Source organism: Cyprinus carpio, chromosome A8 (genome assembly GCF_018340385.1).
Source record: "Cyprinus carpio isolate SPL01 chromosome A8, ASM1834038v1, whole genome shotgun sequence".
NCBI lineage: Eukaryota > Metazoa > Chordata > Actinopteri > Cypriniformes > Cyprinidae > Cyprinus > Cyprinus carpio.
In genome coordinates this window covers 20,172,043-20,243,200 of record NC_056579.1, presented here as the reverse complement: position 1 = coordinate 20,243,200, position 71,158 = coordinate 20,172,043, and the positions used below count along the sequence as shown (strand labels likewise).

Here is a 71,158-nt window from a genome sequence, read left to right as displayed (position 1 = left end):
CTCTATTGATAATCAGTTCTCCACAGTAAGCGCACAAAGATGGAAAACAAAAGGGCAGAGAGAGGACCAAAAACTAAAAGAGAGACTTAAAATATTGTCTTAAATGTATTCCATGTAACAGTTATTGTTTAATTTGAAAAAAAACAAAAAAAAAAAAACACGTTCCAACGTAGTAAAGAAAGCAGCCTGTTTTTTTATAAAAGACTAATATAAGAAGAACTGATTTTTTAAAGTTGACTTTTATGTGATGAAAGTCAAGTCGAAGTCGACTAATCACTGATGGCGTCATTAATGAACAAATAAGTCTGGAGCTGTGACAAAATCCCTTGTGCACAGGTATGGCATATGACACAGTGCTGCCCACATGGCTACTGCTACTAACAGCTCATTTTTATCAGTTCTTTTGCCTTTGAGCAGAAACCTGTGAGAAATAAAATGACCCATTCTAAATCAGATATAAAGTAGCACAGTAAAGATTACATTTATATGAATGCATTAGTGAGAGCGATTGCGTGTGTGAATTAATTCTACATGGCAGCGTCTCTCTAGTAGTAGTGATGCTGTGGGATGTAGGTATTAAGAAATATATGTTTGAACTTTTCAGTTTCTAAGTTATTTTATTGAGAAATCACAGAACAGTGTTGACAGTACATTTCCGCGCTGAATGATTGTGCGCGCGCAATGTGTGTGACATACGAGCTACTGTCTGTAGCCTGTGTGTGCGCGTCACAGCAGCACATTAGATTAGAACAGCGATTAACTTACCTGTACAATAAGCTGTTTAGAATGTGCATTTCTCCCGTTCAATTTCGAGCATCCAGTAATATAATCACACGTCTTGTGGAGCATACATTTATTTGTCATTTTAACTGTTTGGAAACAGAGTGTAAATGTGGAAGTCCTTCAAAGATTTATTATCCTGGTACGCCCTCTATAGGACCAGCGACTAGTCGACATCAAGCTTAAAGTGTCATGGCAGAGCACTGAAGTCGACTAGTCTGTGCAACCCCTAATCTATACATCAGAAAGCTTTGGAGAATCTCATTTTAAGACTATAAAAATGATCTTTAGGTTCATTAGGTTTAAGATAAAAAAAAAAAAAAAGATTTGTATAAAAGATGTGAAAAACTAGCTGTGTGTACTGCATTGTATATGCAAGAAGAAATATTTAGGCAAAGAAAGTATTTTGTATATTAGAAAATATAAAGTTTGGGGTTGGTAAGATTTTTTAATGTTTTATTTAAATAAAACCTTATGCTCACCAAGTCTGCATTTATTTAAGATTTTTTTTTTTTTTTTTAAACAGAAAAACAGTAAAATTGTGAAATACTATTCAATTAAAACAAATTTAATTGAGGAAATGTTTTCAATTTAAATACATTAAAATTTATTCCTGTGATGCAAAGCTGAATTTTCAGCATCATTACTCTAGTCTTTAGTGTTACATGTTAAAAAATGATTAAAAAAATAAGCTTGTGTGTCATATCTATATGAAAATGTCTTTCATGTTACTAATGATCAATTTAATGCATAAATCCTTCATACCCCAAACTTTTGAACAACAGTGTATTGTTGAATAAAGTCATTATTTTTGTTTTCTTCGTGTACAAAAAGTATTCTCGTCGCTTCATAACGGCTGAACGGTTGAATCACTGATGGCAGATGGACTATTCTGACAATGCTTTTCATAATTTTCCTGGACCTTGACAGTGTATTTTACTTGGTAGTCTATGGGACAGTCACAAGCCTCCCGGTTTTCATCCAAAGTATCTTAAATTGTGTTCCGAAGATGAATGAAAATTTATGGGTTTGGAATGACATGGGGGTAAGTGATTAATGACAATTTTAATTTTGGGGTGAAGTCTCCCTTTAACTTTTAAAGCATTAAATCATGTGAATAATCAGAGCATGACTTTTTTCTTTTTACTTTCCACAGAGCCCAACAAGAACTGTTGCTAAATTGCTACGTGAATAGATCTTTACCTTGAGTCCTCGGTGCTTGAGCTGTCCAGCGCGGCACAGGCCGCAGGTTTGGTACGGTGTTGTAAAAAGAGCGAACCTGATGCTAGAAATGCAGATATGCATGTAAGTTCACACAGCAGAAGTAATGCAGATAATGCAATCATCATTCAAAACCACACATGCATATAAACCCTTCAACCCACTTGCGGCACAGAGGTCATGTAGTAGCCGGAGCTCTGCTGGTAGGTGGTGGGTATGGCGGGGCTGGGAATGGCTCGAATGCTGGCTAGTCTCTGCATGTACTGATTGGTGAGGATTGCCTTTCGCTCCTCTTTTCTCTGGGCAAGAGCCACGTATAGTGGTTTAGTGCTAACGATACGGCCATTCATCTCAGTCACTGCCTTCGTGGCCTCTTCAGGAGAGGAAAAACACACAAAGCCAAAGCCTCTACTGTGGCCTCCATCTGTCATCACCTATCCAAAATATAAGAAAATCAATAGCAAGACTTAGTTCAGTTTCTCAGTGTAAAAATGCACAAATACGAGAATTTCCCTTTTTGTCAACAAGAACCACCATTTTAATGCAATAGAGTTTTAGGCAAAACTAGCATTATTTTAGCATCATTAATCAATAGTTTTAATTTGTTTTAATTTTTCATATTTTCAATTTAGCTAAAATTTGTTTTTACTTAAAGTATATATAGTTTCATTCGCCTTAAATTTCAGTTTGATTTATTTTAGTACATAGTTAAATGAAAATAAATATTGCCTTGACAAGTGGCTGTATATAAGTTTAATTTTATTTCAAGTAACAAAAGCATATGTTTTAGTTTAAGGTAATGATAAACACGGGTGAAGCAGGTTCTCCAATGAGATGGAAAAAAGGTGGGTAGGAACTTATTAATTAAGAATTGGTTGGATGGTGAAAACTGTGTCACCATGGAGCTAAAACAAATGTGCGTTTTCTAAAATAATGGGTAAATAGCTTTTTGAAAAGATGTATTTTTTTGTGTTTAAAAAAAGATTTCATGATTAACTTAAAGCAGAAAAGAGCATTGTGACTATACAACTGACATCACACACTCATTACTAATAAACTTCAAGTGTGATTAAAACAAACAAACAAAAAAAAAAAAGGATATTAGAGTCCTATCAAACTTTTTACTGTATTTTGTTGTTTGTTGTCCTGGCAACCTTGCTACTGTTTAGTAAGATGTGTATTCTTGTGTGCTTTACATTACCTTTGCACTGGTGATGGTTCCATAAGGTGCAAACTCTTTCCTTAATTTCTCATCATCAATGATGTCATCGAGATTTTTTACATAGAGATTAACCCCCTAAAATCAAACAAACAATGCATGCATCAAAACATATTCCTGAAAAATCAACACACAGTTGAGCATATGCAAATCCTTCTAATAAGATTAGGACGATATTGAATTTTGGCTGTGTTTTCAGATTTATACAAGTTACCATGCAGGTAAGCATGTGTGTACCTGGTAGCGTTGTATGCGTTCCTGCTTTATTTGCTCAAACTTGCGTTTGAGTTCTCCTTGCCTCTCCACTCTTTTCTGAGCTCTGCCCACATACAGGACTTTGCCATTCAGCTCTTTGCCATTCATTTCAGTTACTGCCTACCACAGAGAAAAGGAATGACTTCAATCTCCATACCTACCGACATGTAAAGTACAATGTTTTCTTACCCTCCTGGCGTCTCCGTGGTTTTCAAAGTTGACAAATCCAAAGCCACGAGAGCATCCCCTTTCATCTGTCATTACACAGACGCTAAGGGTCTTACCTGTGAACCAGAGCCAGCTTTAAAAGCAGCAGAATCAATATTTGTATGTTGACAAATTGTACCCTAGATCTGAAGTCAAAGATTAAATACCCCTGCTGATACTTTAAGTGCATTTGCATATTTCACTTGTATATTCCCAAAAGATATCTTTACAAGAAAATCCCCATATGAAACTGCTTACCAAATTCAGAGAAGATGCTCTTCAGTTTCTCACGGTCAATATCTTCACCGAAGTTCTTAATGTACACATTGGTAAACTCCATGGCTTTAGCTCCCAACTCTGCCTCACGTTCCTTACGAGACTTGAAATGCCCTACAAAACTGCAAAGGCCCATTGAAATAAATGGTTAAAAAGAAAGCCAAACTGGAAAAAATAAATTAAGAATGTCAGTTCTGCAGTTGAATTTAAGGCGTAAAGTTTTGGATATGTTTAATTTAGAAAACATATCACTTACAAGGACAAACCCCAAAGCACAAATTAACAAAATATTATCAGAAAAAAAATTGCATAAAATCAGTTTTCAGCTTTTTTCACTTGAAGGCCGACCGTTATCCAACTAAATGTTTGATATATATCCCACATACACGAATATATATTTGTGATATTCCTGTTACAATTATGACAAAGCTGCTTGTTTTCAAACTTTTTATTGACAGGCCTATATTTAATTAACATGGTTAAGTAATTTTATATAATTAACTATGATTTACGTCATAATTTCAGAAGTTGTGCTATTTTAAAGAACTGCATGTTCTTCAATAAAAACAAAAGTTAGCTTGTTTACACCTTGATTTTGTATGCCTGTGTTTTTTCTAGCATTTTGAATTAGATTTGAATTAGATTATATATCCAACTATTTTATTTATTTAAATCTTTTTTAAATCATACTGCAGCCCCGTGGGAAGTCTGCTCAGATCCTATAGTGTTCCTCAGCCCCCTGGTTGAGAACCACTGGAGTCAATACTTACACTTTGCGGTCGTTCAGAAGCATGCCGTTCATGGTCTCAATGGCTCTGTTGGCTGCTTCTTGGGTCTCAAAGTGCACAAAACCATAACCCTTTGAGCCATTCTCATCACAAACCACCTAGAACGAAAAATGCATTAGTTACTTTCTTTGTAAATTATTTAAATGAACTTGGATAAAGCTGCCTTGAAGATATTTCAATAATCATTAAAAGTCACAGTACTGAAAAAGGATGTACCTTACATGACAAGATGTTACCAAAGGCAGAAAAGGTGTCATAGAGAGCCTTGTTGTCAATCGACTCATCCATGTTCTTGATGAAGATGTTTCCCACACCAGACTTTCTCAGACCTGGATCTCGCTGAGACCACATGATCCTGATCGGACGACCCTTGATGACTTCATAGTTCATTGTGTCAAGGGCACATTCCGCTCGACGTAGAAAAAAAGTCAGATTCACTATTTTGAAAAGTGCTATAATCACAGTTCTTTCTTCCCAAACCAAACTTCAATTAAAAAGCATTCACAGTTCAATTTTCAACACCCCAGTAAGAGTGTGCTCACCATCAGCAGGCTGCTGGAAGTTGATGTAAGCATAACCGAGGGATCTCCGTGTAATGACATCACGGCACACACGGATGGACATGATCTGACCAGCAGGAGAAAACTTCTGGTACAGCATGGCCTCAGTGACATCAGGATGAAGGTCACCGACATAGAGAGAGGCTAATGGGTATGCTGGTCCACTGCTATTCATCCTTCAGAAGCACTCTGCAATAGAGAAACTCGGGTAAGAAAAAAAATAAAAAATAAAAAATTTCCCCACTTTCAAGGACATCTTACACTTTAATTGACAATTAGCAATACATTCAAGGCCCCTCTAACAATTAGCAATACACTTGACTTTTTTACATTAATAAAAATACAACTGTTAGGCTAATTGTTAGTTCATGTCCATTAAATAATATGAACAGATACAATTGTTGATTTTAATAATGTATTTAGCATTAGTAACGTTGAAACTAATATTTTCCATAGTTCGCTCATGTTAACAAATGCAATCTTACTTTGAAGCGTTACCCAAAATTGTAATATTGGTAGGTGCACGAATACACAGAATCCTGTTGCCGATAAAACACTGCAGGAATCCCCTCGAGCTCACTTGGACTACTTTTCAGTTCCATTTACGTTACTTTAAAATTCACTCAAACGCGAAAAAGAACATTTTATGATTTGATGCTCCGTGTTTAATTTCATGTGCATATGCGTTATTTATATATTTGAACAGCCATATATGTGAATCATTAATAGGCACACACGCCAGCAACTGCGGCTGATGGGCAAAAACTAAAAATAGCTAAAAGTTTATTATTAAAACATGAACCCCTATGAGGAAACAACGTTAGTTACAGTTACCTGGTTTAATGTGGAGCACATAAGCATTTCCTTCAGTGTAGCTGCAAGCGGGCTCCACCCCGTTGGGACTGATTTTGTGTCAGTTTAATTATTACCGAGGAACACCTAACAAAAAATCATCACCTATAACCGCTTCTCATCAATTTTTCGCGTAAGAAAATAGTTCTTGTGAGCGCCCACTGTCCAGTGATTATTTGATCACTATAAAACATATATTTAAAAAAAAAAGTGGTTACTGAGCTGTAAAACACTCAATATCGAAAAAAAAAAAGGTCAACTACGGGGAACAGGGATGTGGTTACTGAGCTGTAGTACATTCAATATCGATGTGTATTAAGCGCTGTCTTGCGTTTGTTTTTGTTTTTTTGCAGTAATCTCCGATCCACATCTAGTGGGTGGAGATTGGTAGGTTTAGGGGTGGAGATGGGTGGGTTTAGGAATCAGGGGGTGAAGAGTTTAGGTATATTATGGATTCAACCATGCCCCCTGGAGCTTGTGTTCTGCAGTGAGGACCATCTCGTTTTTAGGCTTTCTGATCATCTCTCAATGCTATGGGTCATATGCAAACTGCTAATCCCGGGTGAAGGTGCATGCATCATTTTATATTGATTGACAGTATTCCACACATTGTTTAAACAAGTGTAGGTAACAAAATAAATAGTTATAAAATTTTTAATGCTGTCAAAGATTAATCGCATCCAAAATAAAAGTTATTTTTGGTTGACATGATATATGTGTGTGTACTGTCCATATTTATTATGTATATATAAATACACACACATGCATGTATATATATTTGAGAAAAATATGTTACGTTTACATATTAAATATATTAATGTATGATATAATTTATATTAATATAAATATATATACATGCACATACATGTAAATATTTTCTAAATACATGCTGTATGTGTGTGTCTTTATTTAGGCTATACTTAATAAATAGACACAGTACACAAACACATATTATTTAAACAAAAACTTTTATTTTGGATTCAGTTAATTGCTATTAATCGCTTGACAGCACTATTAAACATGTAAGCATATAAACACACAAAATACATAATATACACATAATAACAATATGGAGGGTAAGAAATTCAATACACAGGAAGAGCAAATGGGGTGTCGTGAACAATGTACTCTGATGAAATGTGCAAAGTATGCAGCATTTTGTGCAATTTTTGTATTTCTTACTTCTTTTTTTCCAGAAAGTCAAGCAAAAGGCAGGTTAATATTTCATCTTATTTATTTATTGAAATAAAAAAAAAAATATACTAAAGTAATGGGGGGGGGGGATATGAAATAATAGAGTGTACAATTTTTACCGGCAGAACAGGTTACTGAAAATGAAGTTTTGCACACACTTGAGAGTGGCACTCTTAATACTAATTAGTAACAAAGTTTTCTTTCTCTCTCTCTCTCTCTCTCTCTCTCTCTCTCTCTCTCTCTCTCTCTCTCTCTCTCTCTTTCTCTCTTTCTCTACATCCTGTTCTCTAAACACAAACTTGTAGGCTACCCACACACTGTACCCACACAAAACGTCACTCATCCCGTCTGCATAATCACACAATCACATTCTTACAAAGGTTCATATGATACTCTCTGGCAAATAACATTACAACACATAAAAATTATTAAAAAGATGTATATAGATAATTTCAGTATAACAAAATTCATACATATGAGTGAATGATTATAATAAGCTAATGCCATTTTTTTTGTCACTTTATTAAACCTTCAAATAACAAACAGGCGTTGTCATCATTCCATTATTAATCACATTAACAATAAATCCAAGCAGCATATCATAAACACAAGAATAATAATAATAATAATAATAATAATAAAAATAAATAAAAATGTAAAGCAAATTGTAAGACAAATTAAATTACATTTCATTGGGGGGTCAATCCAAGTATACAGCCAGAAGTTTAGAGAGTTTTAATCGTTTTATGGATTGAAATAATATTCTTGCCTCCTGTATTTTGAGAGATTTATTTATTTCAGTATTTAAATGTTTTCTATTAATAGTTTCACTTAGACATGAATATCTTCATTCTTCATCGACTAGATCATGACCTAAATTTAGCCAAGGCCTCTTGTGAAAGCAAAAGTTGATTTAAAACATCCATAAGAAGAAAAAAACGACTAGATTTGGACTTCATAAAGGGTGGCCTAAATAATCAAACAAAAAAGGCAAAATGATTAGTTTGGTCACGAGTTGTAGTTTTACTGCTCAGCAGCTGCGCGTTGATAGGTCGCATGACCGTGACGAGTCCCATGACGTCAGCGGGCCTGAAGGCGGAAGTAAGACAATCAACAACTGAACACGGAACAGCGAGAGACCTTATCAGTAGTGTCTGGAAACAAACCGACTCGGAGGGATTTTTTTTTAGTTTTGTATAATATAAAACAATATGTCCGTATTCGGCAAACTGTTCGGCGGCGGGGGGAAAGGAGGCAAAGGCCCGAGCCCACAAGAAGCGATCCAGAAACTCCGTGAAACAGAAGAGATGTTAACCAAGAAACAAGAGTACTTAGAGCAGAAGATTAATGCGGAACTAATAACAGCAAAGAAAAACGGCACGAAAAACAAACGAGGTATGTATTTAAAATGTGAATGCGATCATATGTGTGTTCTGTAACTTTTAAAAGAAAGAAAGGTGCTCTCTTCTCTCGTCGGTTTCAGTCTCGGTGATGTTGGCTGGGAAGCTACACCCATAAGACACTTAAACCTTAAACTGAGCGAAAATCGAAACTATCTCTTTATTAATAAAAGACTATTTCGGGTAGAATAGCATGGACACGAACATTTAAATCCTCGCTGACAAAGAACAAAATTCAAGAGTTGGGTTTAATAAAGGATTGAACTTCCTTTCACTTAGTCACTTCTGATCAGTGTCCTGTGATGTGTTGTGAAATAATAACAGCCACTGACTTCATCGAGTGCACTGTTTACCATAATTAAACACCCCACATGCTGGGAATCTCTTGAATGTTAACTTCTTTGATTAGCTTAGAAAATGTTAAGTTATAGTTAAAATTATGGTTATATATATGCACACACACTAGTCAACATTTGAAGTGGATCAAAACCTTTCATCAAAGTTGTCCTAAAACTAAAATGCATGCTTGCTTTAGGACAACTTTGAACTTTTTTGATCCACTTCACTTGTATACTACTGTGTATATATATATATATATATGTATATGTGTGTGTGTGTATTTATAAAAGATGTAAAGTATTTGTCTGCATGTCTGTTGTCCATTTTTCAGCTGCTTTACAGGCCCTGAAACGAAAGAAGCGATATGAGAAGCAGCTGGCTCAGATAGATGGCACTCTCTCCACTATTGAGTTCCAGCGAGAAGCATTGGAGAATGCCAATACAAACACTGAAGTGCTTAAAAATATGGGCTTTGCAGCCAAGGCCATGAAGACAGCACATGAAAACATGTAAGATGCCTGAGTACAATTTCCTATTGAATCTGTATCACAGAATACAGTTTGCGATGTGCAAAAATACACATTTATTTGATGTTTTTTGATTGTTTCAGGGATATAGACAAAGTGGACGACCTCATGCAGGACATCACAGAGCAGCAGGAGCTGGCACAGGAGATTTCTGATGCCATTTCAAGGCCTGTAGGTTTTGGAGAAGAATGTGATGAGGTGAGTCGAGACGAAGGGAGCGAACTTATAGAGATGATGTTTGATACACACTGAGGAGCATTCAAGAATTTTAATCCCCTTTAAAAAATAAATAAAAAAATCCCATATTTTCAGTATGGTCTCCAAAGTTGTTAGGAATCTTAAATCTGGTTGAGAACATGATTCATCAGGTTTTACACAAACATGTAGAGTTCACGTAGCTAAAGTGTTGCTAATGTTAAAGCAAAATGAACCGAATTCTTAGGAAATCAGATTTTTAGTTCAACACGAACAAGAACAGTACAAACAGAAGCATTTTCCCAATTTTTGGAGCATGTGAAACGCATCTTATTTAGATGTATCACATTGCTTTTTGCTGCAGCATTCTCTTCTAATGCAGTTTTTACAAATGTTGACTGAACAATATGACTCTTGCCCTTTCTAGGATGAGCTCTTAGCTGAATTGGAGGAGTTGGAACAGGAGGAGCTGGACAAGAACCTGCTGGAAATCGGTGGCACCGAGGATGTCTCTCTGCCCAGCGTGCCTTCAAATCCATTACCCAAGAAACCTGCTGGTTCGTTTCATGCTGTTCACATAATACCAACAAAGAATTAATATATATGTTTGTATCTCACAAACTACTTTCAAGAGTTTACATATGAGATAATACATGTAAAACTGGACTTTGGTAGGTTAAAGAAAAATGGACTTTCACACTAGTATAAAGTTTCCCCTGTGGAAACCCTTACAACCATTTTTCTTTGTGTTTCTCCAGCCCAAAAAAAGAGAGTAGAAGAGGACGAGGATGACATGGAAGAACTCAAGGCGTGGGCCATGTGAATGTACCCAATCTGCCAGACTCTCATTGCTCGTCGTGGTTGGCCTGTGCAGGCAAACCTGAGAACCTTCAGAGGGTTTACACTACAAAACAAATTTCACCATTGCTCTTGCAGTGTGGCTAAAACAAGCCCAGAAAAACAAGCGTTACGAACGAAAATGGATATGAAGCAGGTTAATCGGACAATAAAATCTGATGACATAATGTATGAAGTGACCCTTAAATGTTTGGGCATGGTTATTTAGGTAATGCATTGGTGTTTCTAATTTTCCCTCTTTTGATAGAAGTGTTTTTTTACCTCTCTACTATTCAGAAACTGGTTGTTTTGTCATGGAGATTAGCAGGTGTGCTAATACACAATATTCATGTATACGCTCAACACGCTTTCTTCTCATATGATGTATATTAAATATATTTGGTACTGTAACAAACAACAAATTGAAATAATATTAGCTCCATTGTGTGTGTGTGTATGTATGTATATATATATATATATATATATATATATATATATATATATATATATATATATATATATATATATACACACATACATACAAACATATATACAAACATACATACATACATACATACATACATACATACATAACTGCCCATCATGTTTTATTCGATGCATCCAAATAGTTGCAGAAAATTACCTAATTAATAACAGATCTTTCCTATTGTGCTCCTTTCAGGCCTGAATCATTGATGTGCTGAGGGTTTTTTTGTTTGTTTGTTTTTTGAAAGTAGATGGTTGTAATTATATAAAATAAAATATACCACATTTTTTCCCCCTCGTATGGGAGCATATACTTTTTTGAGGTGCAAAAATGCTGTATCTATTCAGGTTGAGGCGTATGTGTACATTTGTATGTTTTAAAAAAAATTCAGATGGCCTTTATTTGAGAGATCATTAAACCTTTGAATTCCTTTTCTCTGGTGTTGGTAGTCTTTCTGCCTTATCCAACTTAGTTCTTGTTAAAATTATATATAAACCAATATCTTCTGCCCCGTTAAGGCACTCAAACGCATATAATGCTGTGTTATGTGCCTTAATGAGTGGCATGTGTTTAAATGACTGAAATGCTTCATGGCTAGGTTTAAGAGAAGAGTGAGGCATGGTGATTGTACTGCATCTAGTTGCTCATTTCACTCTTTTCTTCTCGCCCTTGTATTCGTTTCCAAGTCCCTTTTGTTGTTCTTTATTTTGCATTCATGTTGTTAAGGGGTTTTGGGTGGATTACTGATTTTCAATAAAGCACGTGGCTGTTTGCTTCTGAAAAATAAATAAATCTTAATAATTCGTGTATTCAATCGTGGTGTTCTACATGCATGGTTAGAAGACGCAAAACGACAGTACTAATTATTAATACAAATCTAAATCGGAACATAAATCTCGTAATCGATTGATTGAAACACAACAGCGCCACTGTCATGGAAAGTCGCGTGATGATGTCGTCATTGTGACGTAATCATGTTTGCGCGCTGAGCTGATGCAAGACTGGATGCGAACAGCAGTGTTAACCGTGTCATCGATATTGAACAGGACGAGAAACAGCGATATTTGATTGAGCCATCATGTCAGAAGACGAGGTATTGTGGTTGTCTATTTGTATGTATGGTTATTATTCACAGTTGAGTGAATACACTCAGTCGCGTTGTGACTTTTGGCTTAGATCGTGAGAGCGGTTTCAGTGTCGCGTGCTGTAGGCTGCATTCACCACTGTGTTTTACACGACTCATTTCTGCCTGTATAGAATGGGAAAAACAAATAACACTCAACGTTGCTTGAGTAACGAAGTAAAAAGAGTTGAGCTCAGTATTATTACCTTCCATGTTTGAGCGAATGAACCTGGTGCGTTATGCGTCCTCAGATTTTATTCGACCCCTCCACATCAAAGAAGAAGAAGAAGAAGAAGAAGCCCTTCATGCTCGACGAGGATGGAGATGGAGAGGAGGCTCAACAGACTGAACAGAAAGAAGCTGAGCCCGAAGCAGCAGAGGAGCGAGAACTGGAGCCTGAAGATGACGAAGTCAAGAAAAAGGGTGAGAGGATGCATGTGAAGTGCTTTGCTCTCTGGGCCTTGCGTTTAGTCGAATGTTTCTCAACAGTTGTATTTAAACCACAGCCTTGAAAATTTCAGTGCACGTGTGGGGTTGGTGTACAAGTGCTGTTTCAGGATTGTACTTCTGGCCGTTTTTGACCGCTGTGTTTGATCCTCATCTGTCTTCACAGAGCCTTCGGATGATTTAGACGATCTGAACTTCTTTAACCAGAAAAAGAAGAAAAAGAAACCGAAGAAGGTGTTTGAGAATGACGTCGAGGAGGGCATGAAGGTAATTGTTTATGAGGAAATTGCCAAGGAATGATGCTGCTATGTACTGATTTTTTATATGATTTATCCATGCACATAATTATTTTTTAAAAATGAATGCACCCTTGTGATCTTCAAAAACATATTTTCTTGTTCAAGATGTTTCACTTATACGTCACTAGAGGGAAAAAAGAAGATCTCAACTTCCATTTCATGCCAGCAATAATAGTGTGCTGCTTTACTAATCCTTATTAATATTTAAAGAAATTGCACCCACTTTATATTGTTTAACTACTAATAACTTTAACTACTGTGTACTAACATTTGTATTAATCATGAAACAGTGCACTTACCGTGTAGATATGTGTTTTTACGTTATCTTATTAAAAAAATTCCTGTATGCAATTACATCTGTAATTAGTTTCTGTAGTCTGTACCTCTCAACCCACATGTAAACCTGACCTTACCGCCAAACCGGTCTCTAACGTTTATCGTGTCCCACATCAGAAGTGTTTTGCAATGCAACATTAAGGTCCTGACAATGATCGTTTTGACATTAGTACATAGTTAGTCACCTAATATAAAGTGGGTCCATTACATTTTCTGGTATTGTAATTTTTTTAGCTGTCTGGTATAATGATTCCTAATGTGACATCCATTGAGCTTATTTTCTTGTATTGGGTAGTTCTTCTAAAAACTGAAGACTCTTTTCATTTTATTGGTGACCAGGAGCTGAAAATTGAGGGAGAGCAGCAGGAAATGATGGAGGAAGATGACTTGGATCTGATGCTTCCAGCTAAAAAAAAGAAACAAAAAAAAGTGGAATTCGTTGAGGAAAGTGACACTGTGGAAAAGGATGATGGTATGAAGACACGATTAATTTAATTAGTGTGCTGCATAGTTGTATTTATTTATAGAATAATAAAAGGTAGAAGTTAAAGGAAAAGGTGTGTATAACAAGCTTTCAGTTAGCAAGAGCTGCCATCTGCAAGGAATTTTACTCTAAACTCACAGTCTTAAAACTGTCTTTAAAAAGTTTTTATTTTTTCCTAATTATGCAGCTCAGTTACATCTTACGTTTGTACAAGAAACAACCACTCTTCTACATGTTCTGTTCCATATGTCTGCAAAAAGATTAAGTCTGTGTTACTTAATCATATTTATAATTTTATGAAAAGAATCATTTCAAATTTTTTTTTCTTTTTAAGGGTTTTTAATGCAATACATTAGTTTTAAAGGTGACCTAATATGCCCCTTTCTACAATATGTAATATAATGGCGCTTTTCCACTGCATGGTACGACTCAGAACGGTTCACTTTTGGGGGGTTTTCCACTGGGTACAGTAGCAGGTACTTTTATTAGTACCACCTCAGTTGAGCTTCCAAGTGAACTGTACCGTTACCAAAACGTGATGTGTAAGCTCTGCTGATCACTGATTGGCCAGAGAGAATCATCGGCACTGAACTTGCGACACAAACACAAAAGAAACGCTAGATTTAAATCAGCACAGCCAGCCAACGACCGAATGCAACTGTTTTGAACGGGCGCACCTTTTTTCAACAACCAAAAAGTTTTGTTGTCTGTTGCAGAAGTACAGACGTTCCTCTCATTGATAGCAGAGGAGCGCGAAATGAAAAAGTTTTTCATGAGTCGCGGCAGTAGAGGTGGCACAACAACATGTGAAAAATCTCCCGCCCACTCTAAAGCGATACTAAACTACAGTGGAAACGCAAACCGTGCCGAACCGTACCGTACTGAGCCATGCTGAGCAGAGTCATACCACGCAGTGGAAAAGCACCATAAGTCTCAGGTGTCCCCAGAATGTGTCTGTGAAGTTTCAGCTCAAAATACCCTACGGGTCATTTATTATATCATTTTGAACAGAAACAAGCCGTTTTGGTGTGTCTTTAAATGCAAATGAGCTGCTGCTCCCCGCCCCCTTTTCCAGAATACAAAACACAAAAGGAGAAACAAAAAAAAAACACCACAGACACATCACAAAGGGAGCAAAATCTGACGTGCTCGTTTTTTCAGACGCTTTTAGAAAAAGGCTTACCAAAACAAAGTTACTGGATGTTTCCTGGGTTGGTAGATGCTACAGTGATATAGGAACCTGAATATTTTATCGGATGATATGATTAAATATTAGATTAAAAAAAAAAAATTTCATCATATGAAACTATAAAATATTAAATATCAAATACCAGAAACTATAGAGTTCATGAAAAATATTTTATCGGATGATATGATTAAATATTTGATTGTGTGAATTCTTCACCTATATCTTACTGCAGTTGTCGAGGATGAGAAAAGCACAGATGGCATCACATTCAGTTCACAGTCGGGCCCAGCATGGGCCGGTTCAGAGAGAGATTACACCTACGATGAGGTATGATGAGTAATCCTTATTCCTTACACATATGATATACTTCTACCCCATGCTTGTGACATAGTTTTCCTTTCATTTGTCGTTGTTTACATGTCTGCATCTTTACAGTTGTTGAGCCGGGTGTTTAACATCATGAGGGAGAAGAACCCTGATATGGTGGCAGGGGAGAAGAGGAAGTTTGTGATGAAGCCGCCTCAGGTGGTCCGAGTTGGGACCAAGAAAACATCTTTTGTCAACTTCACTGACATCTGCAAACTGTGAGTATAAACATTTAGTATCCATGTCTGCTAACAGATGATACATGGGTCAACCACAAGGCTTTTTCCTTTTCTTCAACATTGACACTTTTTCTTGTCAGTGATTTCATATGTGAATGTAACCAAACCAGTGATTCTAGTTTATTGGTATGATTTTGTCTAATAAACTCTTGCATGTTAATTTTTTCATCTTCAGGTTGCATCGCCAGCCCAAACATCTTTTGGCATTCCTGTTAGCTGAGTTAGGAACATGGTGAGCTTTTAATTGCATCTCCAGTGTTCTGTCAAATGTGAAAAGGTGATTTCTTCTGTAACGCAAGCAATGTCTTCCTGCTTCTAGCGGATCCATAGATGGAAATAACCAGCTTGTAATCAAGGGACGCTTTCAACAGAAACAAATAGAGAACGTCTTGAGAAGATATATAAGTAAGTCAGATATTTTAATGTATTATCTTACCCTCATTTGCGAATGAGTCACGACACATACGTCTTCCCATGTGATTTGTGCTTTTGTAATCTTGATTATTGCACTAATAATTGTGCAGCCCTAGTTTCATGTAAAAAAAAAAAAAAAAAACTAGTGACCTCTTTTCTAATGTAGTGTGGAAGTGTTTAGTTCAGTTCACTCACTTTTTTTGGTTTACAGGTGAAAACTCAGCATTTACTCTTTATATTACATATTTTTGACAAGGCATTTTCTCTTTGCTTTTCACAGAGGAATATGTGACTTGTCACACCTGCCGCTCACCGGATACAATTCTGCAGAAGGACACGCGTCTCTACTTCCTGCAGTGTGAAACCTGTCACTCACGTTGCTCTGTAGCCAGCATCAAGACCGGCTTCCAGGCCGTCACTGGCAAAAGAGCCCAGCTTCGAGCCAAAGCCAACTAATACAAGCACCCTGTTCTGTCCTCTTTCCCAGGCTGATGCTCTGCCCCTCTGGCTGACGGCTGTCCTCACTGCTCTCCTCTGAAGCTCAGTGACCCAGGGCTTGGAGTGAACTCTGGAGGGTTTTGAGTGTAATCTCTATTAATAAATCTGACCTTGAAGCTAGAGGGCTTGCTAACAGGCTGCCTCTGATTTGCTTGTCTTACTTTACCTCCTTTCTCCAGAAATATTATATTTTTTGTGCATTTAGCATATCTGATAACCTGGCATATTTCTGTCTATTTGGTGAATTTTTACTCTGAGCAGTATTTGTTTTTTAGAGAAAAAGGTAATATTACTAGACGGAAACCAGAAATAGGCAAACATCTTTCATGCTTTTGGAAAATGAACCACAGCCTTTTATATCAGACTTTGTTTTATCAAAGGAAAACTGAATCTCAAAATGTGTTTTTGTGGGACAGTCATTTCACAATGTTCAGATTGGATCCAAGCAAGTGTTTGGTGATCCAGACGTCCAGCAGAAGTGCGACTTTAAATCTCTCCTGAACTCTAGAATACAAGATCACTGTTCTTATGTAGTTCCACAGACAAATACAGATTGTGCTGTTTTCTTCAGTAGAACATTGTGCAGCAGAGGATAGGGCATGTTTGCAGTGCTTAGATGGAAATTAATGATTTTTGTTGGCATAATTGAAATTCGATTTTTTTTTTAAATAAAAATTATGAAAGTTTTCAGTTTTGTGCATATATTAGCAGCAAGGGCACATTAATATATACTTGGGTCTATAGGATTTTTATTAGCAGCAAGGGCACATTAAATAGAATAAATGTGACAAATCCTGAAAACAAATGATTTCTATTTAAAATAAATGTTGTTCTTTTAAACTTCCTGTTTATCAAAGAATCCTGAAAAAAGTCTGCAGTTTCTACAAAAATATTAAGCATTGATAATAATAATTAATCCATCTTGAGCAGTATATTAGAATGATTTCTGAAGGATCATGTGACATTGAAGACTGGAGTAATGATGCTGAAAATTCAGCCTTTCATCAGAAGAATGAATTACATTAAAAAAGAAAATAATTATTTTAAATTGTAATATTTTTTGAGCATACAATTTCAAAATCAACCCAAAAAATCACAAATCAAACAAAAAATATATATACATATAAATATAAAATCATCAAAAACATAATTTATTTCACTAACAAAAAAATCAAATGTTCATATAATTAAAATATCATCAAAAAGTTGTTTTATTTCACTAATTCCATTCAAAAAGTGAAACTTGTATATTGTATTCATTCATTTCACACAGACTGATATATTCAAATGTGTATTTCTTTTAATTTTGATGATTATAACTGACAACTAAGGAAAATCCCAAATTCAGTATCTCAGAAAATTAGAATATTACTTAAGACCAAATAAAGAAAGGATTTTTTAGAAATCATGGCCAACTAAAAAGTATGAGCATGAAAAGTATGAGCATGTACAGCACTCAATACTTAGTTGGGGCTCCTTATTAGAGGTGTGCGATACCGCTAGATTTGGTATCGATCCGATACCAAGTAAATACAGGGTCAGTATCACCGATACCGATACCAATACCGATACTTTTTAATAATTAAGGTGGATGCGTCTTCAACCTAAATCTAAATGAATTTTCATGACTTTTAATTTGTTTTTGTGATTTGCATTTTGGGTTATTAATCAGTACTACAAAAGCTTTTGTTCAGAAACAACTTTTGGTTACTTCTGTTTTAAATAAACAAAGTTACAAAATGATTACTTCACAAATATAAAAAATGTAAAAACAAATTCTCTTTTCAAGTAGCATGTTAACAAAAAATGTTTCTCCTCTTTAGTGCACTTCTGTTGTCTCATTTTCGGCCTGAATATACAGCCATCCAACGCTCCTCTTTCTCTGCCATTCTCCGCCTCTGACTGACTGACTGCTGTTAGAAATGCGCGGCTGAGCGGCGCGCGCGCCTGACTGCTGGTGGTAGCGCTAGTGGTGAGTCACGTGACGGTACAACACAGGAGAGGGGGAGGAGAGCAGTGTCGAGCACGAGCAGCACTCTTGAGAGCTTGCTCTGCTCTGTGACAGCAGCAGCATTTTGACAAACACGGCCAGGTCGCAAAACGAGAGAAACTGAAACTTAAGTATCGATATTTTTCACGTTGGTATCGATCAATACCGATACCAACGTTGGTATCGATATTATCGATATTAGTATCGATATGCCCACCTCTACTCCTTTTGCCTGAATTACCCAAGTAGGGCTCGCTGCAGCCTGCACTGGACATCCAACCCCGCCCACATCCAAGTGTGACGTCAGAAACCACGCCCATCCCCAACACAACCCCGCCCACGTCCAAGTGTGACGTAAACGAAATCCATGCCCATATCAAAAACGTCACCTCTTGTGATTTCCCCATCCCCGTACCTGGAAACCCGGAAGTATGTTGAAACAATTTATGGAAGTTAATGGGATCTAAATAAAATAATATTGTCATTCGTTTTACTAATACATGTTTTCTTATTTTTGTAAAGGATGTCTAGGCTAAAATGGCACAACTTAAATCTAATATATATTTAATATGTGTCTAATATACGGAGCTGATTTCGTCATCATAACAGCTCCTAAAACGCTTATGTTGATTAAAGTAGGCGAATTGTCAATTAAAACTTTTAAACCTTACCTTGTTCATTTATGTAATGAGATAAATTCACATTTATTAAAAAAAACGATTTTGACCTACCCAAGGCAAAATTGAAATGCATCAAATTCAAAGGGGACAATTAGATTTTGGTATTGTAAAAGTATGCAAAATTATTGTAAAAGTTGGTATTGTATAATTGTCATTTAATTTTCTAAAGATTTATTCCACTTATCATAAAGTGTTAACATTTGAATGATAGAATCAAAAAGTTCCGCATATGCAGTAGGGCTACACATACTTAGGCTGATTAAATATTGCATTGATAGATTATATGATAGATTATATCTAACATGACATTGACCTTCAGGCCTTGTCATCACAACTTGATATGAAACTTGTCCAGGTCCTCCACATACTTAAAGATGAATGAAAAACGGCATCCATTGTTTCATTGGGTATTTTTATATTTATACCTTACAAAAATAATCACATGAACAATTTTACAAAAAATAAATAAATAAATAAAAATAATAATAATAATAATAATAATATACACAAATATACACCACCAGTCAAAAGTTTTTGAACAGTAAGATTTTTATATATTTTTTAAAGTCTCTTCTGCTCACCAAGCCAGCATTTGATCCAAAACACAGCAAAAAACAGTAATGTGAAATATTTTTACAATTTAAAAGAACTGCTTTCTATTTGAATGTATTTTAAAATGCAGTTTATTCCTGTGATCAAAGCTGAATTTTCTGCATAATTACTCCAGTCTTCAGGTGTATTAACATAATAATAATAATAATAAAATGTTTTTTGAGCGTCAAATCAGCATATTAGAATGATTTCTGAAGGATCATGTGACTGGAGTAAGTCACCTTTGAAATCACAGGAATAAATTTTCATTTTAATAGAAATATAGAAAATTGTTATTTTAAATAGCAAAAATATTATACAAATATTTTAAAATTGGACTGTTTTTGCTGTACTTCGGATTAAATAAATGCAGGCTTGATGAGCAGAAGATATTTCTTTAAAACATAAAAAAACTCACTGTTCAAAAACTTAACTGGTTGTGTTTAACAAAAGATATGCTCCAAATATTATAAAGTCTGAGCAGCTGAATGAGCAGCTGAATGATCAGATAAACAGTTCTTGACATGCAGTACACACACATACATACATAGACTACACAGAGAGAGTCCTTGCTTCAAAAAAAGAAATATATCCTCCGATTCTCCCTCCAGGTAGTTTTTGATGGCATTCTGTTGATTTTTACTGTCCATCTGGAGAACGGCAGGCCCTGTCACCTCCCCACAGAATAACCCACAATGACTCTGTACCACGCTGGACCAATGTCCCTTACAAACTTCCACTTTATGTCCTCTTGGGGCTCCTGTTAAAAATAGAGAATACATACGTGTTGGGGGTATGTGTGTCCACTAAAAATTATTTACCTCATCATTCTACATAAACATATTAATGATTTTAAAAACCACAAAAATCAATCAATATCTAAAGAAATGCTCTCACCATACCTCCATGCACCACTGCATGGCTTATGTGGTCCTTCAAGTGAACTGTAACAAGTAATTTTCTTTACTGGTGAAACTGCAGCAGGGACCCCTTAACCCGGGAGAACTGCCCTGCATCAGGCTTGGACTGAAAATGTGTAGAATGCTGTAAAACATGACAAAACAAACATTATGTGATCTTTTCGTTAATATAGAAGAATACAAAGATAATTTGTGACATACAAAGAGTTATCCAGCAAGACATTGTGAAATGATGCGGTTGCCCAACCAAGTTACAGTACACGGTACTGTGATCAGAGTATATCATTAAAGATGTCATATGTATGTGAGTGTTTTGTGTGTGTGTGTTTGTGTGTGGTGGTGGTGGTGGGGGGGGACAGGTAAGTACATATGTGTGAGAGGGATGAAGTGTGTGTGTCTGACTGTGTAAGATGAGTGTTATGTGTGGGGGGGGAAGGGTATAAAAAAATATTGCACATTGATTCATAATTGATTTTATGTTGTAAGACTTGTGCCTTCTATCTATCTATCTATCTATCTATCTACACATGTATGTATGTATATATGTATATGTGTGTGTGTGTGTGTGTGTGTGTGTGTGTGTGTGTACGCATGCATGCCACGAATACATACATACATACATACATACATACATACATGTGTGGATAGATAGACCCCCCCAACATAAAAACACTCATCTCACCCCCCACCCATAAACACACACGCACGTACGCACGCACGCCCGCACTCGCGCACACACACACGCACGCACACACGCACGCACGCACACACACACACACATATAAGTATATTTGTTGCTAGCTAAGCAATAACGTGCCTGTGTGAAGTTGAAATTAAAAATACTTACTGTTGTTTATGCACATGCACACAAACGACGCACACATTCTTAAAGTTGTCAACGTTTTAAGTGTTGGTAAAGACCAAATATATTTTTTTTTACTTACCGACACGGCAAACATCTTCTTTTTTAGCGGTTGAAAAAACAATACAAATTATCTTCTTATCGATGCTTCTTCTTCCTGTTTCAAAATGATTGAGAATGTGACGTATTTGACATGGGCGTGGTCTGTGACGTCACACTTGGATGTGGGCCGGGTTGGATGTCCACCGCAGGCTGACGGTAATCTACTGGCAGCTCTCTGCAGCAATGCGGCTCTGCATGGAGTCGATCAGTCTGTGGCACTGCTCAGGTGTTATGAGAGCCCAGATTGCTCTGATAGTGGCCTTCAGCTATTCTGCATTGTTGGGTCTGGCATGTCGCATCTTCCTCTTCTTATCTCCAACACAACACCTATTAAGAATGTAGGGCTGTGCAAAAAATCGAATACGATTTTCATGCGCGTCTCTTCAGTAAAGACGCTCCTGTGATTAGTAGTATATCTCCAGCACGTGCGTTAAGAACAGGGTTGCCAGGTTTTCACAACAAATCCTGCCCAGTTGCTTCTCAAAACTAGCCCAGTCGCGTTTCCAGGAGGTTCCCCGATAAAAAATTGTATCCCGGGGTTAAAAATATAAGTTTTTTGTCAGGGTTGCCCTGGTAATTTTCACATTTTAGGGGCTAAATATCACGTTATTGGTATTGGGGTCGTTTGAACCCGCGGACATGAAAAACAACCGCAGACTTGGCAACACTGGTTGGCATTTACTACACAGAGCCGTAATTCACTGACAATCTACACAAAATCGATTTTAAAATCGCAGGCGATTCTTTGTCGATTTTGAAAGCGATTTTGTGTAGCTTGTCGGTGGACTACGGCTCTGTGTAGTAAATGCCGCTCCACCTGAACCAGTGTTGCCAAGTCTGCGGTTGTTTTTCATGTCCGCGGATTGAAGCGACCCCAATAGGGCTTGGGCGCCGCGTTGCATTCTGGGACGTGGCAGCCATGTTGATGGCGTCGTGAATGTAAACATACAGCAAGTCGAACGAGAAGAAACAGAGTTGGGAGAAAGAAAAAATATGTTAAAATCGCGAAAAGGTTGTGGGATTTACAGGGATACGCTAAGTAGGGATGCCAGGGATCGGTATGTGGACAAAATCGGCACTATTAACGGTTTGGATCAATATGAAAATCCCAACAAAGAGTGGAGCACCGACGACGAGTTGCTGCCGCATTTTGCATTACAGATATCTTCGGCTACATTGTTTGTTTTGTGAGCGCATACAATTCAGAACAGTTCCGAAGCTACAAGTCATTGGAGTCTCATGTGCAGTTCACAAATGGATGGGTTAAGGTCAAGGAGCTGCAGATCATAAAGCCGGCAAACAAAGGTAAACTGCAATCCGCCTAGTTGCTAGTTTACTAACCGTTAGTGCTAACAACCATTCACATGTACTTTTAACTAACTTATGTGTTCTCAAAAGTTTAGTTAGTAGCTGTCAACCCTCCCGTTTTTTTCCGGGGTTCTCATGTATTTGAGCTCTTTTCCCGCTGTCTTCCCCGTTGTAGTATTTTCCTGTAAAATATCCCGTTAGCCCTTCCATCGGACCTGTCAGTCTCTGTGCTGTTGTCCTGTTGCTACACAGTTGCCCTTCCAGCAAAACAGATATTTTCAAACCATCGTTTTGCTTAACGTTACTTGAAAGCAACCTTAGCGTGATATTGGCCTTTTTAAGATAACAGCGTGGTTGTTGTGAGAGCACGATTTCACACCAATGTAAGCAAAGTCACGTTAGACATAGCTTCACAATCTCGCTTAGTTAATGCAGCAGTTTTGTAGTGCGAATTTTTGCTGTCAGAGGGACAGCAACAGAAAGATGAATGTAGAAATTTTCGGTTTTTTTTTGGATGAGTAGCCCAGGAAATTTCCCTTATTTTCAGTGTTTACTTAAGCTATATAAATTAATATTCAGATATTATACCTCACTTGGTCTCCGTGGTCGCGCCTCCAAGCAGGAAAGCAGTGGCAAGTTAATCCATTTTTTTCAAAGGGCGATTATGTGTTAATTACACCCCACAATACAGCAATGGTTTACCATGGTTGAAATAGATTTTAATTAATCAAATATAAGACACACGGCTGAGAGGGAGTATGTCTAAACACTGCGCAGTAGTCCGAGTAGCAGTAAAGGAGGCCATCAGCATGGCGGCCACGCCAAGTAATGACGTCACGACGCCCAAGCCCTGGGTCAATAACGTGATATTTAGCCCCTGAAATGTGAATATTACCAGGGAAACCCTGCCAAAAACGTATATTTTAACCCCGGGATGCAATTTTTTATCGGGGAACCTCCTGGAAACGCGATTGGGCTAGTTTTGGACTAGTTTTGAGAAGCAACTGGGCATGATTTGTTGTGAAAACCTGGCAACCCTGATCTTAACGTACGTGCTGGAGATATACTACTAATCACAGCATCGTCTACACTCAAGACTTGATGATGTTTTGGGTCATATTTATGCAGAAATATAGAAAACTAAGGTCAGGCGAGTTTGCTGGCCAGTTAAGAACAGGGATACTATGGTCCTTAAACCAGGTACTGGAAGCTTTGGCACTGTGTGCAGATGCCAAGTCCTGTTGGAAAATGAAATCTGCATCTCCATAAAAGTTGGTCAACAGCAGGAAGCATTAAGTGCTCTAAAACATCCTGGTATACGGCTGCGTTGACCTTGGACCTCAGAATATACAGTGGACCAACACCAGCAGATGACATGCACCGCAAACCATCACTGACTGTGGAAACTTTACACTGGACCTCAAGCAATGTGGATTGTGTGCCTCTCCTCTCTTCCTCCAGACTCTGAGACCCTGATTTCAAAGGAAATCCAAAATTTACTTTCATCAGAGAACATAACTTTGGACCACTCAGCAGCAGTCCAGTCCTTTTTGAAGCGACACGCTTCTGACGCTGTCTGTTTTTCAAGAGTGGCTTGACACAAGGAATGCGACAGCTGAAACCCATGTCTTGCATACGTCTGTGTGTAGTGGTTCTTGAAGCACTGACTCCAGCTGCAGTCCACTCTTTGTGAATCTCCCCCACATTTTTGAATGGGTTTTGTTTCACAATCCTCTCCAGGGTGCAGTTATCCCTATTGCTTGTACACTTTTTTTTCTATCACATCTTTTCCTTCCCTTCGCCTCTCTATTAATGTGCTTGGACAGAGCTCTGTGAACAGCCAGACTCTTTTGCAATGACCTTTTGTGTCTTGCCCTCCTTGTGCAAGGTGTCAATAGTCGTCTTTTGGAAAACTGTCAATTCAGCAGTCTTCCCCATGATTGTGTAGCCTACAGAACTAGACTAAGAGACTATTTAAAGGCCTTTGCAGGTGTTTTGAGTTAATTAGCTGATTAGAGTGTGGCACCAGGTGTCTTCAATATTGAACCTTTTCACAATATTCTAATTTTCTGAGATACTGAATTTGGGATTTTCCTTAGTTGTCAGTTATAATCATACAAATTAAAATAAATAAACATTTGAAATATATCAGTCTGTGTGTAATGAATGAATATAAATATACAAGTTCCATTCACTTTTTGAATGGAATTAGTTAAATAAATCAACTTTCTGATGATATTCTAATTATATGACCAGCACCTGTATATATTACTGATCCCAAACCTTTGATCATTCAAAAGATCTTTCACTTTGTGATACTGATGTAGCTTCTTCTGTCTAATGAGTAACATCTAATTCTGTAAACTTTTTTTATTTTTATTTATTATTGCTAGTATTTACTTGTTCTATTTATTTATTTTTAGACATAGTACTTCTGTGGCCCTCCTTATGTCAAAGATGTTTTGTTTTTGTAATATCAGTAGATTGGAGATGTCTTGAAGTAGCATTAGGTGTATTACTCTACTGTCTGCTTTCTCCTTAACCAAAGTAAAGCTGCCACACCTTACCTCACTCCCTGGTTAGATAATCTTGCTGTACTCCCACACCAAACATCTCACAAACCTTCATCTACAAATAAACCCAACACTAAATGTCTAACGCACACATGTATTTTCCAAACTGTTAAAAAGTAATCAAGTTCAAAAACCTCAGCTAAGAACACAAATGTATTTTTTAATCTGTTAATATGAACCATTGTACTGTTTTAGCTCCTCTCTGTGTACTACAAATGTGCTTAACTAGTTATTGTTTTAATAAGTCGGTCAGCATTTTCTAAACGGGTTATTCATGGTATCAAATATATGTTACATAAGAAAAAACTTTCAGACAGTGGGGACGGTTTGCAGGAAGCGGAAGCGTCACTGTAAGCGGAAGAGGTTTAGCCCAGAACAACCGAAGAGCGAGGTGGAGGACGGGGACCCAATTTGTGTCTTTTTAACGATTAAAGTCAGAGCAAACGCCGTTTATAACGTGAGTGTATTTCTCTTATTCGTTCTGTGACTCTCCATGTGGCTTACCTGACACGCTTTGATTGCGAGACCGATCTTGTGCTCTTCCTCGCGGGCAGCGGAGGGGTTTAGCGGGGTGCTAAGCGCTGCGGGCCTCGGTGTCTGTCAGACGCGATGAATCGGTATAATGAAATATCCGAGCCCCCTGCCAGCATTTTGGGTTAGATAATAGTATAACGTTAGGAGGCTGAGAACCATTAGATATTGTCGGGGAATTTCGTCCTTTCAGTGAAAGGATGTGTGGTTAGCGCGCTAGCTCACATCAGCTTAGCCTGACAGTGAAAGCGAATCGATTTGCTGTAACGTTACTTCACGATCGAGCAAAGGACAAATTATTAAAGCCGATTATTTTAGCAACGGCCTGAATGCTCGATTTGTTTGAGAAAAATACGTTTTCATCTATTATGTAGTCGCGGTTCTCACTTTATATTCTCTTTAGACAGGCCTTGTTAAATGTGACAACAAGTGAGTGTTAAACATGAAGCCGTAATGTTTTCTGTTGGTAGTGCATTACGTTTTAGACACTTTCTCATCACTTTCTTCTCAATGAGATCATAAACCTGTTAGGGATGTGTTTTGTTACACATTCTATGAATCGTATCCGATTCACAAGCTTTCGGTTCACATTATCCGATCCGATTTCGAATCAATTGCATATGAAGGTACAGTAAGTTACATGTCAGGTTTAATTAGGGAAAAATATCTCTATTAATGCTGTAATATATATATAATTAGGGAATCCTGTTAGTTGGTACCTTGATATTAAAGTGTGCATACTATTAAAATCAGTTTATTTTTAGACATCAAAATCAGCACTCAGAACTGAATTGTATACTGAATTGATTTAAATTACACAATTTTCATCCGAATTTCTTATTGATGTCTTCCTGGGACCCAGGAATAGAGCTCTGTCCTCTTTAGAGGACATTATATTTCAGTTAATCTCTCTGAGACTCTTCATGCCACAGTTTAAGTCCAGATGTCCTGTGCATTTTGTAATTATCATTTAATTCTCACTAATTTTCAAATTGTTTGTCTTAAAAAAAATTGTAAAAACTCTCAGAAAAATATGTGCTTTCAAATCGGAATATGACTTATTGTTATGAAACAGTGCATCGTTTTCATGCATGTCTTCTGTAGAGGACACCAAGACAAACATCATGTTAATCAGGCATTTTGGGGTCAATATGGAAAGAAATTATAGATCAATATTCCTATGAAATATGTGATATTCTTATGAAATGTTGCCAAGTAATTACTCCAATTATTACACTTCTTTTTTTCATTATGGTTTGCCCCAAGAATACATTAATATGCAAATTAGATGCAGTGTATAGAGACATTGTATAGAAAGGGAATACCAATTATTTTACACACACATTCCATAAAGTACAGTAGTATATTAAATCATTCTGTTATATCTTTCATAACAGTTGAGAATCATCTTTGTACAAAGTTTGGTTAAAAATAGTCTGAAATCTGAAAACTTATTGGTCAATGAAAAAAATGAATCATTGTTTTTGCAATACATGACTTTTCATGCCTATTTAATTTTTTGAATAACTTAGTCCTGGCGTCCTCTACAAAGGATATAAAATAAAGTATCTTTTTAGTTTTTTCTACATTTGTTCCTTATGCGCCAACCAATGTAATAACATAAAAACAACAAAATTCACAAAACTTTTTTTTTCATGATTCTCAGGAGGATATAGTCATGTTTGTAGTCTAATTTGTTGCTGAAAATATAAACATTTAAACGTGGCTGTCATAACTTGTTTACATGACAGATTTATTCGAACACACATTAAACAAGACATCACTAACAGGTTAAGTAAAAATGTAATGAATATCTAGAGTTTAACGATGGAGTTTATGGACACTGAATGAATTTTCTGAGGTGTAAATGTAACTTTACATGACATTGCTTACAAGCTGCTTTATTGATGTCTTTGCGTGGTTGAAACACAGATTGAGCGATTACATGAGACATGATACGTTTCAGTAAGTTGTACTGTTCCTTTCAACACTTTCTGATGTTCAATATTTTCATGCTTAAATTTACAAAATTTGAAAGCTGAGACAGTTTCATATCAAAAGTAACAACACAACACTTATTAAAATTATTGGATGGGAGGCACGCTACAAATATTATTTAGAGAAGTTTTGCACGTCAAATGAAAACGGAACAGACTAAAATACTGATCTTGGGATTTAATGTCAGTTCATCAAAATGCTTAAAAACTACTTAAACTACTGCTGATCATCAATTTTTGACCATTAATGCCAATAGTGTGTTACATGTTTCTGTCTTGTGCTTTCAAAATGTCAAATTTAGTGGTTTTCTGTGAATTATTGTGATACTCTTATCTGATTCTCAGTCTAAAAATGGACAAGAGTGACCTGGTGCAGAAAGCCAAGCTTGCAGAGCAGGCCGAGCGCTACGATGACATGGCAACCGCTATGAAGTCTGTTACCGAGGGTGGTGTGGAGCTCTCCAATGAAGAGCGCAACCTGCTCTCTGTGGCGTACAAGAACGTGGTGGGCGCCCGTCGCTCCTCCTGGCGTGTGATCTCCAGCATCGAGCAGAAGACCGAGGGGAACGAGAAGAAGCAACAGATGGCACGCGAGTATCGTGAAAAGATAGAGACTGAGCTGCAGGACATCTGCAATGATGTGCTGGTATCTGCACTTCTTTCCCTTCATCTTCTGAACCTTTTATAATGATGGCATCACATGAAGTTAAATACAAAATATTTAGTGTTCAGTTTTCAGAAAGTGCTTAATCTCAGTATTAAAAGTGGAAGAGTCAAATGTTGTTCCATGTTTCACTATGTTTGACCAAAAATCCTGATGGTCCCTTACCTGTCTTGACAGGGTCTTTTGGAGAAGTACCTCATTCCCAATGCTTCTCAGGCAGAGAGCAAGGTGTTTTACCTGAAAATGAAAGGCGATTACTTTAGATACTTATCTGAGGTTGCGTCTGGAGAATCCAAGACCAGTAAGTGCTATCTAATGTATCTGTCTATCTATCTATCTATCTATCTATCTATCTATTATTCTATCGTCTGTCGTTTCAGTGTTTTCCATACATTGATTTATTTGTGGCGGCCTGCCACAATATCAACATTGACTGCCACAAATAGAGTTGCACAGATTTGTCCAAAACGCATTCAGGAATCATGATATGGCTGGATTAAACTTCAAAAGGCTATGATTTCATTGCATAAATATGAGCGCTGCACAACTCAAAATACAGCGTGTTTATATGAATGTATCTCTGAAGGGAACCGACTGTTTTCAGAAAAGTATTGATGGCATTTTCATTTTATCTTATCTACTTTTAATGTCTGATAAAGTAGCGTTTATTAGCGCAGTGCTGCTTTGCTGTTACTGTGGAAATCCACTTTATTTCTGCCATTTTCAAAAGTGCCTCCTACTGGCAGAGAATGAATTTGCATTTTCAATCAGCCCGTCTGCTGTTTTTGTTAACACCAGTGCAAAAATCAACCCATATTCTTAAGCAGCAAACACATAAAAATGTGAAGACCATTTTATAAAAATTAGTTTTTGTAAAAACCTGTATATGTATTTTTTTTACCATTTAATGTTACGATATTCATTTTTTTTTTTATTTTTTATGCACATCTTTTAAAAAGGTGGTAAAAAGTCTTACATTTAATTAAAAAAAAAAAAAGAAACCTGCAGATACCCTGACATGGGCTAAATGATATCAACTGTATTGTTACCTACTTTAACTGATGCTCCGTGTCTGCTCCTTGAATCTAGATTCCAAGAATATTTTTTCAGAGCGCCTGTAAAATAGAATGTTCAAACAAGGAATTTTAAATGTGCTATAAAAAGTAGAGTTGTTTTGTGGGGGAGATGTTAAATTATGTAAATTAAGTTCTTTGCTATTTGAAATATTTGCATTGGAGCATTTATTTAGAATTATAATACAAAACAAAAAAACATTTCCCCACCCTCCATTGGGGGCCGTGCTGCCACAAATAGTGTTCTATCTCCATCTGTCTATCGTTCTGTCTGTCTGTTGTTCTTTCTGTCTATTTCTGTTCTATCTATCTGTCTCTCTGTTTGTCTTTCATTTATCTAACTATCAGTCTGTCTATCCATCTATGAATGATACACCGAAGTTTTAGAAACTAAAAATATTTGGCCAAAACAGACAACAACAAAAAAAGTTTCCAGCGCAGTACTTTTAGAGATCTGAAATCATAGATCACAGTTAAGTTTAATTAGCACTTCTTCTTTTGACTGTTTTAGCATCTATTTCATTAACATGCTGTGAAAAAGCTACAACAGGTGAAGACATCAGCAGTGTGGATACACTTCAGTGTGACCAAAAATGATTCTAGAGTAGCAGTATGTAAAATTAGTTCGGCTGAAACATTGAGAAGTGGCTTGTTGCTGAAGAACTTTACGCCCTGAACAGCATAATGAGTTCAGTTACCCAAATTGAATTCAAGAAACTTCATATTCAGTTTTGGTTTCGGTAAAACGTTCATTTCACTGCAACACTATTATCCATCTGTCTGATGATCGGTGACATTAGTATATTAAATTAATTATATATTTGGCTTTTTTGAATGTAATTAACACAATATCAACTCTTTGTTCTTTCAGCCACGGTTGAGAACTCTCAGAAGGCTTACCAAGATGCTTTTGAGATAAGTAAGAAGGAAATGCAGCCTACACACCCTATACGGTTGGGTCTTGCCCTCAACTTTTCAGTTTTTTACTACGAGATCCTCAACTCTCCTGAGAATGCCTGTCACCTCGCTAAGACGGTTGGTATCTTTTTAAATGCTAGCAGCATAAGCGGCCGTTCACACAGGGCGAGTTCTTGCATTTAATTAAATTTGGACAGAGACCCATCATAGAAGTTGAACTGTTTTTAACTTGCCAAGTAGTGATAGACAGTACAGTTGCCAGAGATATCCACTTAGTGCGTGTTAAAAAAAAAAAAAAAAATAGCATAGAATGAAGAAAAATAGAATGTGTCCTATGTGAACAGCCTCTTACGCTTCATCATATAAATTTGTATTTTATATATTTGACTACAATGAACATTGTTTGAGCCAAATCAAATACAAGCACCAGTGTATTTCACGCTCATTGAGCCCAAATGAGAAACCAGAGCCTCTGTTACAGGCTTTTGATGAAGCCATTGCTGAGCTTGACACTTTAAATGAGGACTCCTACAAAGACAGCACCTTGATCATGCAGCTTCTAAGGGACAACCTCACTGTAAGTCCTCCACCATTCATTCTGCACCAGTTATATTTCTGTTGTAAGTGCTTGATTGGCTCATTCATTTTCATACTTGCAGCTTTGGACATCAGAAAACCAGGGCGATGAAGCAGGCGACAATGAGAACTAGGGGAGCAGCACTGATCTCCAGACACCCACACACATCCACCTTAAATACACAAAAGGCTTCCACCAACCCTCCCACCTCATTCCACCCTTCAGCACCCACCTCGCTCTCAAAATCCAGGTCCTGTCTCCGCTCCCCTGTACCTTCTGAGTGATGATCACCACCCACAGGAAGACGCTCAGCGAAGCCCCCATGGCTGGGAGGGGGTGGGGGTGGCTCACAGGGTGGCATGCTGACATTAGAGCAGGTCCAGTCATTTTGTTTGTGAATTTAACATGTACTGATTATCAAACCCTGTCCTTTATGCGTGTCTGAGTGACTGTAAGATTGTGTGTGCTGCTAACAGAGAGTAACTGTGTGTGTGTGTGTGTGAATGAATGTGAGTGTGTTGGGGATCGGGGGTTGTGAACTCTAATCATCCTTCCTGATAATTCCCTTTGTTCCACTTTAGCTGGTTGTGCATTTTTCATCCTTTTTTTTTTTACAATATTTTTTTTTTTTTAGAATAATTCATCGGTATTTACAGGTTTTATTGTATGGTTATTAAACTGGCAGTTTGTTTTCACCAAATACAGAGTAAGTCTGCTTTCTTGCGTTCAATTCTGTGTTGCTTAAGCTGTATTTTAATGAACGTCATACTCTTAAACACAAGTAGTGATGTTTTTAGACATTAATTTTAAAGAGGACACTGAATTATTTAAATGGGATTAACTTGAATGAGTAAAGCCAGTTTAAAGTTAAAGTTCAGTTAGTGTTCTCTTGCAAACAAAGCCCCAAATGTGTATAGTTTGTTTTCTTTCTAAAATTACAATAATATGGCGTGGATGTTTTACAAGAATTCTGTCAGTGAAGGGGCGTACGCAAGAAAAATACAACTGCATCTCTGGTCATTTTAATATGTAGGCTAACTAATTTAATGTTTAGATTTTTTTTTTTTTTTTTTTTTATAATGTCCTATCACAAAAATAAAGTTTCCTGGACATGAGGGGCGTTTCTCCACTTAGAGCCGGCCCTAGCCGTCTCCACTTTTTCATATTTTTATTATTTAAATTTTTTTAGAATACACTATTCTACTACTACTATTTTATTATTACTGGCAAACCGGTTTCAGGAACAGTAATATTACAGAAGGAACACATGAACAGAAGCGTTACAATACTGCTTCTGCTTGGAGTGAACCGATTGAATTTTTTTAAACCCTGTCGCCCACCCCCACAATAAAAAAACAAAAAAAAAATAATTAAATTAATGTAGGACAAAAAAAAGGAAATTACAGTTAGCAAATTTTGTATAAAAAAGGTCTGCAAGATTGCACCATAATGTTTACTTAGCATTTAGTTTTTCCAATGAAAGATAAGTTGGTTTGGGCAATGATTTGCAATTCATATGTTAAAGGATAACCAGCTTTGTATTGTTACAATGATGGTAACATATGTAAATGTTACTTTATCCTAATACTTGGTAAATGATGACAAGGTAAAGCTGGTGTTTACAATCAACATGATTTAAGAAGAAGATGCACACATCATTCCCATTTGCAAAGCATTTATTGTAAGGAAAATCCCAACAAAGTGTACAAGCAAGGCCCATAGAAATGTTTTTTACAAAACTGAATTCAATGGTAGTATTCTACCATTATACTCCTGCTAGGTCTTTACAAAAGGAAAGACCGCAAATACCATATTAGATGCATTAATTCAGAAAAAGTAAAATTGGAGAGATGCTGATAGAGGTCAAATCCACAAGATCAGCGGTCATTCTCTGCAAACACAGATCAACAGTAATAAACTATTATCAATCGAGTCTGATGAGTGAGTTCATGAGTAAAACCAAACAAAAACTAAACACATTAGAAAACTAGCACACATATGCAGTAGGTATCATTGGTCAGTACAGTCACACTTACACTTTAACACGCAGAAGTATGAGATGTAAAGATACTTGAATGTGCCGACACATGGATCCGAGAAGACACTGTTGGAGGCCAATATGGAGCAGTTGTTTTTTTTTTCCCTTCACATCTAAACAATGATAAAAATATGAAAAAAAAAAACACTTAATTAAAAAGTGATTTTTATTATAATTATTAAAGTAATTTAAAAAACATTCAAGAAAAAAACACATAAAACTACACAAATCTTAGCTGGTCCTAGCTGGTTTGTGTTGTTTTTTCAGCAGGGCAAAGACTGAATTACATGTGAAGATTTGCACATAAACTGACCCACTAGTGACCACTGTCTGAGAATTCAAGGCGTAGCAGTCAGTTTTGGCAAGCTGAGAAGCAGGTCGCCCAGTAGAGCACGTGGTGCTGTCAGTACGGCCGTAGTTAGCGCTGTGAATGCTTATGACAGTCCCATCATCTGAAAACATCAATTCAACATTTTATAGTCTCTTGGATGCAAAAAAAAAAAAAAAAAAAAAAAATATTTATATATATATATATATATATATATATATATATATATATATATATATATATATATATATATATATATATATATATATATATATATATATATATATATACACAAAAATACATATAAACACTATTTAGTCAAACTCTGTACAAACTCAAGTAATACTCTGTAACAACAGAATACACACCACAGTTCAGGGCAGTCGACTCATGTTCACAGACAATACTTGAACCTACAGTAAACAGAGAGATGTAAAGCAATTAAAAAGATATAAATAAATAAAAAAGTAAATTTTAAATAAATGTAAAACAGGCTTAGTGAGTAATGCTGTGTGCAGTGTGTACCGTGATCATGACTTATATACACATATTAAAATGGAGTCTGGTAGCCTATATTTATGTGTTTTGCTTTGTGAAAATAGTGCTTAGTAATTAATATGCACTTTAAGTGTACATCGAATCTTAAAAGTGTGTTTTGGATTTTAAGAGATCATTTGACTGGACCTAAAGTTTGATGAGAAGCTGAAGTGCAGGGTGATGTCATCAAAATCATTGATTAATATTGACGGAAGTTAAAGACTAAGTTTTGAATGCTTATCTTTTAAATGCTATTATTTGTCATTGTTTTGGAGCACAGTCACTTGTAGAAAACATATATACATATACACATTATATATATATATATATATGTGTGTGTATATGTGTGTGTGTATATGTGTGTGTGTAAAATATATATAATATAAATACTAAATAATAATACAAATACTAAATAATAATACACATCTGGAATCAAGTTCAACTAAAATAAATCTAAACTATAATATATATTCATTTAATTGTAATTATCATGCAAATAAATGTCCAAAAACATTACATTACGTTCACAGTATATCCATAATAGTACTCTTTAAAAGTATGCTGAAGTGTATTTTTTTTTCACAAGGGTTGCTGGAATGCAGGGGAGAAATAAGGTTTAACTTTGAATAATGTGCTGTACTAAATAAGCCTGTTGTTTCAAAAGTCTCTTAAATCAAAATATTCTAACACTACCTGGAAAGAACTGAATGAACTGAGCAAATCTGATTAAAAAAATAAAATAAAATAAAAATACTCACAAACTCCAGATGGGAGGCAAAAATAAGAGATCGCGAGGTACTTGTATGTGCCAAAGCAGGGATCAGTAAAGACTGTATGTGTCGCACACACCTCACAGCTTTCCAGACCATTGCAACTTTACATGTCAAAAAAAGGAAGGCTTACATTAGTCATTGCATCTTTACATCAGCTAGCAAAAAAAATATGTTCTAAAACATTTTCCTGATGTTAACATGATGAAAGCATTATTTCTGAATGTTCTGTGAAAGTTTTAAAATGTTTTACAAAAAGAAAAAATTCTTAGTTATGTGAATGTTAAAGAAAACTTTAAGAGAACATTCTAATGAAAATGTTACTTTTGAATGTTCTAGAAAATAAGTATAAATGTTTAAAAAAAGTTAGACTAACATCCAACTAAAATGTTTCAGAAAAACATATTCCATGAACATTTTATAAATAACATTTTTGTGCTGTTGTTTTGAAAATGCTATTAAAAAGACAACTTTAAACAAACATAATAACATTACTGGAAGAACGTCATTTAATCTTGCCAGAACATTCCCTGTTATCTTATACTGAAGAAGAAGAAGAAGAAGAAGAAAACAATTATCTACCTACCTTTTGGACACAGGAGCCAATGCATTGGGTGAATAGCAGTTGGTGTTTTGGAGCTGTTCAGATGGACGTCCTTCAGAGCAGGTGGTTTTATCTGTACGTCCATAGTTTGCAGTATTTATCTGAATCCTACCGTTTTCTATATGGAGATAAAAAAAAAAAATAGTCCTTAAAGTAATCCATGTGATTCCATTTCTTGAAACAAAGTGAGAGATGTGGAAAAATCACTCACCACATTTCAAATAACCGTATCCACCATGACAAGTCACACTTGTTTCTGGAAGAAGGACGGAAAACATTTACACAGAGAAGGACATGATAAAGAACAGGAATTGGAGGAAGAGAGAGAAGAAGTCCAAACCTGCTGGGATGCAAATGTAGTTGGTAGTGTAGTACTTGTAGGTGCCAAAACATGGATCTTTTGGTGCCAGTCCTTGAGTGTTAAACTCACACTCTCTCAGTCCATTACACCTGTTTAAGGATAAAGACATAAATAATATAATGAAATATATACTAATAAAGCAAGCTAGCCTCGGAGTAAGCAACAGAATCATAATTCTACCCATAATTATTCAGAATCAGAAAGTATGCTTGTGCATACAAGGAATTTATTTTAGTGACATAAGCTTCCAGTACACAGAGACAACAACACACAGACTATATAGGCACATAAATAATTTGTATAAACAGTTGTGCTATAGATGATAATGGAATAGAATTGAGTAAGATACAGGACAGACTCAATGATGGCGGAGTAGAACTGTTTCAGCAGCTCCTGTGGCAGGTTAAACTTCCTCAACTGGTGAAGGAAGTACAACCTTTATTGGGTCTTTTAAACAAACAATGGGGTCAATGTGATTGTCCCACTTCAGGTCCTGAGAGATAGTGGTTCCCAGGAATCTGAATGACTCCACTGCAGCCACAGTGCTGTCTATGATGGTGAGTAGGGGGAGTGCAGGGGGGTTTCTCCTGAAGTCCACTATCATCTCCACTGTTTTGAGCGTGTTCAGCTCCAGGTTGTTAAGACTGCACCAGACAGCCAGCTGCTCAACCTCTTGTCTGTAAGCAGACTCTCGGATGAGACCGATGACTGTGGTGTCGTCTGCAAACTTCGGGAGCTTGACAGAGGGGTCTTTATAGTTGCAGTCGTTGGTGTAGAGGGAGAAGAGCAGTGGGGAGAGAACACATCCCTGAGGGGCACCAGTGTTGGTGGAGCGGCTGTTTGACATGAATTTCCCCAGTCTCACTAGCTGTTGCCTAACTATAAGAAAGCTGGTGATCCACTGACAGATAGAGCTAGGAACAGAGAGCTGGGTCAGTTTGGTCTGTTGGGATGATGGTGTTGAAAACTGAACTAAAGTCCACAAACAGGATCCTCACATAAATTCCTGTTTTGTCCAGATGTTGCAGGATGAAGTGCAATCCCATGTTGATTGCATCATCCACAGACCTGTTTGCTCGGTTGTGTAGAGAGATGGTCAGACTGGGTGTGGGGGGGGTTTCAAATCTACAATAAAACTCATTCAGGTTGTTAGCGAGTCATTGATTTGTCTCAGTGCAGGGGGATGGTGTCTTGTAGTTAGTATTCCGTCTGTAGTCACAAGCAAAAAGTCAATGAAAAATATCTTACCGTTTGAAGATCGCAGGGACATCTATTGAACACTGAGTATTAGATGTTTCAGACGGTGGTCGTCCAACGCTGCAAATTTGGCTGCTTGTGCGGCCACAGGTTGCTGATTGTACACTGATCACCCCAGTATCTGAACAGAAGAAAAACATCATTATATAATGAAAACAACAACAATAACAACAATAGAATACATATTAAATAACTTTAGATTATTGTGACGCATATTACCACAACTGAGATGCTGGACAAACCCATCACATGTAACTACAGTCTCTGAAAAATTAAAGAGTCATTTGTAACAAGGTGAGATTAATAAACTATAGGGGAGAGAACAATAAACTCCAGATACTACATTGGGAAAATACCAAGTGAGGAGGAGGAGGAGGAGGAGGAGGAGGAGAAGAAGAAGAAGAAACAACATTCTTCTGGCAACCACTGCATCCAGTTTTTTACAATGCATGTGGTATTGCATGCTAGATCTGACAGATTTTCATGTAATTTAATCAGTATTTATGTATACAGCCTGTTGTCTGATCTTTTAGACTTAACAATTAGGTAATCTTTGTTTAACTGCGGATTGTTGATGTGGTTCATGAATAAATTAAATACCTGCAGATGTCAGCAATCTGAAGTTCAGAAGCACCACTGTAAGAAAGCAACAGAAGATTTAAATGATTAAAATCCCTGTAATCTTAAAGTCATTCACACCATCCTCAACCCTAAACTTAACCCAGAACAGAGCTGTTCAAATGTCTAAAAGTGCAACTATACATTAGTGTTCACATGCATCTGATTTTTCTATTTAATTAGATGTAAGAAACTTACAGGTAAGCAGGAGGACACGGAGAGAGAACATACTTCTGCTGTCGCTGTCAAAAGTGTACATGTAGCTTTTGACTAGATGATCCAAATTTATACGGTTTGTTTTCTGATGACACAATCAAATACGACTCGCCCTGCAAACAAATTTTGAAAGTAAAGACATCTGTGTAAAAATAAGTTAATATGTAATCTTGTGCAAACACTTCAAAATTCCTGAAAAACTTCTTAGGAGTTGATGCAAATATTATTCTTTTTTTTTTTTAAATTCACAATTTTATTTCACAGTATCTTTGATTTTAGAATCTCAATGCTATATACTAATCTCTAATCTCAATACTCAATTATACTAATGCTAATAATACTAATCTCAATACTCAATAGTATTTAGCAGAAAACAGGTTGTATAGTAAATTTTTAAATGTAAAAAAAAAAAATTATATTCTAAGTATTTAAAGTATTGTCTAGTTTAGAGTATTTCAAAGAGGCTACATGTCCAAATGTTAAAAATAAAAAATTGCTTTATTAATATTACAGTTAAACGAATTATTTAAACAATACATATGCAGTTAATGCTAATCTGTTTTAAAATAATGTATGTATGAAAAGTTAATGCACACTACACTAAAATTCTGCTTTAATGTTTTGGGTTTGCATTTATTAGGCATTAATTTATAATAATTTATAGAACATAATTCCATTACCAGGATTCCCTATGAGAACTGCCACATTTGTCTATTGAATTTAACATATACAGTATATAACCAAACCTGAGAGACCAAAACTGATAAAACGTAATCATCAAATTGTATTGTACCAATTGTGTTAACATCAGTTCACATACTGTAACCGATTTTAAAAAGTTCACACTGATGTTCATTTAGTACAGTTAGGAAATGTAAATAAAAATATACAGTCACCAAAATGCCTCCCATAATGCCTGAAACATCTTTGCCACATCACTGTACACTCTGGCAAACAGTGCATCCAGTTGTTAACTTATTTATAGTGATGTAAATATGTTTAGCCAATATGATGTGTAAGCCTTACAGTCACTTGCTAGATCTGAAAGATTTTAAAGTTGATCAATATTTACAGTCTTACTGTATCTTATTGTGAAACAGGCTTTATAAAGCACCCTTTGTTTCCCCAAAATTATTCATTAAGAGAGAGATGGAGAGGAGGAGTGCAAAAATAAAACCCCACCCTCTATTTAGTATTCCATTTCAGTTGGAAATGTGTTAAAATACTTAAGTTGGTAGCCACTACAGCAGGGATAGGCAACTCCAGTCCTGGAGGGCCACTATCCTGCAGAGTTTAGCTTCAGCCCTCATAAAAACTCACCTGCCTGTATCTATCTAGTAATCCCGAAAACACTGATTGCCTTGTTCAGGTGTGTTTAATTAGGGTTGGAGCTAAACTCTGCAGGACAGTGGCCCTCCAGGACCGAAGTTGCCTATCCCTGCACTACAGGTTCTTGCAGACTTTAAGAAGCAACCAATGAGAAGTTCCCAACATGCCCCCCTCATGATTAAATATTCAATAACTGAGTAATATAAGGTACACATCTACATTCTCTTTTACTTTTTTTCTTTCCATATGGAGAAACCAGCTTACATAACTTATAAATATGTCAATATGCACTGTGTTACACGCGTGCAAGAACAAGGTGAAGCGAGGATCAAAGAGAATCCAAATAGGACAAAAACCGTGCAGAATTACAAACATGCAACAGCTTACCTGAAAAATAAAGAAAACCACCAACTAAAAACAACTGAACACAGGGGTGTAAATACAGGCAGGAGAGAAAAAGACTAATGAGTTACCATAGAAACTAACAAGGAGAGGGTGTGGTCAAAATAATTACCATGACAACAAATGAGGGTAGCCATTGGAACAAACAAAGGAGGCTAATGCCAAGTTCACACTTAGGGATTTTAAGCCCGATTTAAATCAGTGGGTGATCAACTCTGCAGTCTTTATGTGTGAACTACACAACAACGCATCAAAGAGGCTCACTGATGCGTCACCGACACCTCACTGACGGCAAACAAATATCTAGCATGCCAAATATCTGGACCGGTCAGCCGATTCGACATTACGTGGTGTCAGGTGTTGTGAGCTACAGCCAATGAGAGAGCAAGACATGGGTTGAAGTCACCGGAAGAAAAACAACAGCAGCAGCATGGCTTAAAAAGTTTGGACACAATAAATGGAGCAAAATTTTTAATAGAGTAAACAGATTGCAGCGCTAATTTCTTCCAGACATCCATTTTCAAATAAACAACTCCTGTTTCACGTCATTCCCTTTCCAATTTTTTGTGTGTTTTCGTGACAATACGTGGTTTGCAGAGTCGTTGGGTGACAGAGTTGTTGTCAGTTTGTGTAGTGCAGTTGTACCCAACCATGTTCCTGGAGGCCCCCCAACACTGCATGTTTTCCATGTTAATCAAACACAACTGATTCAAATCATCAGCTCATTAGGAGAGATTCCAAGACCTGAATTGGGTGTGTCAGACAAAGGAGAGATCCAAAATGTGCAGTGTTGGGGGGCCTCCAGGAACGTGGTTGGGAACCACTGGTGTAATGTGTAACCCCTGGATCATTTACATAGAGTCACGTAGTGTGAACACCACAACAATTAAAGACAGACAATCAAGTCATGTAGACTGAACAGCACATCGATCTGCCAATGTTTAATGTCGTGTAGTGTGAACTTAGCATAAGGGAACAGACCAGGCAACAAAGGAAACAGGAACAAATCACAGGGGCGAAACACTGAAAACAAAGGTAATACACAAAGGTAATGCAAAATTGAAAATGAAAGTCCAAACACCAAACAAAGACAAAGCCAGAGAACATGTAACACACTGAATTTTAAAAAGAAAAGCAAAGATTCAAGTTTGTCACCACAACTCAGAAAGCTGTAGCTTTAATAGGAACAGTGTATCAATTTGTTTTTCTATTCTTTCAGTTTATCAAAAAATTATTCATCTGTTCATGACTGTTTGCAAAATTAGCAGCTTACTTGTTATCAGCACATTGACCATCTGATATAAACCATGAATTTAACAAAAATAGAAGTAAAAAAAAAAAAAGTTATTTTCATGCATTATAGATGCTTGTATGTTAATTATTATGTGCCAAAATTGTATGACTACCAAAAAAAAAAAAAAAAAAAAAAAAAAAAAAAAAAAAAAAAAAAAAAAAAACACCTTTTGTTCCCAGAACCAATGATTCACTGTTGAGAGTTTGTGATGGTGTTAATCCAGTCTCTGTTTGACGAAGAGAATTTGAGCATACTTGGCCCATGCAAGGAGCCCGTGCCAGGGAGTTTGGTGGCTTTGGGAATAGGTGCAAAGAAAGTGCCTAATTTCCTGGATCTTCCTCTCTGTTTGCCCATTGGTCTGAGAATGGTATCCAGGCAATAATTTGAGAGTTGCGTATGCGCCACTCAGAAGTGATGAACGCTGTAGCGAAGGGGAGAGATCAAAACAAAGGTCATGAATTAGAAGTAAAATACGAGGATTTGTAAAGAAGAATGTCAGCGGATTTCGATAAAAGCCAAGAGGAGACTGGTTTACCTTTGCTAAAGTTGGGAAACTTTGCTTCCTTTGCTCCTGTTAACAAATGTTGGTTTTCACAAGATTGCATGTGCAACGCCGACATCTTTTGTCATCTTCCAGGATCTGCTTCCGTGTACAACTGTTGGCACAAGCTAGATTAAAGTTATTAAGTTCTGAATATGGATATTTTTCCTACAAAAATGCATCGATTCTCTACAGGAGACCTTTGTTCATCCCCCGGAGCCATGTGAGGCACTTTTTATTATGGACGGACCGATGAACTACAACACCCACTGACTGCCATTAAAGGGATCATATGATGTTGCTAAAAAGACCATTATTTTGTGTATTTGGTGTAATGAAATGGGTTTATGTGGTTTAAGTTTCAAATAACACATTTTCCACATACTGTACATTATTGTTTCTCCTCTATGCCCTGCCTTTCCGAAACACATGGATTTTTACAAGGCTCATCGTTCTGGAAAGCAAGGTGTGCTCTGATTGGCCAACTATCTAGTGCATTGTGATTGGCCGAATACCTCAAGTGTGTGACAGAAATGTTACCCCCTTATTATACTGTGATGCCGTGTGTCCCGGAGCACAGAGACAAAACCAATAAAACCCATTATAAATGAGGCATTTGTTGCATCCAGTGGAGACATAATTACGGATTATAATGACAACACCAGCGGTTCTCAATTCCAGTCCTCTGTAAATAAATACAGTATAAATTCATGTCTCGCACACTTCAATGCACTTTGAATGGAACATATACATTTGCTTCAAACTGGAATCATGGCAGAATATCCTGTGATGTCCACTTCACAGGGCACTTACGTTCAAATAGAACAAACATCTGAAGCGAGAAGAGAAACATACAAAATGTGCAGAGCAGTGGGGTGCGAGGACTGGAATTGAGAACCGCTGTCTCATACTGTCAGAGAAGTGAATTGCACTGACTCTCGCGAGAAGTCAATCAAACTGATGCTTTCCATGTTCCGTGTGATTGGTTGTTTGCCAGTGTTCTGTCGATTTGTGCTACCCTGTCAGATTTTGCTACCTCCCATTAAAACAATGGGTAGTACAATAAGACAGTAATAAGACAGTCTTATATTCGCGGTTGTAGCTAGAAGGGACACAGCTACAGGAAAACAATAAAAAAAAAAAAAATTCTACCAATTAGATTGTGTTTTATTAAAGTCTACACCTACCACAACCCTAAACCTACCCTTACTGTAATGCAGATATATTAAATATTGTTGTTCAGCATGAGAAAAAGGATGCAATATTGATGTGCTCTTGGGCAGTAAACCCTGGTAAATCTGACGGGTAGGATAAAATGTCAGGACACCGGACGTGTCACACTTTCAGGTGCATGTGCCTCACAAACTCTGGATCAAACCCGAGTTAACAGAGAATGTTTATACAGAGTTTTGCAACAGCTGATCTAAACCGGTTTGGGTTTGTCAGTTTTTGTCAACTCAAAACTTACCGAGTTAGTTCGTTTCGCTTTGTGCTACAGGCCACTGGTTGTAAGCGCTGCACAGATCAGACTTGCTGCAATTATCCACGAAACGGTTCTAGTGCAGCAGGGACGAGGGAAAGAGGATACCGGAAATACTTTTGTATGACATTTACTATGAGTTCCCTTGTACAAGCTTTGCAATTTTTTTTCGAGTTATTCTTCTTTCAAGTAAAGACTGAAGCAGAGATCCTAGCTTTGATTACCTCCATTAGGCCATCATTGGCTGCAGCTGTGGGTGGTTCCATGGAGGTTGAGCAGGTGGAAGTACTCATGATTAATTACTTTTCTACCCGGGGCCTGCTCCTTTGGTCAGGGGTTCCTCCTTCCAACATTGGCTTGCCACACATTCCTCCCCTCAGCTCCAGGCTATTGCCAAAGGCACTCCTCCCTCTGTGACAGGCCATCAACATTTCCTTGGGGTTTTCCCAATCAATGCTCCACTATGAAGAGGAAATCCTTTAGATCCAAGAACCAATGTATGACAGGAGCATTTAAGTCCTTTGCAGTGAACATCCATTTCAGAGGAGCATGGTCAGTAATAAAGGTGAATTCTCTCCCCAGCAGGTAATATCGTTGAGGTCTGTATCCAGGGGTGATTGCAATGTACCTAAAAGAAAGTCTGCCTTCTCTCAATCAGCCTTTTCCTATAAAGCCATCAAAGAATGGAATGGGCTTCCAGACAATCTAAAGAAAACTGCAGATTTTTACAGCTTCTCACGGACAGTCAAAGACTGGCTCTTAGACCACCAGTCCTGTTCACACTAAAAGCACCAGACGGGTATCTGGCCATCAGATGATACCCTAGCGGGTACCATCTGATGGCTTTTACACTGTATTGTGTCTTGTGTGTTAAAAAAAAATACAAACTGTTGCACTCCATATATTTAGTACTTTATAACATTGCAACTAGCTAATTTTGCACACAAATTGGTAATTTGCACTTTATATTTGTATATTGTACCTTCTCTGTAAACTGTCTTTTTATATTGTATTAACCGTCTTTGTTATATAATTTTTTTTATATGTTAATTGCCTTTGTCATTTTAACTTATGTAATTTTAATTGTGTAGGACTACAGATGGAAATAAGCATAATGCTAAATCTGGTGCAGCCATCTTTTTTAATGTAACTGCACATTGTCCTGATATAAATAAACTAAACTAAACTAAACTAAAGCACAATGCCACAGATGTCGCAAGTTTTGAGGGAGCGTGCAATTGGCATGCTGACTGCAGGAATGTCCACCAAGGCTGTTGCCTGTGAACTGAATGTCCATTTCTCTACCATAAGCCATCTCCAAAGGCGTTTCAGAGAATTTGGCAGTACATCCAATCGGCCACACAACCGCAGACCACGTGTAACCATAACAGCCCAGGACCTCCACATCCAGCATCTTCACCTCCAAGATCGTTTGAGACCAGCCACCCGGACAGCTGCTGCAACAATCGGTTTGCACAACCAAAGAATTTCTGCACAAACTTTCAGAAACCGTCTCAGGGAAGCTCTCAACCTGACTGCATTCTGTTGTCTTAACCGACTTGAGTGGGCAAATGCTCACATTCAATGGCGTCTGGCACGTTGGAGAGGTGTTCTCTTTACGGATGAATCCCGGTTTTCACTGTACAGGGAAGATGGCAGACAGCATGTATGGTGTCATGTGGGTGAGCAGTTTGCTGATGTCAGCGTTGTGGATCAAGTGGCCCATGGTGGCGGTGGTGTTATGGTACGGCAGGTGTATGTTATGGACAATGAACACAGGTTCATTTTATTGATACCGTGACAAGATCCTGAGGCCCATTGTTGTGCCATTCATCCACAACCATCACCTCATGATCTGTACACAATTCCTGGAAGCTGAAAACATCCCAGTTTTTGCATGGCCAGCATACTCACCGGACAAGTGTTTGGGATGCTCTGGATCGGCGTATACGACAGCGTGTTCCAGTTCCTGCCAATATCCAGCAACTTCACACAGCCATTGAAGAGAAGTGGACCAACACTCCACAATCAACAACCTGATCAACTCTATGCGAAGGAGATGTGTTGCACTGCATGAGACAAATGGTGGTCCCACCAGATACTGACCGGTTTTCTGACTCCCCGGACCCCCAATACAGTAAAACTGCACATTTTAGAGTGGCCTTTAATTGTGGCCAGCCTAAGGCACACCTGTGCAATAATCATGCTGTCTAATCAGCATTTTGATATGCCACACCTGTGATCTCGACAAATTATAACTGCAAACTAAAACAGATCAATAAAAAATATTTAAAAATATTTGAGAACAATATTAGCATACAAATCAAATCGTCATCGGAAGACTCTAATAGAAAGACAAATTGTGCGTTCGACTTGAAGCACGGCTACAGACGGCGGTCAACGAGAGCAGCCTGTTGCAGTCGGGGGCGGAGTTGAAAACAGACACGTCAAGCCGGACACTTTCTGCTCCCGTTAGTGACACTCACGCGGTGTTTGCATACTTTATCACAGATTAAGTGAATAAAATGCAATATTTGTCAAATACACAGATGTTTCAGAAACGTTATCATGATCAACAGAAACACTTTTTATGTACTGTTTAATACAGCGCCATCATTGCAAGAATAAAGTTCAACATAATCATATACTCTTTAAATACTAATAAAGTGGGGGTATGCTTTTATCAGTGTTGTATGATAAACGTGACTCAATACAACAGTGCGACTACAGTAAAAAAAAAAAAAAACTTTTTACCTCCTAAAAACACATATTTGTGGCCATTATTGGAACTGAAAGGTTAGAATAAACCGAAACACACATGATCATTGTCATGCGGTGAATCTGGCCAATCATGAAACAGCTGTGTCATCATCAGCGCTCGTGCAGTCACTCTGGAGAAACTGCGGCGGCTGAGTCATCTGGCTGCTCTCGAAACGCTCTCGCGATACTTTGATGACACGTGACAGTCATGTGGCGTCTGCCCCATCTCAAGTAAGACAAAATTTCTTACCGGCCTGCACTGCTTCAAGTCAGATTCCGATCGGTTTGCGCAGCGCTTCATGAAGTCGAACGCACCTTTAATGCGACATCAAATTACAATTAGATCTAGCCAATCGGCACTTAACACGAGGAATATAAAAGCCCTCTACTCACACTTCATTGTGTTTGCAGATACTGCCGCGAAGTTTTTGCTCAAACTGTCGCTCGACTTATTGCCTGGCTTTTCCTGGGTTACTTGCACATAGTTAAGTTTGTCTCCTGCAAACTATTGCAAGTTTGACATTGCTCTCAAGATGCACATTAGATCGTTGGCGTTGCTTTGGTGTTGCGGGAATGTTTTTGGTCGTTTAGTAATGTTGGATGATACACAGGCTTCGGAGTTTTCTCGGCAGAGAAGGTGAAACATTGGCAGAGTTCCGAGTGCTTTCCACTGTTGCCAGGTTTTTTCAAAACCGCCAATTGCTATTCAAAACTAGACCAGTCGCATTTCGAGAAGGGTTCCCCGGAAAAATTCATATTCCAGGCGCTAAATGTCACATTATTGGGGTCGCTTCAACCCGCGGACATGTACAGCAACCCGCAGCAACAGTGTTAAAATAGCCCAATTCCGCGGAAAATTCGAGGACGTGGCAACGCCGGTGCTTTCCGAGCTGTCGAGTCGGCGCTGCTTGGGTCTCCATCAACAAAATATTTCATCTTTACGCTCACGTGAACCTGCACGCATAAAGTCTCTCTGGGCCTGCAGTCGGAAACAAGGCTGACGGTCTCCTTCGGCATCTCACCTTTATCACTTCATCAGCCTACACCTTTATAAGTATCACTTTTGTTTTATGGACTTGTGGCACTTGGGCATAAATTTTATTCTCTGCAAGGTTATTTACTCCCGTTTAAGACAAAGCGCTTGGTGTTGCATGATTGTTTATCTAGCAGACTAGCACTGCATGATCAAGATGTTAATCAAACTAATACATTCAATGTTTGGAACAACTCTTTTGTAATGAGGCATTTTGAGACTCGTTATTAAAGGCTTACAATCTTTATAGCCTACTGATAAAGATCGTTGCTTGCATTATTCCTTTCTGAAAAATATGCTATGTCTAGCACACCATAAAGTTTTTTTTCGTCTTAATCATATGCTTTTGTCTGTTTATTCAGTCATTGTTTCATTTGCGTCTATCTACAATAATTCCTGAATGCCTTGTACTGAAATGGGGTAAGTATTACAACTTTAGTCTCCTGTTGCATAGACCATTTCTGCAAAGAGGTCCTCGCTGTCTATTTCTGCACGAGCATCCACTGAATAAGAGCATGAACATAAATGGACACGTTTTCTTGCATGCTCAAACACTAAAGTGTTCCCAATACACAATATATCGACTAACTAAGCATTTTATCATGCTTTCGTCCAATCCTTATTCTTTTACTATTCTCAGGACATATTTAAGGTGATTAGCTCTAGCTTAGCTATGTGGCATTAGTTTGCTCTGATAAATAACTAGCTGGCGCTCTTTCTGTGTGGTGAGCATTAAAGTATTCCATCTTGGAAATTGCACTCTTTAAGTCTGATGTTTTTATGTACTTCCTATCTATAGATGACTTCCTCTCCGGATTTCCTCCTAAAACTTTGTCAAAGTTTGGACCTGGAAGTTATAATTATCACTATTCTGTTAATTTAGTTTATGCTATGTGACTTTAATGTCCTGGACAGTGCATGTTCACTCATAACATCTGCTTTAAAGTTATACAAAAATGTTTGTGTAAGGGCTATCTTTATGCTTTTACAGGATTCAGTAGCTACTGAAGTTTAATTGGCTAAGTATTAAGGCATCATTGTTAAATGTAATGCATTCTTATCCTTCTGCAAGGGTTCACTCATCGGGTTCCCATGGTTAAATGGAGTCTGCTTTATGGGAATTCCATGGCTGCAGAAGCAGAGAACCATGGCTCTCATCTCATCTTTACACAGGTCACTCTTTGGACTGGTGCTTTTATGAACGCAGGCTCTATCAAGCTGATGTATATGGTCGTCTTCCATTTGAGTTCTAGGTAAGATTCGGCTCATCTTTAAAGTCCATGTGAACCGGAAGTCGCTGCTGACTTTATTTCAGTGTGGTGATATATTTCCAGCTGAAACGGAATATTGAATAGAGGGCATGGTTTTTGTTTGCGCTCCTGGTCTCTGTCTTTCACTCATCGCAAACTAATGGCTGGAGGGGTGTGTTTAAAGGTATTCTACAAAAGCAATCAAACTCAAAACAATAGAAAAGGAATGCCATTCCAGAGCAGAAGTAAATGTTCAGATTTTGATTAAGGATTACAAAGACGATGACTTTTTTCTTTTTCAGCGGGTTAACTTGCACAGATTGTTTACATCAATATTAGCAACGTGCGCTAGTAAAGTCAATTTTGATTTCACGCGGACTTTAAGTTATAATTGAGGCTTGTTTGGTCTTACCTGGCTGTTGCTGCTTCACATTACATGGACTGTTGTGGCACTTTGCATAACTCTGCTATGGTGGTCATCAGGTACGATTGTCCATTACTGTTTATGAAGTTTGGCCTATCGTGGCCTTCACATGTCACAGCCTATTGGGGACTTAACATTGAGTATCTGTCGCTTAACATTGAGTATCTCTTTTATGGTCATGCTGATCTGGCACATTTTCTATTTTTGGGGAGGATAGGTTTCCTCTGCGGGTTCTGGCAGTTAGATGGAGTTTTATCAAGCGTGCGCAGGAGTCTAGCCTAAAGAATTATGTATCTGTGTATATGCTCTTATGTCACTGCTAGAACCCTAATTCTGCCTCCTATCAATTAACCTAAACTAATGACCTTTCTTACTCAATGCAGTGGTTTAGAATTCCTGTAATCTGCCATCAAGCTGCTATGTACATGATCGCCCCCAACGTACGTCAATAAAAATCACTAAACAAACCATCCTCAAACAAATCCCTCCATGGACAACCAACTCCATACATAATCACCAACCCTGATCAAACTCACCTACCTGTGATTTTTTTTTTTTTTTTAATGTTTTTTTTTTTTTTTTTTTTTTAATGATCCTGAAGACACTGATTAGCATGCTCAGGTGTGTTTGATTAGAGTTAGAGCTAAACTCTGCAGGAAAGTGGATCTCGTGGGCCAGATTTGACGATCCCTGCTCTAAACAATTTCACGTAATGCTCAAGGTACAGTATAATACTCTTATCAAACTACTGGTGGTGATTACTTCTCACATGCTCCCCATGTTTAGTTTATCATGGTTTTTCACATACAATGGCCTATCATGGTCATCTACGCACAAGGGTTTCACATCACAGTTTATAGAAATGTATGTTGCCTATCAACATAATGTAATGTGTGTGTGTGTGTGTGTTTTAGTGTGTCTGTTTTTAAGTGTGTGTTTCTGTGTGTGTGTGTGTGTGTGTGTGTGTGTGTGTGTGTGTGTGTTTAAGGTAAATTAGGCAAATACTGGTGGTGGTGTCACACCTATTCATTACATCTACTCTTTCACCGCCTCTCACAGGCTACCGTCATGGCCTTAGCAGCTATACTCTCTACGGCATCTTGTAGCCGTTCTCTCATGGCCTATCGGGGCCTTTCTCTCTTCGGCTGGTTCTGCTCCATGTAGTCACCTTTAGATGCTGCACTCTGTCACTGCTTCTATACACCGGCCACTACTGCTGTTGAACTTGGAGTTCAAACATCAGATATCAAGCTACTGGGAAGATGGTCATCCTCCGCATTTGAATCCCACATTAGACCTTAACCACTAAACATCTCAAGGAATATCAAGCTGTCCTCAAGGTAATCTATATGCAATTAATGGTGGTGGTACAATATCTCTTTATATTACTCCCAACAACCTTTGATTTACTGTGGCTTAACTTGGCCTTTCTTTCTGTGGCCTGTTTTTCGTGGCCTTCCCCACTTTTACCCATCTCATGGCGTTTCCCACCGTGGTCTAATTACATGGCCTTCCTCTCTGTGCATACTGAGGCATTTCATTCCACGACCTCTTGGCTTTCTCACTATGGCCTATTTGGGCATCTCCATCTGTGGCCTAGCTAGGCCTTTTCTCTGCGGCCTTCGTGGCTTTTCTTTAAGGCCCGCTGGGGCCGTTCCCACTGTGGCTCGCCGGGGCCGTTCCCATAGACCGTTGGCTAAACGTCTGATGCATATGGGACATAAAAGTGGAAACACTTCCGGAGTGTTGTTCTGCGAGACGTGTGTCATGTTCTTTAATGTTCTGCTGGAAACAAAGATTACCGTAGTGCCAAACCCCCCTACAAAAGAAGGCCCCATGTTTAAAACTGTGAGCGGTTATCAGGATCGGCTACACGCTGGATTTTTAAAAGTATGTGAAATTAAAGTTCACGGCATAGAATCTTTAATGTCAAAGTTTTACACACCAATATGTTATTGTGGTGACATTTCCACGCCTCAAAACATGACTATGAACAAAATGAACCGTGATTGGTTGTTTGACATGTTGGTCTAACGTCCTCATGAGCGGGCCTTGGCCAATGAAAGCAACCTCTAGATACGCGAGACTAATCGTAGCTAACTCTCAGTATGGCCTGTCCAGCCTCTATCACTATCCGGCCTATCGTGGCTCTGTCTGGGCTATCGTGGTCTCTATCAATATCCAGCCTGCTCTATCACTAGCCGGCCTTTCTTGGCCTCTATCACTGTCTGACCTATCTGGCCTCTATCCAGCCTATTGCTGTCTGGGCTATCGTGGTCTCTATCAATATCCAGCCTTTCTTGGCTCTATGACTTCCTGGCCTATGGTGGCCTCTATCACTGTCTTGCATTCTTAAATGCTTTAATGATCACTTTTTAATTATGACTGATTAAATCTTATTGTTTCTTTTTTCCATATGTTCTAGGATCTTGTAAGAAGTACTTCATCTGGTGGATTTTCTTCTTTCTTTTGGGGTATGCTCCGCCCTGCCTTAGTCTTCGGCAGGAATAGCTGGAATCTACAACGTCTGATTCAAGCTACAGATGGGGCCTACGCCAAAATTTTGTTCTTTTTGTATTGGTTTTGTAAATAAATACTTTTGCATGTCATCTTCACCTCCTGAGTCTTTCTGGTAGAAATAGGTCTTTTGTGTACATAAAAAAAATCTTAGATCTTTGAGTTTAGCTCATGAAAAATCAAAAACAAAAGTGTTGCGTTTATAATTTTATTCAGTGTAGTTTTAAACAAGCAACCATTTGATAAAGCATTAGACTGGCACAAAAAAAAACGACATTCACAAAAAACAGTCCTCCCTACATACATTTGTCATTAATTCCCCACCTCAAATAAAAAATTAACTTTACTTTCTCCTCACAATCTCTTAACAAAAATCAACCACCTTAAATATTAATAAAAATCAACTTTTTTATGTGAAGCTGGTAGCACATTCTGAATGTGGCTGGAAGGCTGCTGTAAAAAACAAGCTTGTTGCTGGAGCTAGTTTTAGTCCAGACAGCAGGGGTTGATAATTTCCTGACTTTTATGGGTGCAAAAGCCTTAGTATAAAGAATCAGACTTCAGAATCTAAATTAAAGCAAGCTTCTGATAAAGCATTAGACCGGCACCTGTAAAAAGGGCGTTGTTCAGATGAGGCATTAATGACATCCGTTTGTGAAATGTGCTGCAATGTTCTTTTTACAGTTCCACACTGACTCTGATTTAAAATAAATGTAATTTTATGACTTATAAAGACAGTTTAAAAAATTTTTTTTTTACTTTTTATTCCTAAAGTTTTTTAACTTGTTTAATCAAAAATGTTTCATATTCTTAAGAAACAGCAACTTGTTTAATCACATTTGTTTGTTAAAAGTGCTATCTGTTTTCTTATTACAATTTAGTACATTACGTATCTGATTAAAGAACGTCACGGGAGTATTAAGTGATAATGTTACCTTGTTTGAATAATGAAATTAGTAAAAACAATGTTCAAGAAGCTCTTTTTATTTGTTTTTACTCCTGAGCTTAATAAGAAGAATTAGTTTTTATGCTTTTATTAATCAAGTACTAAAGTTGTATGTGATTGTGGTCGGTCCAGGAATGTTACATTCATTGTTTTTTCTATTTAATAATGCAAGTAGAAAAATTAGAAAATGCTGTGGTTATTTTTTACATTTTATTTATTTTATTTTTTTTAATAAAAAAATTAAATGATTTTATGTCTTTAGGCTCGGGCAGAAAATGGATAACGGCTTGACTATTTAATTTCCACACATGGGTGTGCATTAAAATCACCTTTCCGCTAATTGGTCATCCAAAGGTCAACCCATTCTGTGCAACAACAGAATAGTCCTCTGCAAGTTGGATGGATTCCTAAAGTGTTTATTACGAATAATCTCTCTCTCCTCAAACAACCGTTCTAAAGCCTGGAACACACCAAGCCGACGGTCGGCCGTCGGGCAGTTTTCGTGCGTCAACCGACTAAATCTTCTCAGTGTGTTCCGCACCGTCGGCTGAAATTGGTCCTCGTCTGCTTTGTAATGGCCGACTCGACATGTTGAATCGGCGTCGGGGCTTGTCAGTCAGTCAGGCCATCTGATCATTCTGATTGGCTGTTCAGCCAGTAAACCAGTGCTCTAGAAGGAAAAAACGGAAGTGACGAAGCAAGTAAACAACGAAGTCAATGGGGACATACTTGCTTTTCTCATTTGTTTGCATTTCTCGTGATTAATTCTCGTGATTATTTAAAAAAGATGCAACGTGTCAGACTTTTCCGAAATATCACAAATCCATCTGTGGATAGCGAGACTCTGATATGCTTTTTCTTTGTATATGTTTTGTATCCCTGTAGCTTCTTCCGGTTTCCCGCTTTCAGTAACTACTGCCAAGACTACTGCCACCTGCTGGTACGGAAAGGTATTTCCTACGCAGGCGCAGAACGGACGTGCTAGTTGGCCGTCGGGTGTCGAGAATCGGCTTGGTGTGTCAGGGCAAATCTGGACCCAGACGCTGCCAACGTGAGCCGACCCTGCAGTCTGCTTTCATTGCCACTAGTTCGTCGGCATCGGCTTGGTGTGTTCCAGGCTTAAGCACTGCTTTGACACACACTGCACTGGGCAGGGCCTTGAAAGGGCTTTCTTCTGTATAGGCAATCTTCAGCAACCACCAGAGAAATATTAGCTGATTATTTCAGAACTATTAATGTACCTACTATGTCACACCACTGGTTATATTTAGAAAAATCTGCGTGGGAAAGGTCTGTGACCCACGAGAAAGATGAAAGATATTAGTAAAAAAAAGCGAAACGCAGACCATATCGATTTGAGTAGCCTAAATACACATCAGTCATTATTATTTTTTGGACAATACCCTGCGTTTTGGACAAGGGATAAAGTTGAAATATGATAGATATAAATAGATATAAATGACATTATTTCGGATCAATGTTAGTTTACTATTCCAGCACATCTATTGTTTTGGTTGCTTTGTCACTTTTTTATTAGGGCTCAAGCCATTGTTTGCTGTTATCATTACTGAATTGTAAATCATTCATTCATTTTAGATTAGATAGGTATTAAAACCCTGAAATAACACCTTGAACAATAAAGCCAGAGATGAAGAATGTGTATATGTATCACCATCTAGCACTGTCAGAAATTAACTTTCCCATTATGGAGAAATGTTTGCCCCTTTAATTGTTATATTATCAGGGGCCTTTTATTAACCTTTATAATGGCAGTTTTTCTAATCTTTTTAAGTATCTTTTATCTTTTATGTTCAATTCTTACATTTAATCAACAAGTTCAATCAGAATAATATGACAATAGGCTGTTACCAATCAAATTAAACCACTATCATTCTATAGTCTGTAAGTTAGTTAGAGGCTGTCTTCTCTTATTCATTTTCAATGGCCTTTGAAAGTGTGGAGAACTCTGTCTTCAGTAAACTCTCTGTCGAATGATTAAACTGACACCTGGTCTTCATTGAGCATACTGGTCTCTCTATGGGGTTTAACTGTAATCTCCCTATAAAAGCATTTCGTTTTTCTTAGTCAATAGATTGGTTTCGGCAATGATTTGCACTTCATATGTTAAAAGATAAGGATAATCAGCTTTTATATTATTACAGTGTTGGTAGTAAATTAACAATGTGTAAGTCTTTCTATATTCTAGATCCTATCACTTGGTAAATGATAAGGTAAAGCTGGTGTTTACAATCAACATGTTTTAAGAAGAAGACGCACACAACTCATTCTCATTTGCAAAGCATTTATTTTAAGAAAAATCCCACAACATAAGCAAGGTCCATAGAAATATTAATCGTATGAGAATGAAAACTTCACACAAAAGTCTCAGCCACTGATTTCATCCACACACAAAGACTTTCAGATCAGCATACTAGTATTCTACCATTACTACTTCTGCCATATCTTTAGAAGAGGAAAGACGGCAAATGCCATATACTATTAGATGCAATAACAATTAAGAAATAGAAAACAGATTAAAGGCTGACAGAGAATTGAAGAGGCCAAATCCATAAGATCAGCTGTTTTTCTCTGCAAACACAAACATCAAAAGTAATGAGATATTATCAGTCTAGCCTGATGAGTGAGTTCATGAGTAAAACCAAACCAAATCTAATCAACAAATTAGAAAACAATAGGTTACTGTTTGTAACCCTGGCTCTCTGAAACATCGAGTGAAGAGATCCACCTATGGGAAGGGCATCCGAGCCTGACCTCTACAGAAGCATCCAATTGCACCAAGTCTGGCTTGACAGACAGGAGTGAATGCCCAGTGGCAGGTAAGGTGCAACCCCTTAATCCAGCACATATGCCCCCTGCACAAGCTACCTTTCCACACTGAGCATATTTGCTTCTCGTGCAGCAAGAGGGACAAACTTGGTGGATCTCTCCACTCTATGTTTCAGAGAACCAGGGTTACGAACAGTAACCCATTTTTCTCTTTCATCATCTCGTGTTCGAGATCTACCTATGGGAGATATGAACAGCTCCCCGTTTGCCCAGTACACTCACAGCGACGCCCTGTAAGCCAGGGGACGGTCACCTGGCAAGGCGGTGCTTGACACGTCACCAAGTATCTGATCCCACACAAAGTGAGAATACCGGCTATGTGAGAAATGACATGTGGTAACATGCATACAAGACCTGACAACAAACATAATGCCAAGGCATATATTATAGAAATATGTAAAGGGATGTAAAGGGTCTAAGGGCACAAGGCTTCAAAGAGCCCACACCTAAAACAGAGTAAGCTACCGGGGTGTGGGTAGCATCAAGCCGGGAGTATTTGAAAAATGTGTGTGGAGAAGCCAAGCTTGCAGTGGCACAAATGTCCTGCAAGGAAACCCCTTTTAAACGGAGCCCCCAAGGCCACTATGGCCCTAGTGAATTGCACTCTGAGGCCCACATTGCCACACTCCATTTGATTCATATGCCAGAGAGATGGCATCCATGAGCCAATGAGAGAGGCATCATGGAAATTGATTTTCCCCATGTTCAGGGAGCCCATTAGATGAAGAGCTGATCACTCCTCCTGAAAGGGCTGGTCCTGTCGGATGGTCCCCGCACAACAGGACATAACAGGACACTGCTCTGGGTGTGTGGTAACTGCTGTGTCTGTGCACTTTGGATGGGTTAAATGCAGAGCACAAATTCTGAGTATGGGTCACCATACTTGGCTGTATGTCACGTCACTCACTCACTCAATCATAAAACATTTAGCCTCTGAACCTCTGCTGAGGAAGGTGAAAAGCAGAAGCTCAAACATTTTACACGTGAAAGCTGGGAAGCATTCTGGCATAAAGGCAGGGTTAGGCCTAGGAAAAACCTATCTCCACTGTGAGAGAATTAGTGCACAAAGGATTAACAGAGAGCACATGAAAATCACTGACATGTTTGGCTGAAGCCAAGGCCAGGAGCAGAGCTGTCTTGAAAGACAGAAGCTTACAGGAGATATCTCCCTGGGGCTCAAAGGGCTGTTGAGACAGGGCATCCAGCACTATGAAGAGTTCCTACTCTGGAACTACCCTTCTAGTGATTGAAAGAGAACGGTGAGCGCCCTTCATAAATCTATGAAAAAGATGAGGGCGTGTTGCCCCACTGTAGTGCTGTCAAACCCAACATGGCATGCAGCGATAGCCACTAATAACCAAAAACATCAGTGACTAATCACTGATATGATATCAGCTGGTACCCCTCGCACCACTCCTCAAACACATGCCACTTGCAATCGTAAAGGGAGCATGCAGAAGAGGCTCCAGCCTTCTGAATAGTAATTATATGTGGGGGTGGCCAATGTGTTTAAGTTTGCCCTCTCATGGGCCAGGCCAGAGAGAGCCACCCAGTCCGGGTGAGGGTGGGGAATTTCCCCATTCGCTTGGGACAGGAGGTCCATGAGTAATGTGAGGGGCCATGGCTAGACATACAGAATAGGGATTATCTCTGCCAGCCAAGAGCCTTGGGCCACCTGGGTGCTATTAAAATCAGAGTCAAACTCTGTTATTTCACCATGACCAGGGTAGTAGTTATTAGGCAGGACAAAGGAAAAGTGTAGAGCAGCACTATGGGCCATGGGTGGGCCAGTGCGTCCACGCCAAGGGAGGGGGTGTCCTCGTCCCGTAGCGAGAAGAACAGTGGGCATTATGGCATGAGGCGAAGAAATCAATGGCTGCCTGACTAAACCTCTTTCATAGCAGTTCCGCTATCTGAGGGTGGAGGCGCCATTCTCCATAGAGTGGGTTCCCCCACAACAAAAGGACTGTGCCCCGGTTTAGAATGCCTGGGATATGGGTTGCCCATAATGACAGAAAGTGCCCCCTGCTCCATACTAACAGCCTGTGAGCTAGTGCATGGAGCTGGGAGGGGTGCATCCCACCTGGCGGTTCATATGGCTGTGGCATTGTCGCAACGCACCAGCACGTGATGACCTTGCAGGTGGGGCAGAACATGTTTCAGAGCCATCCAAACTGTGAGGAGCTCCAAATAATTTATGTGGGCTGAGTAGAGTGTGCTCAGCCACACATTCAATGGTCTGCTCTCCTGGATGGTTCCCCATCCTGTTAAGGACGCGTCTGTGGTTTCCACTTTCTGCAAAATGATGGCCCCAGAGAGGTCCTATGACCGTAAAACTCTGCATTTCTCCCGTGATGCAGCGCTGCTGTGCACGACCGCGTCACTGTGACTGAGCAGCAGAGATTGCGTAATGGGCTGAAATGAAGAGATAAACCCACTTCATGAACACCCCCATTCTCAGACGGCCCAGAGGCAGGACATTGACAGCCGAAGCCATAAGACCCTGTAGTCTGAAACGTGCAAAACTTCACGCTCGCTCCTTCCCTGAAATGTGAGAGGTAATTCATAAAAAAGAGAAAGTGCTCTTGCGACAGGCGCACGCACGTTGTAATGGAATTCAGCTCTAGACACAGAAATATTACATTCTGGGCAGGAGTGAAATCACTCTTGCTCACATTCAGTCTTTAGCCGAGGGCTGTGACGTAAGCGAGCACACAGGCGGTGTTTTGCATCACTTTAACAAGAGCGCGCAAGCACTGTAATGCAGTTTAGCTCCAGACAGAGAAATATCACATTCTGGGCAGGAGTGAAATCGCTCTTGCTCACATTCACTCTTTAGCCGAGGGTTGTGACGTGAGCGAGCACACAGGCGGTGTTTTTGCATCACTTTAACAAGAGCGCGCAAGCACTGTAATGCAGTTTAGCTCCAGACAGAGAAATATCACATTCTGGGCAGGAGTGAAATCGCTCTTGCTCACATTCACTCTTTAGCCAAGTGTTTTGCTTCACTTTTTGCATCACTTGCAATGCAATTTAGCCCCGGACACAGAAATATCAGGAGTGCAGGAGTGAAATTGTTTTCGCTCACATACACTCTGACGCTGAACACAGTGACGTGAGCGAGCCCTCGGACTGTGTTTTGCATAACTTTCTCTCTTGAATGAGCTTTAATCAGCCAATCATCTATTTATATCAGGATCTACGGAGGGAGAGAACGGATCTACGGAGCCGTTTCTCGAGGAGGAAGGGGATTTCGTCTTTCAGAATGTGAGCAGAGCTCTCTACCATATGAGAAGTCTGAACCCCTTCGTTATTGTGAGAATCACCCATTCGGGAGCTGACAAAGACAGCCAGACTGTACGTGATTCGCGAGCATCCCCACACAAACCGGAGAACTGCTTAGAGCCGCTAGTTCGGCCGGTTTGCTCATTTGTGGTACAATAGCACAATCTCGTGGGTAACGAAGGAGCAACATGTGGGGATGTAAAGAGATGTTCTCTCTTATCAACGAATTCATGTGATTTGTTTGATTTTTTTACCTTTTTTTGTGTTTTGGGCAACACTGAGGCCGAAGCCTTTATTAAATTTGTGAGAGAAGTGTGAAGGAAGCTGTGTGGTGACACTGCTTGTGCACTTTTTCTTCAATGTATTCCCCTTTGAAAATGGGGAAACACACTGGGCTTCACCAGGAACAGTGAAGCCCGTGCCAACACCCCTGACTCCGCTGACAGATAACCTGGTGTCTGGAGGGCTGGCCGCCTGTGAACTTGAACTCAAAGCCACCTGTGGCCGTGCAACAAATCAGCCACTATGCTTTAAGTCAAGGGAGTGGGGTTACAGTTTGACGGCATTATGGAGAACAAGGTGATTCACCGTGAGTAACTCCTCCCAGAGAGCGTGGGTGATGGCGACCCTTTCTTTTGTTATCCCATGTCGACCAGCAGTTCGCTGGTAAGCGGATGAGCTTTCCAGGAAACGCTGAGGGGCTCTTACAGTCAAAGCCGGGGCTTAATAAGAGGCCTGATGAATGAACTTGGGAAAACAACCCATTTTGCCTGAAAGAACAGGCTATGATGCTACATGTGTTTTGCACATGCAGAGAAGACAGGGAGAAGCAGCTTTCTAGGGCCAGGGAAGGCTCGGAGAAGTCTCTTGTCGTACAAGTCCTTTTCCTGGTCTGACGTATTTGAAGTACTGGCCATTTGATATTGAGAAAACGTGAGGAGGACCAATTGGGGCAGAGCCGATTGGGGCTATATGCACTCAGTTAAGGGGCGGCCACTTATCTGCCATTAGGCATGCGCTCCTGTCTGTCAAGCCAGACTTGGTGCAATTGGATGCTTCTGTAGAGGTCAGGCATAGATGCCATTCCCATAGGTGGATCGCGAACACGAGACGATGAAAGAGAACTAGCACACATATGCAGTAGGTATCATTGCTCAGTACAGTCACACTTACACTTAGACACGCAGAAGTATGAGATGTAAAGATACTTGAATGTGCCGACACATGGATCCGAGAAGACACTGTTGGAGGCCAATATGGAGCAGCTGTTTTTCCCTTCACATCTACACAATGATAAAATATGAAAAATGAAAAAAACAATTAATTAAAAAGTGATTTTATTATAATTATTAAAATAATTTTATTACCCTGCTGGGAAAAAAATGCTTAGACTACACAAATCTTAACTGGTCCTAGCTGGTTTGTGTTGTTGTTATTTCTGCAGGGCAATGACTGAATTATATGTGAAAACTTGCACATAAACTGACCCACTAGTGACCACTGTCTGAGAATTCAAGGCGTAGCAGTCAGTTTTGGCAAGCTGAGAAGCAGGTCGCCCAGTAGAGCATGTGGTGCTGTCAGTTCGGCCGTAGTTAGCGCTGTGAATGCGTATGACAGTTCCATCATCTGAAAACATTTTACCATTCTGTCATAAACTCTATAATGCCTTATTAATTGAAACCTTAAAAATAAGCAACATTTAAATAAGAACAGAATACCCACCACAGGTCATGGCACTCGTCTCATGTTCACAGACCAAACTCGAACCTACAGTAAACGGAGAGATGTTGTAAAGCAAATAAAAAATGTAAATATAAAATAAATGTAAAATAGGCTAAGCAAGTAATGGTGTTTACAGTGTGTACTGTGGTCATGACTTTTAAATATTAAGATGGGGGCTGGTTTATTTATGTGCTTTGCCTTGTGAAAAAGAAGTGCACTTAGTAATGAATGTGCACTTGTAATGTATGTGTGTATTTAAAAAAACTGTATTTGCAGATAACATAATATTGATGAAATAAAAGGCCACTTAACACTCTCATGACTCTTTCTTAACACAAGTAAAAACACAAGCTCTTTTAAAAAAGTGCACTTTGTAATGTCAAATTAATTAATTGTTTTACTTCACAGTTTTTTTCTATTGCTAACATCCCTTTATCCAATCTGTAGTTACATTTTCAAAACTCTAAACAGCTAAACATCTGTCTGTTGTGACCATACCATTAACACAATTCATGTTGTTTTCACACAATATTCAGTCAATTAACATATTTCTAAAATGCTTAAACTTTTTTTTTTACACAAGCTTACCCCATACCACAATCATGGATCTTTCTTATCTTTTTTACAAAAGCATGACAGAAATGAAGACCTAATGTTCCAAACTTTAAATATAGTGTAAAGCCTCTACTTCTGCAACAACAGCAGCTCAAAAGTATTGAAAAAATATCTCTATATAAAATATAGTAACAACTAATAAGCAAGTAACAGATCACTAAAATATTTAGAAATAGCTGATTCCAGTCTCAGTGGGAGGAATAGTCAGGTGTTGATGCTCTTTCAGTTACATCAACATAGAGTAAAAAAAGACCTTGTGGGTGCAGAACAACACAAAGAATCAGAGAAAGAAAAAAATAATGCCTGGGAGAGGGAGAGGAATAGTTAGATCAGAAGAAGATAGGTAAGGGAGAAGAAGAGGTAAGGGAGAGGGTAAGAATGTGTGCTGGACTGTGCATTTTTATTTGTTTGTTTGTTTGTTTTTCCCTCTTTCACATGTGGAACCTATGAAAGCTTATTTCTGCCATGGAATATAAAGGATAAAGGGTAATTGTGACTTTTTTCATTCTCAAAGTTCTGACTTTTATTTCTTGCAGTTGTGAATTTATCTCACAATTCTGATAAAGTCTGAACTGCAAGATGTAAACTTGCAATTCCAAGAATAGAAGTCCAAATTGTGAGATAAAAAGGACACAATTACCATATTTACTTTTTTATTATGTGATGGAAACAAGCTTGCATAGTAACCAAGGGCCATGTATGTTGTAGTTTTTGTTGATCACTGGCATCAGCTACCACAGAGCACCATCCACATCCAACCCCCACCCACTGAAGAGCAATTTCAATCAAGGTTCCAATTGAATTTCTACATAGATGACGCTATTTTTTTCTATCGCACATTCCATAAAGTAATGACTCATTCAGTTTTAGACAGTATGTTGCCAAGAATGAACACATTCAACACTTAAAAATGCAAAATGGGTTTCAGTTGAAGGTAACTAAATTGCAAAAAATAATTAATTTTTATATTGTCTATTCAAGTAGAACTGAAACATGTATGTCAAATATGTAGAAGAAAGTAATGCCAGCAACTGTTAGTATTTTGACAGTCTATTGACTATATGTTCCTATTGGATAGAAAAGTAGTGCTAATGTTTTGACAGAATGACTCAATTTTGAATTGGGTTTCCTGTGTTTTGATAGAGTTAGTATATGCAGAAAAAGGTATTCAGCATTTTGAAATGTAGAGTTTGTATTTATTTAAAAAAATGTGGTTTTGGCCGGAAAATTAACTATTTGGCTAATTGTGTGATGTAGGTGTGTTGCTGTGTTGAGAGTTCAGAAAAAGTACTTTAAGTATTGGTAAATGCTTGTTAGCAATTTAAAAAAACTGTAATGAATAAATCCTAGTGTTTCAACTTCATGGCCATGCACAATAAAAAAAGGCACTCTCTGGACTGGTTTTGTTCAAAGCAATATAGTACAACACAGAGAAGCAGAAAAAGAAAGAAAATGTTTGGATGAGGGAGAGTAGTAGTTAAGCCAGGACTGTCTGGTTTGGTTCAGCTACCAAATCAGACATCAAGAGACTACAACAGACAGTCAGGACTACTGAGAGGATTAGTGGTGCACCCCTGCCCAACCTCCAAGGTCTTTACACCTCCAGAGTGAGGAAAAGTGCTAAGAAAATCACCCCACAGACCCAGCCCACTCTCTCTTCCAACTGTTGCCCTCTGGTCTGCACTACAGAGTACCGAGCACCAGAACAGCCAGGCACAAGGAAAAATTCAAACATTCATAACTATACACAGGCTATATTCAGCCTGAAAAATTCAAACATTCATAACTACACATTGTCCATCATAACCGACAAATTTATAAATAGAATCCGAAAATTGTACATTTGCAAACTACACACTTGTAAATAACATATCTGTACATTCATTTAAACAATTACATGTTTTTTCTCTATATTTCTACTTCTGTATATAGTGCATTATTTAATTTTCTGCTTTTTTATATTTGAGTTATAATTCCTGTGTATGTCTGCACCTCATGTATGTTTGCAGTATGTCTGTACTTTCTTCTGCACTGGACACTCTTGACGCCAAGTCAAATTTGTAAACATACTTGGTAATAAAGCTCTTTCTGACTTTCTGACAAGGGAAAACGAGAGGTAGGGGGCAAAAGGCAAAGGGCTGTATGTGTTGTCTCTTTTCTTTTACATTCCAAAAAAGTACTGATGACTTCTTCACTATCTAAAATTAATCCATACATTCACACACAAAAAAATGAAGAGTTCAAATGACTTAATTATTATAATTGTTGTTGTTGTTGTTTTTTAAAAGGATCTCATATTGTTTGTTCTACACAAGTTGAACTGAAACGTGACAAGTTATGCAGTTTTTGTTATGCCTTCAACTGTTAGTATTTTAACAGTCTATGCGCTATGATTGACTATACTGTATGTTTCTTTTGGAAAGAAAACTAGTGCTAATATTTTGACCAAATGACTCGATTTTGAATCACGTTTGCTGTTTTTTGATAGTTAGTATATGTAGAAAAAGGTATTCAGCATTTTGAAATGTAGAATTTGTATTTTTTTAAGCAAAATGTGGTTTTGGCCAGAACATTAACTGTTTGGCTAATTGTGTGATGTAGGTGTGTTGCTGTGTTGAGAGCTTAGAAAAGTACTTTAAGTATTGGTAAACGCTTGTTAGCAATTGAAAAATAAACTGTAAACTGCATAAACTATAAACTAAACTATAATACATTTTCATTTAATTGTAATTAGCATCCAGTTAAATGTAAAACAATTCCCATTTTGTTAATAATATATTTTATTAAAGTATATTATATCCATAATAAATACTCTTTTAAAAAAATATGCTTAACTGTGGCATGCAGGGAAAAAATAATGCTTCATTTGATCTTTGATTAATATGCTGTACTAAATAAGGCTCTTGTTATGAAAGTCTCTTAAATCACAATATTCTAAACACACCACCTGGAAAAAAAATGAATGAATTGAGTAGCAAACGGCATAAAAAATACTCACGAACTCCAGGTGGGAGGCAATAATAAGAGATTGCGAGGTACTTGTATATGCCAAAGCAGGGATCAGTAAAGACTGTATGTGTCGCAAACACCTCACAGCTTTCCAGGCCATTGCAACTTTACATGTCAAAAAAGGAAGGCTTTCATTAGTCATTGCATCTTTATCCCAGCTAACAAAAATATATTCTTAAAACATTTTCCTGACATTACCATTAAGCAATAATTCTGAATGCTCTCTAAATGTTTTTAAATGTTTCTTTGGTATGCAAACATTAAAGAAAACATTAGGAGAACATTTTACATTTTATCATGTTCTTTAAACAAGTAATGTAAAGTAATAGAAACAAAAAAGTTACTAAACCTAAACACTAACAATCATAAAAAAACGATCCATGAACTGTTGATGCTTTGAGAATGTTATTAAAGATTAAACTTTGAACAAACATTCTATTTTACTTTACTGGAAGAATATTTGTTAACTTTGAGAGAACCACGCCAGAACGTTCCCTCTATCTATCTATCTATCTATCCGTCCGTCCGTCCATCTATCTATCTATATAAATATCTATCTATCTATATATCAACCTACCTATAAATCTACATACCGAACCGTCCACCATCTGTCAAACTAACTATCAAACAAACCATCTAAATAAAAAAAATTAAAAACAACAATCTAACTAACCAACTATCTATCTATCTATCTATCTACCTATCCAACCAACCAATCTATCTATCTATCTATCTATCTATCTATCTATCTATCTATCTATCTATCTACCTACCTACCTTTTGGACACAGGAGCCAGTGCATTGGGTGAATAGCAGTTGGAGTTTTGGAGCTGTTCGTTTGGACGTCCTTCAGAGCAGGTGGTTTTATCTGTACGTCCATAGTTTGCAGTATTTATCTGAATCCTACTGTTTTCTACATGGAGATAAAAAATAGTAGTCCTTAAAGTAATCCATGTGATTCCATTTCTTGAAACAAAGTGAGAGATGTGGAAAAATCACTCACCACATTTCAAATAACTGTATCCACCGTGACAAGTCACACTTGTTACTGGAAGAAGGATGGAAAACATTTACACAGAGAAGGACATGATAAAGAACAGGAATTGGAGGAAGAGAGAAGAAGTCCAAACCTGCTGGGATGCAAATGTAGTTGGTAGTGTAGTACTTGTAGGTGCCAAAACATGGATCTTTTGGTGCCAGTCCTTGAGTGTTTAACTCACACTCTCTCAGTCCATTACACCTGTTTAAGGATAAAGACATATATAATATAATATAATATAATATAATATAATATAATATAATATAATATAATATAATATAATATAATATAATATAATAAGTAAGCTAAACACAGAGTAAGCAACTGAATCGTAATTCTACCCATAATTATTCCATCTGTAGTCACAAGCAAAAAGACAATGAAAAATATCTTACCGTTTGAAGATCGCAGGGACATCTATTGAACACTGAGTATTAGATGTTTCAGACGGTGGTCGTCCAACGCTGCAAATTTGGCTGCTTGTGCGGCCACAGGTTGCTGATTGTACACTGATCACCCCAGTATCTGAACAGAAGAAAAACATCATTATATAATGAATTACTGTTAAAACAACAACATCAACAACAACAATAGAATATAGTAAATAAATAATAATAATAATATATATAAAATTATATATAGATATATGTAAGTATAATAAATAATAAATAACTTTAGATTATTGTGACACATCTTACCACAACTGAGACGCTGGACAAACCCATCACATGTAATTACAGTCTCTGAAAAATTAAAGAGTTATTTGTAACAAGGTGAGATTAATAAACTATAGGGGAGAGAACAATAAACTCCAGATACTACATTAGAAAAATACTAAATAATAAAAATAATAAATAATAATAATAATAACATTCTGGCAACCACTAGATTCTGGGGATTATGTGTTTTTCCATGATCTAAATATTTACACATACAGTTGCCTTGTTTTGTGTGTGTTTTGCTTCCCATGTGCCTTCCTTGCCCTTATTTAATCCTTCCTGTTTCTGACATGATTATTGTGTTTCATTAGTTCCAGTTCCAGGTGTGTCTCGTCATCCCCTCGTCAAGTCCTGTGTATTTATAGTGAGTCCTATTCTGAGTTTCTCTGTCTGGTATTAAATATTCGTCTCACCCCAGTGCTATGTGTGCTTTTCTGGTGTTCAGTTCAATAAAGTTCTATGTTAATTGGAATCTCTTACGTCTCCTCGCTCCAGCACAGTAGGCACGCATGACAACAGTCTGTTTTCAATTAGATAATTAGATACTGTAAAACAGGCTTTATTAAGCACCACTGTTTTATTTTTTTCTTCAAATGGCTCATTAAACTCATCTGAAAGTAAATGGGTCAATTCCAAATAAGACTCTCCAATATTGAGAAAAGGGGGAAAAACACACACACACAAAAAAACACTATAGTTCAAAACTCATGTGCAAAGTTGTACTTTTTATGTTGGTTTTGTATTTCATATTACAAACATCATGAATTATTAATTCATAAATATTATGTTTTGGGGGAGTTGCGCCACATGACATTTTAAAACCTGAACTAACCTAATAATGCTAATAATAATAATTTAACAAACATATAGTGACATATTTACACCACAACCCACTCACACAATCAACAACTGTGACATTTAAATCTGGACTTCTTAGTCAAGTAAGCTTTGCTTAACTGCTTATTTTTGATATGGTTCATGGATAAATGAAATACCTGCAGATATCAGCAATCAGAAGTTCAGAAGCACCACTGTAAGAAAACAACAGAAGAGAAATTATTAAAATCCCTGTGCAATGCTAATCTTAAAGCCATTCACACTATTCTTAACTATATACTAACAGAGCTGTTCAAGTGTCTAAAAGTGCAACTATACATTAGTGTTCACATGGATCTGATTTTTCAATTCAATTAGATGAAAGAAACTTACAGGTAAGCAGGAGGACACTGAGAGAGAACATGGTTCTGCTGTTGCTGTCAAAAGTGTACATGTAGCTTTTGACTAGCTGATCCATATTTATACAGTCTGTTTTCTGGCAATTCAATCAGATAAAAATCAGCCTGCAAATGTTTCCTTGAACATCATTTAAAAGTAAAGACATCCGTGTAAACAATGTGATGTTGAGCATACACTGCCTGGAAAATTTCTTAGGAGTTAGTGCAAATATTTTCACATTAAAATTATAATTTGGAAAAAAAAAAAAATCTAAGAATTTATAGTATAGTCTAGTTTAGAGTATTTCAAAGAGGCTTATTGTGTAGAAAATGTTAACAATATTTACAGAAATTTGCCTTATTAATATTACAGTATACTAATTATACATATACTGTACATGTACAGTTATGGTATTTTGTATATGTATGTATGTAAAGTTATTGTACACTACACTAAAATTCTGATCACTTATTAGGTATTAATCTATAATAATTTATAAAGCATTAATTTATTACCTTTATTAGTATTACCAGGATTCCAGATGAGAACTGCCACATTTGTCTATATTTCATTTAGCATCTTTTGTTTTTTTTTTGTGGAATATTTTCTATTCATTTTATGTTGTTTATGTCACATAAACAGAATTAATTTATTGTCACGTGTTTTACTCTGAGGGTGGTTTTGTAACTCTGTGGACACATGGAGAGAACAAAAACATAATCATCATGTTACCTTCTATTGTACCACCTGTGTAATATCAGAACATTTACTGTAACTAAAAGATTTTAAAAAGCTCAGATTGGTATCTAACATCTTGTAAAGTTAGGGACTATAAATAAAATACTGGATACAGCCACCAAAACACCTGCCATAATGCCTGGAATATCATCACCACCATCACTGTACATTCTGGCAACCACTGTTTCCAGTTTTTCACATATTTACAGTGCAGGTGTTTTGTATGTTTAGTATTATCTTTATCCCTTACAGTCACATGGTAGATCTGACAAATATTATTAAAGGATCAATGTTTATACAGCTTTATCTTATTGAGGAACAGGCTTTATAAAACACCTTTTGTTCCTTTTAAAGGGGACCTATTATGCAAAATTCACTTTCACGTGTTGTTTGGACATAATTGTGTGTTGGCAGTGTGTACACAACCACCCTATAAAGATAAAAATCCACACATACTTTTTTTTTAAAAATCCCCATAAGTAATAAGCAGTGTCTCCCAACTACCTATTCTCAGCACTGCTGCTAATGTGATGTCACATTAGCCAAGAACCTCACCCACAAAAATCAAAACAAACTGTAAACATACCAAAAAAAACTCTATACAGTCCGGCATTGCTGCACGGACGATAATGTCTCCCAAGCGTTTAGGTGTTCTGTAGCTGGATATACACTGCCCGTCCAAAAAAAAAGTCACACACTCTAATATTTCGTTGGACTGCCTTTAGCTTTGATTGTGGCACACATTTGCCGTGGCATCATTTCGATAAGCTTCTGCAATGTCACAACATTTATTCCCGTCCAGAGTTGCATTAATTTTTCACCAGGATCTTGTATTGATGATGGGAGAGTCAGACCGCTGCGCAAAGTCTTCTCCAGCACATCCCAAAGATTCTCATTGGGGTCAAGGTCTGACTCTGGACTCTGTGGTGGCCAATCCATGTGTGAAAATGATGTTGCATGCTCACTGAACCACTCTTTCACAATTTGAGCCTGATGAATCCTGGCATTGTCATCTTGGAATATGCCCATGCCATCAGGGAAGAAAAAATGAATTGATGGAATAACCTGGTCATTCAGTTTATTCAGGTAGTCAGCTGACCTCATTCTCTGGGCACATAACATAATCATCCATGCAGTAATTATCCAATGGAAGGATCTTAACTATTTGCTTAGTTAAATCCAGGTGGTGACTTTTTTTTTGGACAGGCAGTGTATGTCTGAGCCACTGAAGACAAGGTGGATTAATTTTGTTTTTGAAAAAAATGCTCCCTCAACTTTACCGAAATTCGTTTATGTCTGCGTGAATCATTTACACCAGACTGCTTTGTGAATGAGGGTCAATATAAAGCAGGTTTTGCACAAAATTTGCTCCTGTCCTGAAGGATGAAGCAGTGCCAATTGTTTGTGATCCAGCTACACCTCCAGAAGAAGTAAACATCATGCGTTTGTTTTCCAAATTGCCTTTCTGAAAGAGCTTCTTGGCACTCTGTAGGGCTAATGTTGCTAAAGCTACCATTGTCTGTCTGTTTTCACTGATGCATCCTAAAATCCCTACCAAAAATAAAGTCAAACACTAAAATTATACAAAAAAATAAACACAAAAGCAACTTAAAAACGTCCAATGGCATGGAATTAGTCAAGCTCATAATCACAAGTGGGGCTTATAAAGTTTGTATGGCACCATGAGTTATTTTTTATCACGCCGTGCTCCCGTCTGTGTAATTCATAAAGTGCATTTATGCACAGTAAAATCAGATTACAGATAACAGGCTTGTACTAATAGTGGAGTGTTAATTTGCAAAGGCTAGCACTGGTATTGCCGGAGCTTGAGCTCTTGAAGCTCCGCCCTCTTCCCCGGAGCACCAGCTCATTTGCATTTAAAGGGAAAGACATGAAAATGGTGCGTTTTGGCTCATACACTAAAAGCGGCAATTTTAACAAGCTATAAAAAATTATCTGTGAGGTATTTTGAGTTAAAACTTCACATACACACTCTGGGGACATCAGAGACTTATTTTACATCTTGTGAAAAGGGGCATAATAGGTCCCTTTTAAGTCAGTCACTTTGGCATTGTGTTGAAGTTTCGACATTAGTGGTCGCACTTGGGAGCCTAGACACCTCTGACATCACTCAGAAAAGGCCAATGAAATTGGCAGCTTTTTGTGAGGTTATGGCCATAGATGCCTTGCTTGAGGCTCGTGTTCATTTTAAAAAGACCTTAAGTCACCCCAACTGCTTCCCGTTCCAGTCCTTCTTTGAAATTGTGAGTTTGCTACATGACAATGAGTATGGTCATGGCCCGATTATTGAAGAGTTTGTCATCTGGTGTGTAAAGGACAACTAAAACAAAGGACATGATCATAGATTTTAGAACTTGTGCTTCACGTTATGACACTATGATCATAAAAGACCAAGCAGTGGACTGTGTGGAAAGCTACAAATATCTTGGGACAGTCATAGGATCTAAACTGACCTTTGAAAAGAACTGTGAGACTGTATGTAAAAAAGGAGATCAGTGTCTGTTTCGTTTCAGAAAGCTGTCAAGATTTCACAATGATAAATCCATGATTTTTGATTCTATTTATTGAATCAATTATGTCATTCTCTCTTGTGTCATTGTTTGGAACTTTTTCTTTGAAGAACAAAAATTCTTTGAACCAAATTGTCAACTGGGCTAGTAAGATTATAGATGAATCACAACCTAACCTATCAGGTCTCTTCTCCAACCAGTTGCAGCGTAAGGTGAGTGCAATTATTAGAGATTGTTACCACCCTTTGCATGCTGAGTTTCAGCTTCATTCTGGTAGTCGGTTTGAGGGCCCTAGGTGGAGAACTAACTAAAATGGTTTTATTATACCTGCAGCAATAGAAATAATGAATAAAAATTGCAGCAGATGATATTCTTTGCTAGCATGGCACTTTATGCCTTTGGGGATGGGTGTGTGTGAAGGTACATTGTCATGACTTTTATATTATATTTTTTTTACCATGTTTATAGTATGTTGATGTTTCTATGGATTGTTTTAAGTATGGATTGCAGAATTACCTGTCTGCATAACAAATTTACCTTCAGGTACTAATAAAGAAACCTTGAACCAGGGAGGAAGGATCAGCTGATCCCTTAAAAATATTTTTAAAGTGAAAACATCCGGGGGGAAATAAGTGATGCTGGTGTTTTGTTTGTTTAGTATTTTCTGTATGCCTTACAGTCACATGCTAGATCTGACAAATATTATTAAAGTTGATCAATATTTATACAAGCCGTATCTTGTTGTGAAACAGGCTTTACAAAAAAACACTTCGTTCCATTTCAGTCCGTCACTTTGACATTGTATCGAAGTTCCAACACTAGGGGTCGCACTTGGGAGCCTAGACACCTCTGACATCATTGAGAAAATGCCAATGAAATTGGCAAGCTTTTTGTAAGTATATGGCCATAGGTGCGTTGCGCTCGAGGCTCACATTCTTTTTTAAAAGACTTTGAGTCACCCCAGCTGCTACCCATTCCAGTCCTTCTACTTCTATGTATGAGGCCACAGCAATGTGTGTCAGGGAAGAGCACGGGGAGGCGAGAATGCTTCCACCGGGTAAGTCCCCGATGACTTCTTGTTCTTCCCAAACTTCATGTCCTCCGATCAAGCTTCTGGATGAGCTTGAGAGCTTATCTCAAGATGAGTTAAATCACTTATTTGGAGCTCTCAGTGAGGATGGAACCATCCGAAGCTAAGTTTCAGTATGAGGCAGATGCTGAGATAGCAGCGGTGCTTGCCAGGGCTGCCAAGAGCATCGGGCTTGAGAAGACTCCTCCACCCTTCCCTGAATGCTCACGGCTGAACAATTGGTTTGTGGTTGCTGAGCACACCACTAAACCACAGCCAGCCCCAGTTCCTTTATTCCCGTAGGTTCACAAGGAGCTGACGAAATTGTGGAAGGGCCCCTTCTTGG

General features: G+C 37.9%; 6 protein-coding genes and 1 long non-coding RNA gene across 9 annotated transcripts in view; 3 read left to right on the top strand and 4 right to left on the bottom strand.

The window, feature by feature from the left end:
- LOC109106003 (embryonic polyadenylate-binding protein-like) overlaps positions 1-6,251 on the bottom strand; it is a 17,277-nt gene extending 11,026 nt beyond the window's left edge. The window contains exons 1-10 of one of the 3 annotated variants that reach the window (XM_042762712.1): positions 6,141-6,251; positions 5,289-5,495; positions 4,963-5,156; positions 4,729-4,844; positions 3,941-4,080; positions 3,665-3,759; positions 3,458-3,595; positions 3,203-3,298; positions 2,166-2,435; positions 1,984-2,065 (exon numbers count right to left, since the gene is read on the bottom strand). In XM_042762712.1, the coding sequence (XP_042618646.1) occupies positions 1,984-2,065; positions 2,166-2,435; positions 3,203-3,298; positions 3,458-3,595; positions 3,665-3,759; positions 3,941-4,080; positions 4,729-4,844; positions 4,963-5,156; positions 5,289-5,481 (1,324 nt within the window). In that variant the 5' untranslated portion in view covers positions 5,482-5,495; positions 6,141-6,251. Of the gene's footprint in view, positions 1-1,983; positions 2,066-2,165; positions 2,436-3,202; positions 3,299-3,457; positions 3,596-3,664; positions 3,760-3,940; positions 4,081-4,728; positions 4,845-4,962; positions 5,157-5,288; positions 5,496-5,791; positions 6,109-6,140 lie in introns of those variants that run through there. The other 2 variants (XM_042762713.1, XM_042762711.1) reach the window with 2 other exon arrangements.
- A 2,173-nt stretch (positions 6,252-8,424) lies between these two features.
- Positions 8,425-10,858, top strand: LOC109105995 (charged multivesicular body protein 4c). Its single transcript, XM_019119313.2, has 5 exons — positions 8,425-8,747; positions 9,423-9,600; positions 9,702-9,816; positions 10,241-10,370; positions 10,572-10,858. Exons 1-5 carry the CDS (start codon positions 8,564-8,566, stop codon positions 10,634-10,636), a joined length of 672 nt encoding a protein of 223 aa, XP_018974858.1. The 5' UTR covers positions 8,425-8,563; the 3' UTR covers positions 10,637-10,858.
- Positions 10,859-12,070: 1,212 nt separating this feature from the next.
- LOC109105978 (eukaryotic translation initiation factor 2 subunit 2-like) lies at positions 12,071-17,222 on the top strand. Its single transcript, XM_042762710.1, has 9 exons — positions 12,071-12,230; positions 12,512-12,683; positions 12,874-12,974; positions 13,682-13,814; positions 15,248-15,342; positions 15,451-15,599; positions 15,796-15,852; positions 15,940-16,025; positions 16,315-17,222. The coding sequence occupies exons 1-9, from the start codon at positions 12,216-12,218 to the stop codon at positions 16,488-16,490; spliced, it is 984 nt and encodes a 327-aa protein (XP_042618644.1). The 5' UTR covers positions 12,071-12,215; the 3' UTR covers positions 16,491-17,222.
- An 8,636-nt stretch (positions 17,223-25,858) lies between these two features.
- Positions 25,859-32,018, top strand: LOC109105987 (14-3-3 protein beta/alpha-B). The gene is made up of 6 exons (XM_019119300.2): positions 25,859-26,015; positions 28,432-28,732; positions 28,928-29,051; positions 30,695-30,858; positions 31,223-31,318; positions 31,401-32,018. Exons 2-6 carry the CDS (start codon positions 28,439-28,441, stop codon positions 31,449-31,451), a joined length of 729 nt encoding a protein of 242 aa, XP_018974845.1. The 5' UTR covers positions 25,859-26,015; positions 28,432-28,438; the 3' UTR covers positions 31,452-32,018.
- A 958-nt stretch (positions 32,019-32,976) lies between these two features.
- Positions 32,977-39,819, bottom strand: LOC109106023 (L-rhamnose-binding lectin CSL2-like). Its single transcript, XM_042762708.1, has 13 exons — positions 39,764-39,819; positions 38,030-38,160; positions 37,814-37,849; positions 37,433-37,477; positions 37,205-37,334; positions 35,936-36,045; positions 35,807-35,851; positions 35,578-35,713; positions 34,980-35,095; positions 34,053-34,097; positions 33,670-33,808; positions 33,355-33,469; positions 32,977-33,209 (listed from the first exon to the last, which is right to left on the bottom strand). The coding sequence occupies exons 2-12, from the start codon at positions 38,088-38,090 to the stop codon at positions 33,358-33,360; spliced, it is 975 nt and encodes a 324-aa protein (XP_042618642.1). The 5' UTR covers positions 38,091-38,160; positions 39,764-39,819; the 3' UTR covers positions 32,977-33,209; positions 33,355-33,357.
- A 1,416-nt stretch (positions 39,820-41,235) lies between these two features.
- LOC122145950 lies at positions 41,236-43,301 on the bottom strand. Its single transcript, XR_006160681.1, has 3 exons — positions 43,082-43,301; positions 41,608-41,728; positions 41,236-41,493 (listed from the first exon to the last, which is right to left on the bottom strand). It is a non-coding gene; the product is annotated as an uncharacterized LOC122145950 (long non-coding RNA).
- Positions 43,302-54,308: 11,007 nt separating this feature from the next.
- On the bottom strand, positions 54,309-66,264 carry LOC109095611 (L-rhamnose-binding lectin CSL2-like; the record flags this gene model as incomplete). The annotated part of the gene is made up of 11 exons (XM_042761440.1): positions 54,309-54,612; positions 59,329-59,438; positions 59,643-59,781; positions 59,878-59,922; positions 63,491-63,606; positions 64,279-64,414; positions 64,505-64,549; positions 64,632-64,741; positions 64,936-65,065; positions 65,239-65,283; positions 66,255-66,264. Coding segments are annotated over 11 exons (888 nt in total), but the record flags the coding sequence as incomplete, so codon positions are not given.
- Positions 66,265-71,158: the final 4,894 nt, after the last annotated feature.

Excerpts from the sequence above, each read along its gene's own strand:
- LOC109105995 (XM_019119313.2), top strand. The coding sequence starts at position 8,564 with ATGTCCGTATTCGGCAAACTGTTCGGCGGCGGGGGGAAAGGAGGCAAA. Across the intron at positions 8,748-9,422 it reads CGGCACGAAAAACAAACGAG|CTGCTTTACAGGCCCTGAAA; the intron begins GTATGTATTTAA and ends TCCATTTTTCAG. Across the intron at positions 10,371-10,571 it reads ATTACCCAAGAAACCTGCTG|CCCAAAAAAAGAGAGTAGAA; the intron begins GTTCGTTTCATG and ends GTGTTTCTCCAG.
- LOC109105978 (XM_042762710.1), top strand. Across the intron at positions 15,600-15,795 it reads TTCACTGACATCTGCAAACT|GTTGCATCGCCAGCCCAAAC; the intron begins GTGAGTATAAAC and ends TTTCATCTTCAG. Across the intron at positions 15,853-15,939 it reads TTAGCTGAGTTAGGAACATG|CGGATCCATAGATGGAAATA; the intron begins GTGAGCTTTTAA and ends TCCTGCTTCTAG.
- LOC109105987 (XM_019119300.2), top strand. The coding sequence starts at position 28,439 with ATGGACAAGAGTGACCTGGTGCAGAAAGCCAAGCTTGCAGAGCAGGCC. Across the intron at positions 28,733-28,927 it reads ACATCTGCAATGATGTGCTG|GGTCTTTTGGAGAAGTACCT; the intron begins GTATCTGCACTT and ends CTGTCTTGACAG. Across the intron at positions 29,052-30,694 it reads GTCTGGAGAATCCAAGACCA|CCACGGTTGAGAACTCTCAG; the intron begins GTAAGTGCTATC and ends TTGTTCTTTCAG.
- LOC109106023 (XM_042762708.1), bottom strand. The coding sequence starts at position 38,090 with ATGTACACTTTTGACAGCGACAGCAGAAGTATGTTCTCTCTCCGTGTC. Across the intron at positions 37,850-38,029 it reads CCGTGTCCTCCTGCTTACCT|TGGTGCTTCTGAACTTCAGA; the intron begins GTAAGTTTCTTA and ends GCTTTCTTACAG. Across the intron at positions 35,096-35,577 it reads TTGGCTCCTGTGTCCAAAAG|TTGCAATGGTCTGGAAAGCT; the intron begins GTAGGTAGATAA and ends TGACATGTAAAG.